Source organism: Solanum stenotomum, chromosome 12, assembly GCF_019186545.1.
Source record: "Solanum stenotomum isolate F172 chromosome 12, ASM1918654v1, whole genome shotgun sequence".
NCBI lineage: Eukaryota > Viridiplantae > Streptophyta > Magnoliopsida > Solanales > Solanaceae > Solanum > Solanum stenotomum.
Genome location: NC_064293.1, coordinates 16,241,449 through 16,302,836, shown reverse-complemented (window position 1 = coordinate 16,302,836; position 61,388 = coordinate 16,241,449). Strand labels below are relative to the sequence as shown.

The 61,388-nt window shown below is 34.0% G+C and overlaps 5 protein-coding genes, 2 non-coding genes and 2 pseudogenes across 10 annotated transcripts; 4 read left to right on the top strand and 5 right to left on the bottom strand.

Moving 5' to 3' along the window:
• Nucleotides 1-6,492: 6,492 nt before the first annotated feature.
• TRNAE-CUC (transfer RNA glutamic acid (anticodon CUC)) lies at nucleotides 6,493-6,565 on the bottom strand. The gene has a single exon. It is a non-coding gene; the product is annotated as a tRNA-Glu (tRNA).
• A 68-nt stretch (nucleotides 6,566-6,633) lies between these two features.
• On the top strand, nucleotides 6,634-11,263 carry LOC125846895 (protein CHAPERONE-LIKE PROTEIN OF POR1, chloroplastic). The gene is made up of 5 exons (XM_049526583.1): nucleotides 6,634-6,785; nucleotides 8,307-8,456; nucleotides 8,563-8,666; nucleotides 10,119-10,563; nucleotides 10,974-11,263. The coding sequence occupies exons 2-5, from the start codon at nucleotides 8,344-8,346 to the stop codon at nucleotides 11,122-11,124; spliced, it is 813 nt and encodes a 270-aa protein (XP_049382540.1). The 5' UTR covers nucleotides 6,634-6,785; nucleotides 8,307-8,343; the 3' UTR covers nucleotides 11,125-11,263.
• Nucleotides 11,264-12,517: 1,254 nt separating this feature from the next.
• LOC125846886 (fructose-bisphosphate aldolase 1, chloroplastic-like) lies at nucleotides 12,518-14,816 on the top strand. Its single transcript, XM_049526572.1, has 6 exons — nucleotides 12,518-12,776; nucleotides 13,238-13,507; nucleotides 13,634-13,743; nucleotides 13,834-13,924; nucleotides 13,991-14,260; nucleotides 14,360-14,816. Exons 1-6 carry the CDS (start codon nucleotides 12,609-12,611, stop codon nucleotides 14,636-14,638), a joined length of 1,188 nt encoding a protein of 395 aa, XP_049382529.1. The 5' UTR covers nucleotides 12,518-12,608; the 3' UTR covers nucleotides 14,639-14,816.
• Nucleotides 14,817-18,627: 3,811 nt separating this feature from the next.
• Nucleotides 18,628-18,744, top strand: LOC125849594 (U5 spliceosomal RNA). Its single transcript, XR_007444672.1, has one exon. It is a non-coding gene; the product is annotated as a U5 spliceosomal RNA (small nuclear RNA).
• Nucleotides 18,745-20,061: 1,317 nt separating this feature from the next.
• LOC125846880 (kinesin-like protein KIN-7E) lies at nucleotides 20,062-25,293 on the top strand. 4 transcript variants are annotated; one of them, XM_049526562.1, is made up of 13 exons: nucleotides 20,062-20,283; nucleotides 20,683-20,772; nucleotides 20,865-20,965; nucleotides 21,063-21,176; nucleotides 21,267-21,348; nucleotides 21,418-21,485; nucleotides 21,565-21,633; nucleotides 21,727-21,851; nucleotides 22,096-22,432; nucleotides 22,813-22,908; nucleotides 22,990-24,018; nucleotides 24,532-24,845; nucleotides 24,967-25,293. In XM_049526562.1, exons 1-13 carry the CDS (start codon nucleotides 20,112-20,114, stop codon nucleotides 25,277-25,279), a joined length of 2,910 nt encoding a protein of 969 aa, XP_049382519.1. In that variant the 5' UTR covers nucleotides 20,062-20,111; the 3' UTR covers nucleotides 25,280-25,293. The 4 variants fall into 4 exon arrangements, with proteins under 4 accessions (XP_049382519.1, XP_049382521.1, XP_049382520.1 ...); XM_049526564.1 differs by having other exon boundaries at nucleotides 20,139-20,283; nucleotides 20,687-20,772; nucleotides 20,869-20,965; XM_049526563.1 differs by having other exon boundaries at nucleotides 20,139-20,283; nucleotides 20,687-20,772.
• Nucleotides 25,294-25,797: 504 nt separating this feature from the next.
• LOC125846894 (BURP domain-containing protein 3-like) lies at nucleotides 25,798-27,193 on the bottom strand. The gene is made up of 4 exons (XM_049526582.1): nucleotides 27,155-27,193; nucleotides 26,904-27,012; nucleotides 26,748-26,762; nucleotides 25,798-26,645 (listed from the first exon to the last, which is right to left on the bottom strand). Exons 1-4 carry the CDS (start codon nucleotides 27,191-27,193, stop codon nucleotides 25,798-25,800), a joined length of 1,011 nt encoding a protein of 336 aa, XP_049382539.1.
• A 10,399-nt stretch (nucleotides 27,194-37,592) lies between these two features.
• On the bottom strand, nucleotides 37,593-39,528 carry LOC125847168 (BURP domain-containing protein 3-like; annotated as a pseudogene).
• A 422-nt stretch (nucleotides 39,529-39,950) lies between these two features.
• LOC125847167 (BURP domain-containing protein 3-like) lies at nucleotides 39,951-41,286 on the bottom strand. The gene is made up of 2 exons (XM_049526850.1): nucleotides 41,266-41,286; nucleotides 39,951-40,715 (listed from the first exon to the last, which is right to left on the bottom strand). The coding sequence occupies exons 1-2, from the start codon at nucleotides 41,284-41,286 to the stop codon at nucleotides 39,951-39,953; spliced, it is 786 nt and encodes a 261-aa protein (XP_049382807.1).
• A 10,144-nt stretch (nucleotides 41,287-51,430) lies between these two features.
• On the bottom strand, nucleotides 51,431-53,376 carry LOC125847165 (uncharacterized; annotated as a pseudogene).
• Nucleotides 53,377-61,388: the final 8,012 nt, after the last annotated feature.

The window sequence follows — 61,388 nt, the reverse complement described above, 5'->3', positions numbered from 1 at the left end:
AAAATGCTCCAACTTTGCCCGAAATTGTTGTTACGATACCAAACTTTATGAAGGACATTTTACCCACCCACCCCCCCGAGGCTGTCGTAACCACTAGGCCACTAAAGTCATCGCTTGGGGCCCCATATTTTTTGGGGCCCCCATTTTAAAAAAAAAAAACACTTATACATATTATTAAAAAAATATATTAATTTTTGAAAGAAAAAAACGTGTAAGAGGTTTTATAGTTTTTCTTGAAAAATTGTTATTGTTGATATTCTTAGTTCATAAGTATATGTAAATTGTTTTAATTATTATAAAGAATTTATTCAGTTTTAATATGTCAACTAGGAAACATGATTCTGATTTTAAAAAAAGAGAAAAAACTTGAAGAATTAGATAAATCTTAAAAAAGAGCCCTTGATAGATTTTTAACAAATAATAAAATTTTTGAATAAAAAATATTGGAGGATGTTCTTCAAATGATCAAGTATAAAATTGAGTTAGATGATAATAATATCCAAGAAGAAAATCTAGAAGAAGTTGGTGAAAATGTGATGTTGTTCCCGATATCAAGAACTCTTAAATAATTTAAATAGTTGCATCCCTAAAAATATATATGATCCAAGTCAATGGAATAATGTAGTTACAAAATTAAGAGATCTATTAGTAGAAAAGGGATCATTTAGAGTGACTGATATAAATTTCCACAAGATAAATACGTATGACATTTTTCTACAACACACTATATTCAAAAATTCGTAAACGGAGAAAAGCATGAAAGAAAATGATTAATCTACTCTACAGATTTGGATAAAAAAAATTATTTTTGTTGTAAATTATTTATCACAACTTCTATTATTTGTAATAGTAAACTATCTAGTGAAGGTAGTAATGAGTGGAGAAATCTTAGTGTTAAGCTCAAAGTCCATGAAGTAAAGAATGAACATATTATTAATAATATGAGCTCATGTATTGATTTAGAAATGAGATTGCATTAAAAAATAATTGATAAAGTTGTGCAAGAACAAATTGACAGAGATAAAATACAATGAAAAAATGTATTGTCAAGAATTATTGACGTGATCAGAACTCTAGGGAAAAATAATTTAGCATTTAGGGGAACAAATGGAAAGATCTATCAAGAAAGTAACGGTAATTTTTAAAGCCTAATTGAAATGATTAATAAATTTGATTATGCTATGCAAGAACATATTCGAAGAATAAGCATGACGAAATTCATAGTCATTACCTTGGACATAATATACAAAGTGAATTATTAAACTTATTGGCAAGTGAAGTCAAGAATAACATTATTAAAGAGATTAAAGAAACAAAATACTTCTCAAAATATTAGGGCCTCTCTTTAAGATTTGGTTTTAGGCCCCGATCTTGTTGAGTTGGCCCTGTGTCCCCCCCTGCACTATTTAATAGTGTACTTTAAAGGTATATATGTGTTCACGTGGACACGTTACTATTTGTAATGATGAAATATTTATGATGTCCACGTGGGCACATAAATACCATTAAAATACACTATTAAATAATGCAAAGAGTAAAAATACACTATTAAATAATGCAGGGGGGGTAAAAGGTCCTTTCCAAAGTTCGATATTGTTACAATAATTTCGATCAAAGTTCGGATATATTTCAGACTTTTTTTCCTTCACTAAAACTAAAACACTATATTATCTTACATACAAGATTACGTAGTAACGGACATTAATAATGTAAAGGAAGATGATATTATAACATCTTATCATTTATCATTCAATCAATTATCTTTAATTTGATTTTATAATTTATCCTTTTGCTTGCAAGAAGTGTTACTATTTGATATTTTTAGGGAATCAAATGAACATCAACCGGAGATATTAAAATTTCTAATAAATAAATAATCGTTGGTGAAGGGATAAATAAATTTTAAAAGGCTGAAAAAAGTGAACAAATATTCTAATTCTAACGTGTAGAAAGTTCAGCCCAACCTTTTGTTAAGTTCCTCATTTAAATGTATTATAAGTAATTATTAAAATAAAAAATTAATTGGAAAATGTATCATATTGGACAACAATTCAACTTATTATATATACTTGAAAGGAAAAAATATTACATAAAATTATTTAGTTTATTTGGGTGGTTTTAAAAACTCAACATACCAGAGTAATGAAATTAAATTTGAAACTACACTTTTATTCTAATCGCAGTGTCAAGAAACACATCTATTGCTTCAAGAAAAGTATTACAACTTGCAGTAAACTTGAGAATCTATTCATAGTTCATATGGAATATGAACAATTAATTTATTGTGTAGTTATCTATGTCTTTGGGATTAAAAGAGCCTCTAGTCTAGTCATATTCCTCTATAGGTCATCCGCCACATTCTTGAACCCATGTCAAAAGTTTATTAATTCTTGTCTTCTTTTCCTGGTTCACTTTGCACATCAAGGTGCAACAAAGTTTTTAAGGTCTTTATGTCCTTACAATGAAGAGATGGTAGTATAGATCTTTAAGGAATAATTTTATTGTACCTTCCATAGTTTCAGTAGAGAAAACTTGCATGAAACTCAATTAACGTGTGTTATTTAATTTGTACTAACCAATACTTATAACAATAACTTTGCAGAAACATACACAATAAAGTTTACAACATGTATTCAAAAGCAACAATTAATAACATAAGCATAAATTAATGATTGTAAAAAATCATACCATGATCTGTAACAATAGAATGAAACAGAAATGAAAAAATCGATCCCATTGAATGCAAAGTGTCCCCTTAAGGAAATTATTCCCCTCTAGTACCTGAGGTTTAAAGGAATAGATCCTCATAGGATAGAACGATTCTGTTCACTCGTGTATTGATACAAAAACAATAGTGTAGTGAGCCACTCAACAGAAGCAAAATACACGAATATTTAATTGTGCAGAAGAAGAAGTTCAGAAGTTTTGTTGTTTTAAAATAAGAGGAAATCCCTCTATTTATAGACAACAAATATTTATTGTGCCTTATCGGAAAGGTCACAACTCTTTGGAAAAGTCACAACCCTTCGGAAAGGTCACAACCTTTCATAAAAGTCACAACTTTTCATAAAAGTCGCATCTTTTCATAAAAGTCACAACTTTTCATGAAAGGGGAAGACTAATTTTGGAAATAAATAAATTAAAAGGAACTCCTTGTTTGTGGTGGTGCCACATAGGCGGGCCTAGGGTTCTCTTTTATATATGTATATGTCACGCCCCAAACTCAAAGGGTGCAACTGGCACCTAATGCCAAAACTTGAGATTGAGCCGACCCTACTTAGCCATTTTGTAATGGCACGGAGAAGCCACACATAGTTAAGAAAACAAACAAGTATATCTCGGCTTAAAAATATGCCCTTGGCCGGCAAGTCCCTTGTCAAACAACCCTATAAAGAATATAACTACTCACACGATTCATATAAAAAAATCCAGCTAGCACATAAATCATGTTTGGGCCATCGAGGCCACCATGATATCTAGGGAAATGTAAACGCTATATGGGTTGTCGAAACCACCATTATTTCTATACAAAAACGAAGAAATACTATGTATTAAGACAATAAATCAAATCATCGCCAAACTTTGGCCAACCAATAAACCAGGCTAACATGGATAATAACGTGGCAATACAATCCGACACACTAGTATGCAAGCCTCTAAGAGTAGCAAAGCTTGGTTAGAACAGGGCCCCGACATACCCAAAAACTATATACAACAAAATCCAACAAACCTTTAAACTCTGGCAGCTTCGGAGGAAAAAGGGCTAGCCAACCTACTGGAACTCAATCGTGCTGCTAGGGAGGTCTATTGAGTCGTCTGTTTGAACATGCATACATCAATGCAACCCCCCCAGGCAATGGGGCATCAGTACAAAGTAATGTACCGAGTATGAAAGGCGATAGACTAAATGAGCAAGTATCATAATATTTCAAAAGCAATCCGGTAAGGAAATCAACATTTAGATAAACATGCTAACCCACTACTGAATCTAAATAAACAAAAAAAATCAAACATCAACCTAACCAAGCCCCCATAAGCTCGGCAGGTACAAACAACATACCACCAACCTAGGCTCTCATAAGCCCAAAAGGTGACAAATCAATCTACATACCCTTATCGATAGCCCCTTGTCTTTGTAAGAAGTCACGTATCCCTTTTAGGCAAGTAGGCAACACATAGCCTTCCTTAGGCAACAACATAGCTATGTAGGCTGCACATAGCCCTCTTTTGCATCAACATAGCCCCGTAGACAACACATAGCCTTCTTTGGCGTCAAAATAGCCTCGTAGGCAACACATGCCACTTTTGGTATCAATATTGCCCCGTAGGCAACACATAGCCCTCTTAGGCAATAACATAATCCTCTTAGACAACATCATAGCCCCCGTAGGCAGTTCATAGATCAACAGCTAACCACAATAACCCCAATGGCGATAACAAACAATTCAATAGGCTAAAGGCGAGCAATTTAGCTATAAATAATATATATATAAATAGTCTCCAAGTCGTTCGTAACGTAAGATCGTTCTTAATAGATTATGAGTCCCTAAAATGAGGGTTTATAACCACTCAATCAGCAAACCACTCACAATTATATTTACAAGATCACCAACATTAACAACCCTATTATATCACTCCCAAGCTTTAAGGAAACATGTCAAACGAAGGGAATAGCCTTAACATACCTTTTTCTTTATAGTTTATGCTGAAAATACCCCTACCCGCACCAGTACAACACTAAAAAAAAAGTAAACTCAATCAATAATTAAGGATAAAAATTACTACGACAATTCGACAATCGATACAAATTCCTATTGTAAATTACTATACGAGACCTAAGGTATTCATAAACTGATAAAAAATGGTTCATACCTTTCTTTACACGCCCAGAGCACCTGAATAAACTCAAACTATTGAAAAACCCCTGCTGCCACAACTTCCACGAAGCTACACCGCATAATTCATCATGAAAACTATACCAAAACGACGAGCTCACGACATAGGGCAATTTTTGATAAAGAGCCAAGAAGAGATCATGAATACACAAGGATGATTTGAGGAAAAGTTCTCTGATTTTTATGGGTTTCTTACGAGCTGGAATGAAAAAAAAGAAGAAGATGCTATCTTATAAGGTTCCACTGACCTAGGGGACCCACTAGTCGCCTCTGTTGTGCAGTCAATATAAAAAGGTGAATATCTCTCTATTCCGATGTAGTATGAATGAACGGTTTGATGCGTTGGAAACTGACTCGTAGACCTTCGATTTGATATATTGTAGGCCCTTTAACTCTTCTTATATTGGGAGAAAACCTTTGAGACATTTGCAATAAATTTCAGAGAAATCTTTAAAAAGGGACTTGCCATAACTTTCGCCAACTTTTATTACTAAACTCGCTTAACTTCAAAAATTAAGACATGACCCTCGAGAACTTAAAATATGACCCACATAATCACTTATATATATTAATAACTCTTTGTCTTTCCACGAAGATACGACTTAAGTTAGAGTTCCGAAAAGTCGGGGTGTTACAGTATATATGATATATTAGATACAAAAACCCAAACAAGCCCGGGCACAATATATATTACTTTATTTATTTTAATTAATGTGACATGGATAGAATTAGGAGAGTCAACTAAATTATTAAATATTTTTTATTACTTTTCAAATAATATAGGTGGCAAATGTGATATTTTGTAAGCTAATCGATTTTTTTAATATATTTATTTAAATATTTAAGTTGTTAATTATTGTGATTAATGTGATATATGTGAAATTTTAGAGTTAATCAATTTTAATACATTTTTTTTTGAATTTTTTAGTTGTTAAATATTGTGATTTATGGTATTCCTAGTTAGCATAATTTTCAAATAATATATGTTTCCATGTTTTTAAATATTTTTAAAGTTGTGATTTATAGTACTTTTAACGTAATTTTCAAATAATATGTTGCTCACTCTTCCCCAACTTATGTGACACATGTGAAGTTTTGAACTCAATCAAATTTTCAGTATGTTTTTCTAAAATATTTTAAATTGTTAATATTGCAATTTATAGTACTCTTAATTCACGTAATTTTTAAATAATTTATGTTATTTCCCCTGTCCCAATTTATGTGGCACATGAGAAATTTTGAGAGTTAATCAAATTTTTAATATATTTTTAAATACTTTAAGTTGTGATTTATAGTACCTTAACGTAATTTTCAAATAATATATGTTACTTTCTTTATCATAATTTATGTGACACGTGTGAATTGCAACTTATAGTACTCTGAATTAAATTAGTATAATAATGATATAATATTTAAAAAATTGAATACTGAAATTATATGATTTACACATTTTATATAAAAATGACGTAAAAGATTTTAAAAAATAATTTTATTAAATTAATATAATAATGATATAATATTTAAAAAATTGTATACCGAAATTATAGGATTTACCCATTTTATATAAAAATGACGTAAAAGATTTTAAAAAGTAATTTTCCGTTGCCGGGACTTGAACCCGGGTCTCTCGGGTGAGAGCCGAGTATCCTAACCAACTAGACTACAACGGATTTGTTATTAAACTAAAATATTTTATAGTATAAAATTCAATAATTTTAAGAGTCAAAACCCTGCTTCGACAATAGCTGTTTCTTCCACTCCTATCCATTGGGGAACTCGAAAATCAACTTCAAAATGCCTGTCGCCTAAGGAATTGGCTGCCGTAGAGTTCACCTTTACTCAATCTACAATAACAAGAAGAAGAACCCAGCAAAACCTTCTAATCACCAGGTTCTCGTTTTGTTTTCTATGCTTATTCTTGGATGTTACCTATTCCCATTTCTTTTCTGTTTCAATTCGTTAAAATAGCTCCAAACTGTTAAAGATTCGATCTTTAGTGAATTTCGGAGAGTGGGGTTTCATTCATGAATCATGTTGTGGGAAGTGGGAACTGAGGAGGAGAGGGCAACGTTAATTTAGACTCAATTGTATTTCTGGAATGTGTTATTGACATAGGTCTGGAAAAGCTTTATATCCAATGAACTAAATAAAAATTGAGTAACTGAAGTAAGAAATAGCAGACCAGGTACCAACTGCTCAGTAGCACTAGTCAGTTGGCATGGTTTTTGAAAAAGATGTAATTGGAGAACTGTCAAAAGGGATGAACAAGTTCAGTTATCAGACCGGTGAGGTCCATTAGAACAAAACGAATAAACTTCATGAGTGTACAAGGATCAGAGTGCCACATGTTTTAGTATGGATTTGTAAAAAAGGAAAGACAATAATGAATTTGGTTTGCTGAATGGACATACAAGATGATTGTATCATGTTTCACATTTCTTCTGGCACTGAAAAGAAACAGCAGGGGGAATTTACGTAAGAGAAAGAGCTTATTTGGTGGAGTCCTATCCCCCGGAGGATTAAATAGCACTTCTTTGTGGCTATGAGCGAGAGCTCGTTGCGCCTTCTTTTTCTGTGATCGGTTCTTGAGCATGTTGGTGTCTGAAAGAGCTACTTGAAAGCTTTACAAACAAGCAAAAATATACTATCTATTCTATTTTTCTTGGTATAGTAAAGGAATTTTCCCTTACTAGTAAAGTGGTAAGGTAGGATGCTATTTGATGAAGAAAACAAAATTTAGGGAAGTAGTTTATGTAGCTCAGCTGATTAGAGCAAAAATCATTTTCAGTGATTCGAATTAGCTACAGTCTGATAATAGGAAATACTGATATTAAGTTGACTTCTAACTTAATGGTGCATATGGTTACTATTCTTGAAACATCATTTATTTATTTACTTCCGTGACATCTAATGTCACTGTATCCATTGGAGTGGTAATCCAAGTTACAGTTCTACTTCTTCCCTAGCTGTCATATGGTTGATGCCTTTTGGAATGGTCTTGCTGCTGTTGTCACAGTGCTCTCATATATCTAACTGTTATAGTTAGTATAAGCTGCTGAATAAAGTGTAGTATAAGTACAGGTTGACAAATTGCGGGTTACCTGTATGTGAACTATGTATTTGACTGCTTTCCCACAATCCCTATCTTCTTCCTTTTCTTTCCCTTCCTGCATGTGCTTCTGGCTGTTGGAATTTCACGCTAATGCTTCATTACATAATTCTGATTCAAGTGTTGGACTTTCTTCTTCAGTATGCAACATTAAAAGTTATTCTTTTTCTTAGTAAGATTTGATTCTTTGCACAGAATCTGCTTCGAACTTTTTAATGTCTTACATGAATTACTATCAGACTCCTACAGAACATTTGTTTTAGTTGGGTCTTCTGATTTCTTCTGACTCAAATTATTTGCAGTTTCTCAGTTCGTCAACAAATACTAAGGTGGGCTACAATGGCAACATCAGGAGTAGCTGCTAGTCCCATAAAATACTGTCTCCAGTTACCTGTACAATGTCCAGGGTTGCGTGAGAAGAGAGTTTCAGTTTCTAACTTAGGGAGATCAAGGTGCATGCTCTATCAAATGTGACTTAGTGTTTACTTTTTCTTGGAGTTCACTCAAATGGTAGAAAGTTCCTGATTGATCGTTTTCATTTCTGTATTCATCATGTAGAAGTCATTGTACTGTTTCTACACAGAAGTATCACCCAAGAAGAATGCCTTTAGTGAAGTGTGCAATGGAAGCTTCTTTTGGTGGTTCTACAGATGACTCTGCTGGTAATTTTAACGGCTTTTTTCTTAATTTAGCTTCTTTACATATGCAGAAGTCATGCCTGAATTACATGGTCGTTGAGATGCATATGGACTCCTTTTCAAGAGGTTGATGATTGTGGCATTTCTTTTTTTTTTTTTTTTTTGAGAAGGTAACAAATTGTATTATAAACCAGTACTTAGGTAGTACTGAAAACCCCTTTACAAAAAGTATGAAAATGTAAGAACAAAAACAGCAAGCCTAGCATGATTCTAATACTTCTAGGATTGCTTCTGCATCTATAGGGGAACTCCTTGTACCCCAAAAAGATAATAACAAAATACAATCTTTTTTGATAATTTGTATGGATCTGCTTCTATCCTCTAAGCTTCTAGCATTCCTTTTTCTCCAAATGGTCCACCCGATGCATGCTGGAATGCTCCTTCAATAACTTCTGTTCTTTGCCCCAATTCCTGCTTCCTCCCAACTTGAGAGAGTGTCAACAATCTTGCTAGGCATTGTGCATTTCTTCTTCTTTTCGCCATTCCTTTGGATATCTATTCTGTTGAAAGATGTAATGTGAGCAAAATAAGGTGTCCATTGCCTCTCTACCCCACAAAAGTAGGGGTAAGTTCTGCATACACCCCCAAACTCCACATCAATTCGTTATGTATGGATGATGAGATTCCATTGATATAGAACCAATTCCAATAGACTTATTGGAAGTTCCCATTGGCGTGCATCCACTAGGAATTGAACCTACAAATTCGCCAATTATGAGGTGGGTGCTTTGACCATTCAACCATGGATGCTTCACGGTGATCCTCGTACATGGTGAATAACCAAATTCCACTTGCAATGAAATCTTTAGGACAAATCAATGCAATTTAGGAGGAATCAATGAGAGGACATCAATTCAAATCCTGGATTTTCGAATTCAGAGAGATCAAGAATTCTCACCATTTCTTAGATTCATGGACCCAGTTTAGTTTAGTGGGAAACAAGTCCTCCATTTCTTGAATATGTTTGCCTCTTTCTATTTCTTTTGTTTTTTGGTGGGTTCATCAAATTTAATCACATATAGCAGATTGAGATACTGCATTACTGCAAGGATGATGCATTATAGCAATAGATTTAGTAGTATGTGGAAGATACATAAATATTGAAGATTTCTATTCTAGATGACATTCAGAATTAACATAAATCCTGTGGTTATAGACTGACACCTTCAGAGAGTGTAATGTGTCACAATAAATGACCTTTGCTCCTTGAGTTGGTTCTGAAAGGAGTTCTTTGGCTGAGGCAAACATCGTCTGTCAATATCAGAAAGAAATATCTGCCTTTTTTCTTTTTTTGTGCAGAAAAAGACATTGCCAATTATAACTTCTTATGGTCTACATGTGAATATGCACAAAATATGCGGGTAGTTGCTCTTGTTGATGCATTCTCCTCTCTGTGTGTTGTTTCTTCAAGCGCAGCTATCTTTCCGAGAATCAATGTGAAGGACCCATACAAACGACTTGGAATTAATAAGGAAGCTTCCGAGGGTGAAATCCAAGCTGCCAGGAACTTCCTAATACAAAGATATGCGGGTCATAAACCAAGTGTGGATGCAATTGAAGCTGCCCATGATAAAATAATAATGCAGAAATTCTATGATAGAAAGAACCCAAAAGTTGACATTAAAAAGAAAGTCAGGGAAATGAAACAATCTCGCGTTGTGCAGGCTGTCACTAGCAGGTTTAGGACACCAGCTACAAAGTTCATCGTGAAAACTTCCATTGCTTTCATAGTCCTTGGAGCTCTCACAGTTCTGTTTCCTACTGAAGAAGGTCCAACCCTTCAAGTTGCCATTTCCCTGATCACTGCCATATATTTCATTCATGATCGGTTAAAGAACAAACTTCGAGCTTTTCTATACGGGTATGCTTCTTAATTGTCTTCTGACCTTACTGTTGTCTTTTTAATATGGTCATTACTATCTGCACAGTTGACCTAATACTCCATGACTAACAAAGAAAACTGTCTTGAGACCTATGTTACATACATGGACACAAATTTTGCCACGATGTACACATGTTAAATGTATCTGGGAATGGTATAAATTCTTCAAAATACGCTAGATACCTGCAAAAAATTGAAGAGAGTTGATTTTCTTTATTATTACATTGAATACTGGCATCAGAGATGATGTATTGCTTAGTAAAACTCATAATTAATTGTCGACGCCAAAGTTAGCCATGGAATTGAGTCTTAGTTTTCGAATTCCTAGACTTCTTTGTTATATTTGATAGTTAAGGTGTTCTCATTTTTATTGCTAAATTGTGGTGCAGAGCTGGTGCTTTTATTTTCTCTTGGCTTCTAGGGACATTCTTGATGGTGTCTGTGGTTCCTCCCATATTTAAAGGGCCAAGGAGTTTGGAGGTGACAACTTCATTGATTACGTATGTACTTTTGTGGGTTTCTTCCACGTATCTCATATAAAACGGTTTCATCATCTCAATTTTGTTAGAGAAGTGCCATGATTGTTGGTTGTAACCGCATGTATTACTAAGATCTAGTGAGATTTTTGATTCAAGAAATTGTAGATTTATGAAATGAAACGTTCTTCTTTGCTTAGAAATTGGCGATTCTTCAGGCAAAATGGTGCCTACTTATTCTGAGGCCTAAGAGTAATTCTCAAGATTGCTGTTCTAGCTAAAATGTTTGGTTCTGTTCACTTGCCATTTGAGTGTTTTGTTACTTCTGATACCACACCAATTAAGCAAATTAATGTTATGGTTGTGCAAGAATTGCAATCTTCTTGTGAGTGTGATGGGTGTGCGTGCATAAGCTCAATCTCAGCTCTAGCAGTTAAGTAATAACCAAAGAAAAGGAAATATGTTCAGTGGCTCAAGAATGATGACATTATTTGTGAAATATTTCATGGGCCACTATTCAATTCCAGCCACTAACCTGACACTTGTTTGATGTGCTCACCTTTTCTTGATTAGAGTGGTATACTATTTTAGTTAGTTCAATGATCTTCAGATATTAGATGATTAAACCAAAATAAAAAATTTAAAAATTCTGGTTATGAAATGGTGATTATTTTTTCTTCCAGATGTTACAAGCAAAAGAGGTATAAATTCTTATGTCTGGTTTATTACCAAATTGCTTTTTGCCATGTTGAAATCCAAGAACCCAAGGAATTTGACGCCCCTTTTCTCACCGTCAAGTCAAGTGGTTGAACACCCCCTCTCTACGAAGCAAAACGCCATCGGAAGGTACTGCATTGTCTAAATAAAATGAATTAGGTAATAGGTAGGACCTGCGAATCTCTCATCACATCAACCTCTCTCTGTAAGGTTGTTAATCTTTCTCTTCCAATGAAACAAAGTATTTTTTGTTTTGGTTTTGGGTACAAAAATAAAACAAAGATATAGGCATTTACAATCGACCACCCATTTTTTTCTGACAAAGAAAAAACCTATAATTATAAAATAAAAATAAAAATGAATCTATGGACGCATTGGTTTGTTCCCAAATTTATTAGCTTTATTTATTTGGTTCCACTGATAATTTTTACTCAGTGCAACTTATTTTTAGTTTATAATATCACTAACCGTTAAATCGATATAACGATTCATAAATCAATAATCAATATCTTAATGATATGCCGTCTTTTCCACTAGTATGGATTGGTGTGAACCAAGCGTAAGTAGTTTCTCATCACCATTTTCTCCAATCATCCATATTTTAATTTGATGAAAAAATATTTTTAACCACAAAACCACATATTCCAGGTCAGCAAGCCACTTGTTGATTGGCCAGTGTATTATGGCCTCAAATGGCATATCTCATGGTACTATATATATGTATTGAGCATGGGATGGGACTCTACTTGTATTTATAAACACACAAAAAGCAAACAACTAAAAAGATAACAAACTTGTAGCTGAGGAGAGAAAGATAAGAAAAGAAGAGAAATGGCATCAGCATCTCTCCTCAAAACATCACCAGTCATTAACAAAACTGACTTCATAAAAGGTCAGGCACTCCGCCAGCCATCCGTCTCCGTCTCCGTTGTCCGCTCCCACCCTTCTGGACTCACTGTCCGTGCCAGCTCTTACGCTGATGAGCTCATCAAAACCGCGGTACGTACCTACATGCTATCAGTGTATTTTAACATGTTATAGCACGTATAGTTACTTACTACTATGCTCTAATTAATATTATCATTTTATCAAATTTCTATTACTCCTGTCAAACAATAAAGCATGCTATGGTTACATGTACTATCAAGTGGCACATAACTTAGTTCACCACTAAAAACAAAGGTTTTTCCCTCCTCGAGTCGGTGAGAAATTTGTGTTATAGAACATGATTTTTTCAATCGAATCAGCTCAGTGGTAAAATGCATGATGAGAAACAAAACAAATTCTCATTGAAATAGTCAGAATTTTGTTTTTTTCTGTAATGAAAACATTACTATCTTCTTTTTTCTCACTGATTCAATCAAAATATCTGTGAACTGAACATTTTTCAATGGGAAGATAGTGATTTTTTAGTAGTGGTTGAACTGAAGCATTTAGCTGATGATATAAACAAATTGTAGAAAACTGTTGCATCTCCTGGTCGTGGAATTTTGGCTATGGATGAGTCGAATGCTACCTGTGGGAAGCGTTTAGATTCAATCGGACTAGAGAACACCGAAGCTAATCGCCAAGCATACAGAACCCTTCTTGTTTCAGCTCCAGGACTTGGTAACTACATTTCAGGTGCCATCCTTTTTGAGGAGACACTTTACCAGTCCACTGTTGATGGAAAGAAAATTGTTGATGTACTTCTTGAGCAGAACATTGTTCCTGGAATTAAGGTTGACAAGGTAAAAAAACATCATCATCATCATCATCACTACTATATATGCACACTTAGTTGATTTAATTAGTTAATTAAGTTTTCATGTTTAACAAGTTTTAATTAGTTATGATTCATTTAATGATAACTACAGGGTTTAGTTCCTTTGGCTGGTTCAAACAATGAATCTTGGTGCCAAGGTCTTGATGGCCTTGCCTCGCGCTCTGCTGCTTACTACCAACAAGGCGCTCGTTTTGCTAAATGGTAGCATATCATTCTACTCTCTTGTATATAAATTTTACCTCAATGAAGAAGCAAATGCTTAATTTTATTTAATCATTACGCATCTTACAGGCGTACTGTGGTGAGTATTCCCAATGGTCCTTCTGCACTTGCAGTTAAGGAAGCAGCCTGGGGTCTCGCTCGCTATGCTGCAATTTCTCAGGTAGGCAATGATGTCTCTATTTGTTTGGGGTTGTCAACATGATTAACAGAGAAATTATTATTGTAGGACAATGGGTTGGTACCAATCGTTGAGCCAGAGATTTTGCTTGATGGTGAACACAATATCAATAGGACCTTTGAGGTTGCTCAACAGGTGTGGGCTGAAGTTTTCTTCTACCTGGCGGAAAACAATGTCATGTTTGAAGGTATCCTGTTGAAGCCTAGCATGGTCACCCCCGGAGCAGAATGCAAGGAGAGGGCCACCCCAGAACAAGTTGCTGATTATACCCTCAAGCTCCTCCAACGAAGAATTCCCCCTGCTGTCCCTGGAATCATGGCAAGTACCTAAAAAAGTCGTATTTACATAACAAGTTTTTTAACTTATATACACTGAGAACTAACTATTTAATTATTGATGATGGTTTGCTATGTACAGTTCTTGTCTGGTGGACAATCTGAAGTGGAAGCTACTCTTAACTTGAACGCGATGAACCAATCTCCCAACCCATGGCACGTATCGTTCTCATATGCAAGAGCCCTTCAGAACACATGCCTCAAGACATGGGGTGGAAGACCAGAAAATGTTCACGCAGCTCAGGAAGCTTTGCTTACTAGAGCAAGTGCCAACTCTCTCGCGCAACTAGGCAAATACACCGGTGAAGGTGAGTCTGAGGAGGCCAAGAAGGGAATGTTTGTGAAAGGATATGTCTACTGAGATATTAGAAAGTATGTACTACTACTACACGTTTTCATGATCGAATTTGCGGTGCATAAAAGCTTATAGCTAGCTCCTCAAGAATATTGTCTTTGTTCATATAACATGTACCTTTAGCAATTATTGACATTCATGCTGCTCAGTTTCAGTTTTATGCTATTCATTGAATTCTTCTACAGATTAAGAAGCAGTGTGCCAAATGCCATAAAATCAATTTCTCTGGCGCATATATATTTGTAAACACATTATGTGCCTATCTATGTTTTACGACTTCACTGATAGTAGCTTAATTACCGCTAAATATTTTTTTTTACAAACAATTAGCACTCTTTATAAATTAACTAACATTCGTTAAGGCTTTAGCAAAGCAACTATGAGATTAACCTATGTATTACTATTATTTGTACTTCTTATCAACTTTATTCACTTGATTAAAGCTTATAGATATTAATAAATTTCCTCGATAATCCAAGAAAATTATAACCACCTCAATAAAAGATAAAGACTAATTATAAGATGGTAAAATTCTTTTCTCAATGTAGGGAAAAGAAAAAAAGTAATTTCGACTCTTTGCTTTTGACCTTCTTTTAGGAATGAATATACTTAGAATAAGATTTATTTCACATTCTAAGAGTTTTTGTGTTTAACCTTGCATCTCCAAGTTTAATTAAAGTAAGCATAATATTTAAATGTGCCTTTTGGTTTTGCCTTATTTCATATTTATGTCTTCAAATTTTGAGTGTACACAAGTAGACACTTATATTTATGTAAAGTTGAACAAGTAGACATATAAGTCCTATATAACATAATATATGTAGGACGCAAATGTAGGATGCCACATAAGACGAATGTGTCTATTTGTTCAATTTATACAAGTTTAAGTGCCTAAATCTGCACACCCAAAGTTAGAAGACATAGATGTCAGTTGAGACTAAAGACCCGTTTGGCTATGCGATATGAAATCATGATATGAAATTATGAGATGAAGTTGAAGTTTTGTTTGGACATACGATCTGGACTTTTTATGTTGTATTTTTCTCATAAACATAAAAACTTCATAAGTTGTAAAAGTTAAAACTATCAAAATTGTCCTAATTGCTTATACAATTTTACCAAATAAACAAAAGTTTATAAAATTGCACTATACATTATTTACAAAGTTATTCTAAAAACATACAACATTTATTGATCAAACCTTAATTCAATAAAAAAAAAAAATTGAACATAAGTTGTAGTGTTCAAGTTGTTAGTAGCTAAGAAAATTATTTTTGCAATTAATGCCACAATGATAGTCTTGTCCACTCAATATAATGATGATTTTTTTATTATTATGAAACATTGATTTGAATGAAGTAGTAATAAATTTGATAAGAAATAATATTTGGTGAATGTAAATGGTAAATTAAGAATTGATTTGAACCAATTTTTTTTGTATAACTTACATATATCCATAGTGTAAGACCTAAATTACATCTTATCCCTACTCTTTTCTATTTTACAAAAATCCCTTAAAATATCATCCATTCAGATACATAAGTTTCATCCGGATACATTAATTGTTATACATTATAAAACTTATTTGTTGCGCTTAATATGGATATTAACATAAAATTGATTTTCTTTCCCATAAATCACGCAGATCTGATTGATATCAATCCACTCCAATCTGTAACAATTCCACAAAATTCAAAATTTAGATTTTCATCTTCTCCATCAATTCTAAATCGTAAAAGTTCCACAAGAGGAATTGCCCTTCATTAGGAAGTTGGCAATTGTAACAGCAGGCCAAGCCTTCACTCATCTAATAAAGGTTTATCATGAGGAAAATCTTCAGTTGGTTACGAATGAGATCTATAGATTTGTCCAGCGCCCTAATTATTGTGGTTTCTTCATCTGATTTGTTGGTACACAAATAATGCTCTGTAATCCAATATTAACCGTTGCATTTACCGTTGTTGTGTGGAAATTCTTCTCGGGAAGGATACCTTGCGAGGATAATCAAGAACTCATGGGTACATCATGAAGAGTGGAGGGATATAGATATATAAGAAGAAACGATGATTTTCCATATGGTGTTTGTGTCATTAATTCATTAGCTTCTTATCCGACAAAGGAATTATCTTTTGTATTATCTTCTTATCCATCTCCAGCCGTTCAACCACTTCCTCCACCATTCCCTCTTCCCTCTTCATCATTGGTATATAGTTTTTTTTAATGTATCATTGTTATAGTTTTGTTTTGTCGTTTTGATGTGAATATGTAAGTCATGATACATTAGTGGTAAATGACCCGCGTGTATTGTAATTTTGTATCTATAGATTATGATGTGGTAATTATTTTGTATTCGAATGTGATTTGTATAAAAATGTATCATCATAATATATTGTGTATGATACATGTAATAAATGGATTAACAATTGAGACGAATCAGATACGTTTTGAATATCGAGTATGTGTATCACAGATTAGTATAATGTATCAGGTTATTATTGTGTATATTGTACATATAAATAGTGTAACAATTAAGATATGTTAAATACTTGTTTTGATCAAGGCAAACGTGGATGATACATTAGTATATATCAATCTTAGATTTTTGTGAATGGTTGTATCATTGATAATTTTAATGTACCTAGTAAATGTTATAAGATGGTTACAAAATTGTGTCGATATGTGTTAGTTTGTTGTTAGATAGGTGTTGGCTTTGAAAATTGAAAAGAATGTATTTCATATAATGTATCACTGAATTTTTTAATGTTTGCAGATTGTTCCATGTCGTATGAGTTTCTATGTATCAAGATTATTATGGGTAATATGTACATATACATTGTATTCTAAGTTGGATAACACTGAACAAATGTTAAAGAGTGTAGATACATAGCACACAACTGATTTGTTTTTGTCTATATAGCCTTTTAAATTTGAATAAGATTGATGATACATTGAAAAACTTGATACATGCAAATGATACATTAGGAAGTGTTCATGTATCAAGTATCTTTATATTGAACATGATAAAACTAATTGAAAATTCAACAACATTAGAGTTATGTATCAATATCTTAAATATGAATATGATACATTGCATAAAACAAGGATGAACGGAGAATCATATGTATCACAAAAAAAGGGTAAAAACAAAAAAAAATTGAAAAACATGACAATGGAGAATATGAAAATTACTTAATTCAGTGGTTTAAATTTGATTGACTAGAGAGAGAATCCTTTTGAAATTCAAATTGAGATGAAAGTTGTAACTGATAAGATTATGGAGTGAAATTAGGAGAGATTAAAGGAGTAAAAAAAGGAATGGAAAATGTGGAGTTAAGGCTAAAATACTTATGTATCCGGATGACTTAAGAATTGAGTGAAAATAAGGGATTTTGGAAATATTTTAAAATGGTAGGGAATAATGGAAATTATGAAAAATAAAGGTGTGTATATAAGTAATTAATCCATTTTTTTTTTATATTGGAGAGAATAATCATTATATGAGATATAAACGGTTTAAAAAGTAATAATATGAATTATAAGTTTTATTTACATATGAAACAAATGACTAGTAGATATATATATAAATTAAATATGAGTTGTTTTTACAAAATATAAATTTGTGAGTCAATTTTTTGTATTTGAAAAATTCCATGGAAAATTTGGGGTTTTATCTCATGATATGAAATCAGTGTGAAACCACATATCCAAACACTGATTTTATCTCATCGCCAAACACCTACTAAGTTAAATGACACGTTTATGTAACGAAAGAAAAGTGTATTTTCCCATATATTTTCCAACTCATGTTGAAGGCCCAGTCATTTGGCCACTATTTCCAGCATGAAATCCCCAACAGCCCATTTTAAGAGCAGTATGCTACGGCCCAAGAAAGCCCATGTTCATAGTGATATATTAGTCCCACATCGGCTACAATTGAAGAAGTAGAAGCAGAACCACTATAAAACCAGCTCCTGCGCCAACTAACAAAATCACGCAGCCACGCAATGAGCACATAGCGAACTATTCTTTCGCCTTTTACTAAAGAATACCGTGTGCGCGTTGCAAATAGTGGCATACGCCAATTTTTGGAGGGTTTCTCTTAATTGAGAACCCCAACAATACTAGTTCAATCTTTGGAGGGTCTCTCTTAATTGAGAACCCCAACAATTCTAGTTCAATCTTTTCCAAGTTGCTTGTATGTGCAAATTAGATTCTTGAAAGCTTGCTTTCTACTAATATGAAAATGATAATGTCGTATATGTTCTTTAAATGCCACACTAGATATCTGATTTTTACAGAGAAACTAATTATATTTGAATCGAAAGTTATTTGTGGCTTTTTACGTGAAGTTTGCCTCATGTCTTATAATTGGTGCTATTAAATCTGCAGTTAAAAGGAAAAGAGTTTTGCTCATGAATCTCGGGAGGGTTACCCTAAGCCTTCAGGTCCTCTTAAACTTTGTGTTTAGGTCCTCTTAAACTTTTGTGTTAGCGATGTAGAGTTACAACTTGTTGGTTGCTCAAAAGTTTATTTCAAAAAAATTTACATACGACTTTTGAAAGACAATAAACATGAGTAATTTGATAGCCAATTAGATATATTTTGAGTAATCATTGAGCTCTAAAATATAAGACCAATGCTTGCAATAATTTATAGAATTTTAAAACATACTATTTCCTCTGTCTCAATTTATGTGACACTTTTCATTTTTCGAGAGTCAAACAATTTAAGTTTGATTAGAAATTTGTGCATGGAATCTTCAATTTTTTTGAAATGAAATTTATATATTTGTAAACTACGTAAAAAGTACTACAAGTCACAATAATTGACAATTCAAAATAATTAAAAGATATATAAAAAATTTAGTATAAAAAAATAGAGTTGTTTAAATTTCGAAATCCACAAGTGCTACTTTAGCCTTCAGAAGGCAATTTGCTTAAATAACGTTCCAAATGAAATGTCTGGCGATAATTTCACGGTTTAGTTTTGCTGCAAAACACAAAGGAAAGAAAAAGTAGAGAAATTAGGACAAATTAGGCAAAAAAAAAAAAAAAACAAAAACCCAACTTCCCTTTTTCTTCGGTAAAAGAAGAAAAAAAGAAACTTTCTATCTGCCTTTTTTTGTTTTATTTATGCTGTGATTCTCAAATTCAATCCTTATATATATATTCTCTACTATTATTTTATATCTATTTCCTTCTCTTTCTCTTTTTCTCTGTTATTATCAAATTTCCAACCAAAGGAGAAAAGAGAAAGAGAGAGGTTCTTTTTTCTTCAAACGTTATCATATCAAATTTACCAGAAAAACAAAAAAAAAAATATACTCAAAAAATTAATTGATCTTCTTAAATATTATCGTTACGTACATTGTAAGAAATTGGACGATAATTTTTATAAGAAAATACATCCAATTTATTTTTGAGAGTGCATGATCATTTCCAATAATATAATGAGATTTTTGGTTTAGAGAAAAAATAAAATGGAGGATCGTGAAGAGAGGATTTATGTATCGGCGAGGTTAAGAACATTGAACGAAAAAGAGAGAAATGATGTTTCTGATTGGGAATGTATGAATGACACAACTATTATCTACAACAATGTTAGCTCTTCCCCATCCGAACGTATAATGTATCCTTCTGCATATACCTTTGGTATGTCCTTACATTTTATTCATATTATTTTTCAGTATTTAATCGAATACATATGCTAATTCTACAAATGATGATAATTGTTTATATTATGAAGTTTATGAGCTGAGGGTCTTTTAAAATAGCCTCTCTACCTCCAACGAGGTAGGGGTTCCAGACTCCGCTTATAGGATTACACTGGATATGTTTGTTGCTGTGATGTTTAATTTAGAATTCTTAAATGAGGCTTCAGCTTAATGGTATTTGTTTAACTGTGATTGATCAATAATCCAAGTTTGGGAAGAGTTCTGTTTGTAGCATCAACAAATCCTGTTTTACGATATTATCACATGTTAATCAAATAAATGACATAGTTTCTCTGTGTGGACGATATTGTGTTATTGGTTTATGATTTTGTTTTAGACAGGGTATTTAGCAGTGATTGCTCGACAAGACAGGTGTATGAAGAAGCAGCTAAAGAAGTTGCTCTTTCGGTTGTCAAAGGATTCAATTGTGAGTAATTTCAGCTGTGTCTGCTTATAGTTTTTGGAACATCTAGTCCATGTCCTGTATTATTAATCGGAAATTATTTATGTATCGACTAGCAAGTGTTCTTGCCTATGGACAAACAAGCAGCGGAAAGACATACACTATGACTGGAATAACTGAATATGCTATAGCAGATATCTACGAATACGTGAACAAGGTAACCAAATGCTACTTCATGATTGTCTGTTCACCACTTCTTATGTTTCAAGAGTTTTGGCTTTGCTCTAATGATCAAAATTTACTACTTGTTGTAGCACACAGAAAGAGACTTTGTTTTGAAGTTTTCTGCTATGGAGATATACAATGAATCTGTCCGAGATCTCCTTAGTGAAGATAACACTCCACTCCGTCTTCTAGATGATCCAGAGGTTAATTAGTTTGATTTACTGATCAACAAAGTTATAGTCATTTTGTGTTCTTTTGTCTCGTTTTAAAATCATGTAGAGTAATTTCAACAGAGAGGGACTGTTATTGAGAAACTCACGGAGGAAACATTGAGGGACTGGAGCCATGTGATTCATCTCCTTTCTATTTGTGAAGGTAAGAGAATGAGTAACCATGAATTTTAAACAGAACCATGGTTTTGAATTTTACGACTAAATGCTGCAGCTCAGAGACAGATTGGGGAGACTTCCTTGAATGAAACAAGCTCTAGATCTCACCAAATCATCAGACTGGTAAAACAGCTGAGATTTCTTGTCTAACAGGTTATTGAGCTTTAAAACCACCAGATTTTTGACGTATAAGTTGCTGCAGACAATTGAAAGTTCTGCTGGTGAGCACATAGGCAGGGACAACAATTCGAGTACCCTTTTAGCTACTGTGGTACGAAAATGTTTCTCTCATGCCGAACAGTATAGAGTGTTGATATAATAATGTACTGAGGTAACAACTGATTGTTTTATCATTTGAACACAGAATTTTGTCGATTTGGCTGGAAGTGAGCGGGCATCTCAGTCATTGTCAGCTGGTACAAGGCTGAAAGAAGGCTGTCACATAAACCGCAGTTTACTGACCCTTGGCACTGTTATTCGTAAGCTAAGGTTGTTTAATTTTCTTGCAGTCTTAATCGAGTTTAACATGATTATTAAACAGGTCTATAAGAAGGGCTTAAATCCTGTTATGCTTGTGTTAAAGACTTAAAGTTGTACATTATGCATAGCTTTCTAATCAGTTGCATCAAAATCTGAAATGGAAACCAGTTTTAAGCATGACATACCGCCTTTGATCACTGTCGATGACTTTGGAAAGTGAAACTATTTCAAGTTTTTTGTTTACTTAATGCAGCAAGGACAGGACCGGCCACATTCCTTTCCGAGATTCAAAGCTAACGCGGATATTACAGCCATCATTGGGTGGCAACGGTAGAACTGCCATCATCTGTACAATTTGCCCTGCACGAAGTCATGTTGATCAAACAAGGAATACTCTACTGTTTGCAAGTTGTGCCAAGGAAGTAACTACAAATGCCCAAGCGAATATCGTCATGTCAGATAAAACATTAGTGAAGCATTTGCAGAGGGAGTTGGCAAGATTGGAAAGTGAGTTAAGGTATCCCAGAGCTTGCATATTCCCTTCAGATTACGAAGCATTACTGCAAGAGAAGGACCATCAAATACAACAGGTAATGCATCTTGATGACACTAAAAAGTATTTGCAAACATGTTAAGGTAATCTGTTTTTATGGAAGGCACAATTTTGGTACAAGAACAAAATAAACGTCATCATATACTAAACTAATATAACAGTTGAAGGTCCAAATTCAATGACGGAAGAAGTATACAGATAATTGAGATTTTCAGATGTACCCTCCATTATATATATCGAGGATGTTAATAGTTGTTTTATTTCATAAATGAAGCATGTCTATCATTACCCCTGACATGCTATTTGATGTCTCTCATCGTTATCAACTTAAATTACAAGTTCATTATCCTGATTATTTTACAAATGCACTGCTGTTTGACATCTTGAATCCTTGATCAATTTTTCCTTCTCTTATAGCTGGAGAAGGAGATAAAGGACTTAATTTTGCAACGCGACATCGCTCAGAGTCAAGTTAAAGATCTGTTGAAGCTGCTTGGGGATGATGTAATACAGGTAGATGGAATTTAATAGACTCTACTAGTTTATACATTTGCTTATTCTATGCTAAAGATACTTTTTTCGCATATTTCACAGGTTGGTTTCGGACACTACCCAAATTTACGTGTGAAGAGATCACCAGATTATCAAAGCCCAATGCAACAGATTTCCATTTTGAGAGACACCCGTTACGTAGATGTTGATGTTAGAGCACATTCAATTGGACATAGCAGGTGTAACTCTGAGGATCAGTTTATACACGTGCCAGAATTTGATGAAACCATCTTTCGCAACAATGCATTTCCAATGCTATTAGTTGGCAGTTCAAATAATAGCAGAACTGATTCATGTCCGGGATGGGATGAAGCTGAAAAACAAAGTAATGAGACTTCTGAAGAACTATGCAGGGAACTTCGTTGCATTGAAACAGACGAATCAAGTATGAAGGGAACACAAATATTCAATTGTTCACTTCCTGTAGAAAATGGTGGCTTTCCAGCTTTACTAACCATTATAAATGGGGAGAGAACGAATCACGGAACAATATCACATCTTGAAAATGGACACAGAAGATCAGTGACATCTCCATACAAGGAGAATGGGGAGTCGAAATCATCACACTTTAAAGAAGACCAAGAATCGGTGTCATCATCATTTTTCGAGGAAGGTAGGAAGTCCAATAGAGATACAATGTCATTTCCCTTAGGGATTGAGAAAGCCCTTGAATCACCAAAGCGCAAGGACAACAAAGAGCCGCCCATGACATTGTTGTTAAAAGAAGAGAAAAATTCAGACTGTGTTCATTCCTCAAATGCTCCTCCAGAAAAATTATCCTCACCGTGTGATCTTAATGATGATTTATCATGCAATAGAAATTTGAAGTTATGTAAAAGTACAAGTTGCAAAGCTAGCATAATTACTGATCGATATTCTCCATGCTCAGAGGAATCTAACAGAACTGATGTTAAGTGTTCTTCAAGAAATGGTTCCACAAATATTGAACTTGAAGTTCCAAAAAGGAAACCTTTAACTGATGAGGAGGCCAAAGATGCTGATGGCGCATGCAATGCAATGACGAAGAAAATGGATGAGCTTCAACATAAAACGAGTGTCAAAGATTGTCCGGTGAGTACACTCTCTCATCTTAGAAAGCAACTTTTTACATTTCTTTAGTCTTATGTTTTCGTATTCCAATCATTCATGCGGGTGGATGACAAAAACTTATATCCTCAGTTTACTGGCTGATACTTCTAGATCCTTAGAGGAAGACCTTTCTTTCACATTTGCTTTTATCTGGAATGAGAAGGTTCCTATCAGAAATATTTATGCAGATGTCTTCACTTAATAACGGAATCCAATAGAAACTTACATTTGGTACTGTCAGATGACATTCCTTGAGATTATGATATATGCATTCGTACCGTACCTTGATGGTGCGGACTAGAAGATTACATCCTTCATTTTAACATTATATTGGAGGCGAATCCAGAATTTTTAGTTTATGCGTGCTGGATCACAATTTCTATTACTTACTGGATTCTGGATTATAGGTGCAGCTTATGTCCATTGTTTAATGCAGAAATAGAGGGAACCTAATCTTATTTTAATTTGTTAATGATTTATCCTTGTATGTCACAGGTTCAGGAGGCTGAACCAGAACATGATACAACTTCAAAGAGCGTGAGAGATGCTGAGCCAGCAGAAGATGATTACAAAAGTCGTTACAGTTGGCCCTCCGAATTCAAGAGACTTCAAAAAGAGATTATTGAACTTTGGCATACTTGTAATGTATCCTTGGCACACAGATCATACTTCTTCCTTCTCTTCCAAGGTGATTCAACAGATGCTATATATATGGAGGTTGAAATTAGAAGATTAACCTCCCTTAAGGACACATTTTCACGTGGTGAGAAAACTGTTTCCAGTGGTAGGACTTTGTCACTCGAGGGAAGGTAATATACTTGAAACTTCATTTCACGGTGTTTCCTTGCAAATAGATGTCATATGAAAATGAATTGTTCACAATTTATCCTTTTATATGTATACTTACTTATGATGTGTTCATTTTCACAGCAAGAAAGATATTCGAGAGGAGAGACGGATACTGAGCAAGCAAATGGAGAAAAAGTTGAGCGAAGCAGAACGAGAAGGGCTATATGTTAAGTGGGGAATTGGGATCAATAGCAAAAGAAGAAGGTTACAGTTGGCAGAGAAATTATGGAGTAAAACAGATGATATGAACCACATTGCAGATAGTGCCTACTTGGTAGCAAAGCTGGCTGGCTTCATGGAACCAGGAAAAGGTCCTAAAGAGATGTTTGGACTTGATTTTCCAGGATCAAGTACAAATTACAGTTTCAAAACAGGCCTCAAATCTCTTTTGTAATATTTGCTGATATATATATATATATATATATAGTCTCACATCTATTTTTCTTTGATTCTAATGTTAGTTGAGATTTTTTGTTATGCTGATTGTAATTAGTTTTAGTTTTGTACATTACTCAAGATTGGAGAAAGTGTAACATCCAAATGCCATTTGGCTTAATATATGACCACTCCCTTAGGATATTCCATTTAGATACTGAAACTAAGCTTTGTTTCGATTCAACTAATAAAGTATTTCAATTTTAGTTATATGTTTTAGGAAATATCAATTTTCAGCATAGAATCAACTGATGCTAGCTCCCAGCCCAAACAATGGCTTCTCTTTAACGTTGTTTTGACGAATCATTTTGCACGTAAAGCTTTAAATCTCGAAATCCATAATGCAGATCACAATAAATAAATAAATCATGAAACCAGAATCATTTTCATAATCATAATGACATAATACAATTAATAGCTAGATAAGTACCATGATTCTGTAATCACACAACATATTAAGTTTAAATATGAGATAGCCTAATTAATGGCCTCTTTAGAAGGGAAAATAACAATTTCATCACTTGGAAGGAAATGACAAATAGGGGTAGTTCCAGGCTTAACATTGAGTATTACAAAAGGTAATCCCTTTGGGGTCCAAAAAGATGTATCTTGGTGGCATACTGATAGTGCTTTAACTTTTGTTCCATCAACACCTATCATAGATACCATGAATGTCTTGGTTCTTCCTCCAACATGACAATAAAGCACAGCGTACGCGTAGTTAACTTTGTGGCATACCATGTTATTTCCATCCGCTATCTGTTCAACTTTTTCCATAGTGTATTTTTGAAATATTTGACTACTTTCCCCTTGTACCTCTGTTGTAATTGCTTGGATATTGTTTGTTCCTAGCTCGGATAACATGAAATCTACCATCGACTCCAATGAGGTTGCACAAAATTTCTTCTCTTTATGGAGATCTGGCTCTTCACATAAATTGATTGTTTCCTTGATTATTTGAGCATCCTTTGACTTACTATCGATTGAGAAATAATTTAGAATTTCAGGGATTTTTTCCGATGAGAAGGGAATGGTTGATTGGCGAGGCAAAAATGGTGCATCATTTTTATGTTTCAAAGAGGGAAAGTTGATAATATTTCCTTTCTTCAAGTCATTTTCGAAGAAGTAAGGTTTGTAAAGAAAATTATTGTCATCGTCTTTTAGTTCATGAATCTCTTCCTCTGTAGCAGCATGATGCCAAGGGACCAGTCCAGAATCAATGTTACCGCGGTATACTTTTTGATCGTCTTTCAATTGATGAATCTCTTCCTCTGTAGCAGCATGATGCCAAGGGACCAGTCCAGAATCAATGTTACCGCGGTATACTTTCTGATCGTCTTTCAGTTGATGAATCTCTTCCTCTGTAGCAGCATGATGCCAAGGCACCAGTCCAGAATCGATGTTACCGCGGTATACTTTCTGATTACTGTTGAAATTATGATCTACAAATTAAACTCTCAAGTCAAATTGGCTTACATAGCAAACAGAGCAATATACTTTTTAGAGAAGTCAGTTTATGTAATATATATAAAATTAAACAGATTCGTAATGTTAAAGCAAAATGCATGGAGTTGAAGAAAAACCTGTGTGGGGAAGAGAATCTTTGATCACTTTAGGCATCTGCGTGTTGGGCAATTTTACTTTCCAATAAACTTCCGGAGATATTGCTGCATGACTTACTGTGAATGCAAGCTACATATATATATATAAAAAAAAAAAAAGAGGCGATTAAATTTTCAATCAATGTAATATAAATGATCAGATATCAGTATATAACTATAAATGTGAGATATAATAGAGGAAAAATCACATATATAAGTGGGAATTTACTCACCCAAGAGAATGAGATCAAGTAAAGGAACTGAGACTTCATTAAAATTTTTTAGAATCGCTAGAAGGGCTTTGAAATTTTAGATGGAATGAGAACAGAAAATATCCTATATATAGGCACAAAATTAGATTTTAGTGGTCTTCATATATCTTAGGCATGAATGTAACATGTGACATCAAAAAGGTCATCAAATATACGTTTGATCATGCTTTTGATAAAATTACTTTTTTTTTTTTTTTTTCTATAAGAAATAGATTTTTAGTGATTTTCATATATTTTAAGCATGAATGTTACATGTGACATCAAAAAGTCATGAAATATATGTTTGATCATGCTTTTGATAAGCTTACTTTTTTGCTTTAACTATAAGAATTAATTTTTAGTTTTCTACATAGGCATGAATGTTACATGTGACATCAAAAAGGTCATGAAAATATATCTTTGATCATGCTTTTGATAAGATTTTTTTTCTAAAAGAAATAGATTTTTTAAAAAAAATTGAAGTGCTTGACCAAATTTTTAGGATAAAAATAAGTGTTTTTGAAAATTTTAAAAAGTATTTTTTTAAGAACTTGCAATATTCATAGAGTTCCTTTAACTACAATTTTTAATCAATATGCTAACAAATTTTCCAAAGTGATATTTCAAGAATCTAATTGAATTAAAATTAATGACATTGTTAATTTTTTAGAAAAATGTTGTCACTGTAGAAAGTGGTTCCCCTGATTGTTGCCCTACGCCATCGCAAATCGAAATAGTCAAACTCTAACTACAAATACCTAACACTTTTGAGAGTACAATGTTCATAAATTTACAGTCCAGTAAATAACCAAAGACCAAATGAATACATTTGTTCAATTTTAAGGTAGACAAAAAAACTAAATCTCTTTAATTTGTCAAGGATTAAAAATAGCCTTTTCTTAAAACACGACTAAAGACAATGAGATTTAATACAGTGGTAGTTTGCCTCCATTAGTTAGAATTGGGAACCACAAAGACTAAAGTAGTACAGTTTTTTTTTTTTTTTTAGAAAATGGTCTAAAACCCTCCCAACCTCTATCCGAAATCCCAACTACACACTCCAATTTTACGGGTGTCCTATTACCCACCTGAACTTTATATTTCTCTATTTTCTACACACTCTACACACCTAAGTGCTGACCTGTCATGGGAGGTGTTCTCACCTCCTCTAGGCGTGTTAGAAGGTTAATTTTAACGAAAAATTCCTCCTTCTCCAACGGTCATCTTCCCCACCTTTAAATAAACCATTATTTCTTCTTCCCCACCATTAACCCTTGTTCCTTTTATAAAAAAATCACAATTTCCTCTCAAAATTAAGTAGGGTTTAGTTGTTAATGTTCATTTCTACTTCAAATCTTGAATTTAGGGTTGTAATTTGCTCTAATTTCTTATTTAGGTCTCTAATTTGAATTTTGAATTTTCTCGAAATTCATCAAAATGACAAATGAAAACTTGAATAAGCTTTGTATGGATGAATCAGACCCAATGCTCAACGCTGTAGTGAGATGCAAACACGAGATTTTGCTGAATTTGCAAACTTCTTGATCGAAATTAAATCCGGGAAGAAGATTTTGGTCTTGCCCATGCTATGGTGTATGTGTTTTTTCTTGTATTCTTGCTACACTATATTTTGAACGATGCTAATGTACTATTTTGGATCATTTTCAGTCTAAAAAATGCAATTTTTTTTGATGGAGGGACAAAGAAGAAGTGGATCCAAGATCAAGTTTTATCCTTCCAAGATTGGTGAAAAAAATCAATGAGTTGGAGCAAGAATTATGTATTAGATAGGTTCATATTGACAACTTGAGGAACTCTAATTTGTTATTGGAGAGGAGACCCAATAGAAGGTTGAAATGGTGTAGGTTCAATAGGAAGATACTTTTGTGTATTTTGATTTGTGTTATTGCTATGTTCATCAACAAATAGTAGTTCAAGTGCTGCATATTTGGATTTCTCTTTGATTTGTATTGTTGTTATGTTTAATTAAAATTGTCAATGTATGTGTGTCATTTTGTATCTATGATGTCAATTGAAGCTTGTATTAATATGCAACACTTCATCAACAACCAATAACCTAGTCATCCATTCATACTTCAACACAGACAACACAACACCATTTGTAAAACACATAACCAACACAACATATGTAAGCACACCTGAATAGCCAATACAATTTGATAAACAACACAACAACCATTTTAAAACACAACATCATCATTCATTCATAAGGCCTCACATAAACAGAGTTTACCAAAATAAAGTCATATTTACAAGGCCTCACATAAGGCAGAATTTGCCTAAATAATGTCATATTCAAAAGCCCTCACATAAAGCAAAATTTACCAACAAACAAAATCCAAAATAGCTGGCCATCAATGCAACATGTATGGACTAACTTAAAAGTGCTTAAATACATCAACATCACTACAATTTCCATGGCATCTTTGACTGTGAAGAAGTGTCATTTTGACTTGAACTACTTCCCATTGTCTTCTTTCTTTGCTTCTCTCTAAGTTCATGAAGCTTGCTTGTTGAGATTGCTGCTTTACCATTCCATTTCAGCTTAGTTGTATTACTTGGTGTATAACCAATGTCACCAGTTATATCAGATGATCTTGCCACTTTTGCTTGTCCAGTAGAGTAGATCTTACTACTTGGCATGCTAGGCTATAGTAAAATTAGGATTATATCAATATTTAAGCTGTTTAATTAAACAAAATTAGGATTATAATTCAATAATTATGTTGTTAACATATATCAAAGACTCACATTCATGACTTTGAAGCCATTTGCAGCTTGGAACACACCTATTCCCATGACTCTTGGTCTTTTCTTAGGAGATGTGTTTCCCCTGCCCCTACCTCTTTCTCTTTTAGTAGTACCAGCTATTAAAGATGATGCATGATAAGTAGGAGGAGCAGAAGAGGATGCATGGAAATTAGTAGGTGCAGTAGGTAGGGGAGGTGCACTAAGTGTTACTGATGATGCTTTTTTTGGTCTTCTTCTTCCCCTTTTTATGGAGGCTCACCTTCTGATGGTGCTGATGGAGTTTTCTATACATATAAGAGAAAAAGTAAGTCATAAATTAAGAAAAAGTAAAAAAGTTCAAATATTACCTTTGTTTTGCCTCTTCCCCTGCCTGAACCTGTTGGTTCTGCGTTTACTGATGCAGTACGTGATGGTGCACTTTATCTTGTTGATGATTCAACACCTTTTCTTTGAGGACACCCTCTCTTGTTATGGTCTCTGACATGGCATATACTGCATGTCATTGCAAGTCCAGTCCTAGGAAGCTTCCCAGATTTCTTCGTTTCTCCAGCTTCTTTCCTTCTAGCCTTAGGTGGCCTACCAGGCATGCTTGTGATTTCTGGTGGCTCAATAGTGGGGTTTGTAGAAACTGGTCACATCTCTATGTTTGTGAGTGGTTCAATAACATTGGCATAAATCCTTAAGTAAGTTTCCTTACTGTAGCAGCTATCTATATAGTCATAAAGAGAAAACTTTTTAAAGTATAATGCAGCCACAACATGTGCACATGGTATGCCCCTTAACTGCCACACCTTACAACTACAAGTTCTCCTAGCAATATCCACTTTGTGTTGACAAAGCCCTTCTTTCACTTCAAATCCAGAAGCTCCATTAAACTCAATGGTACAATCCATAGACCTACTAATATTCTCCTCTAAAACCTTCAGAGCCATTGGAGAGAAATTACACTTTCAAGTAATTAGGAACTCCCTTAATTTGGCTATTCTTGTTATCATCTTCACTCTTATTTCTTCAAGCATAGTAATGATGGTCTTGTGTCTAGCAGCCAATATCCATGCATTAAAACACTCAGACATGTTGTTGTCTACGGAGTCACACTTTACTTCAGTATTGAAGTAAACTTTGCACCAAAAATTAATGTTGTAGTACATTAAGTTATCCATCATTTTTTCTGGACCTAACAACTTCATCTTCTCTATATTGTTCCTTAATTGGGACTCAAATGTACTCTTAGTTATCTTCCAAAATTGTTGTCTTCTTTGAAGACCCCTCCAATCCTTAGCCCAATTAGCTAATATATGTCTAGCACACATTCTATGTTCACACTTAGGTAATATATTTGTAATTGCTATAGACATTCCCTGCAATAGATGATGATTAGGTCACAATTACATATATTGAAAATTACAAAATAACTTCACATACCTTTTGCATATCTGTAATCAAGGTGAGACCTTCACCATCTCCAAGTCCTAGATCATCCCTTATGCACTTGACAAACATGGTCTATGTGTGTTTGTTCTCTTTTTCAACTACTGCCTAAGCAAGTGGCAACATTTGATTGTTACCATTCCTGGCCATATCAACTAACAATTGGCCTTTACAAACACCTTTAAGGAAACAACCATCTAAGCCTATGCACTTCCTACAATGTATACATGCCTTCTTTAAAACATCAAAACAGATGTAAAAACTTTGAAATATTGATTTGCCTTCTGCATCAGGTTCACCAACTTTTACAATACAACTGGTCCCTGGATTGGTCCTCAACAATTCATCCTTATAGTCAAGTATTCTTCCAAATTCCACAACATGATCACCCATTATATCTTTCAATACTTTAGCTCTTGCTCTTCTCACAGTAGTCTTGCCAAAATGAAGTTTTAACTTTTTCATAATCATCTCCTGCAACTTGAAGACTCTTATGTTTAGTTGCTCAGCTATTCTTTCTCTGAAGGCTTCAGATAAAAACTTTGCATTGCATAAGTTATAATTTCTAGTTGTTTTGTTGCAAGTATGCTTTGGATTGTAAGTTTTTGTCATGAAATTATTTGTTGTCTTGTCAAGACATCCAAACAAAAGCCATGGACAACCATCTTTTCATCTAACTCTAACTTTCTTTGGCTTATTCACCCACTTCTCCACCTGAACCCTCCTTCTAACTGCATATTTAGTTACTGCTTGTCTAAATTCTTTCACATCTTTAAACACCATGCCCAACTGCAACACAACTTTCTTTGCAGTAGGATCATGAATGATTTTTTGAGTTTTTGAATTCCTCTTTCTTGACAACTTGACCCTTTTTGATCTACCAGATTCATGTTCATCATCATTACAACACTCATCTTCATCTAACTCAAAACTATCCTCATCAAAACTTGCAAAGTAAGGCTCATCACCTCCTAGCCTTCCTTCATGACTTACTTTATCTGTTTTAGTTTCATCAAAACCTAGATCTGGTCCAGCTTCACCTACTGGTACCTCTTCATTGTCAGCTGCTATTCTTTCCCTTCTTTTCTTTCTTTGAAAACTTCTCTTTTTAGCCCTCAACTCCCTAACCTCCTCATGTACATCACTACCATACTCTTCCTCATCATCATCTCCAACTAATTCAGCTTCAGACTCAACACTATCCTCAGTTGAATAATCAGAATCTTCTATTTCTTCTTCTGAGAAATCAGGTCCAGTAGGACCAACATCTATATCATCATCAGTAGCACCATCTGCATTAGCAATATTGAAAGGAGGTGTGGTAGTGAAAGGAGGTGTGGTAGTGAAAGAAGGTGAGGTTGAAAAAGTAGCAACAGGGTCCTCACTGTTTAAATGGTCTTCACCTACCCCAAAGTTAAAGTTTTCACTCTCACTAGGCCTTGTATTAAAAACTGAACTAGATTCTCCCATATCCACATGACTACCATTTTCTATTAACATGGGCCCCACAATTGCCTCATCAACCAAATGCCTAACAAATACCTCTACTTTATCCCCATCTTCCAAGGAACACATCATGTCTAAAATATCCTTATCATTTTCAACATCTACCAAAATGCCATTGTTAGGTGCTTTAATACTAAAGGTGCAAGTTGTATTATATCCCAATTCTCTAATATAGTCTTTCAACTCAAAACATGACATTTTATCTGCATCAACATCCAAAAATTCTGTAACTTTTTCACCATTATATATTGGTTCCCCACTACTTAAATCTAACACCCCACCATGGTACCACCTTAGTGTAATCAAAGTAAACCCATTCATCTCTTACCTGAAGGCAATAAAGAAATAGAATAGTAATTATAAACATACTCTAACCTACGGGCAATCCAAAAAATAGAATAGTACTTAAAAATGAACAGAATACAACACATTAGCAAACGAACAGAATACAACACAGTACTTAGCTTCTCTATGAACATAATCTATGAGCATAAATACAACACAGTAGCAGACTAGCAGCTTCTCTATGAACATAATACTAAGAACATAAATACAACACTCCATGAACATAATACTAAAACAAACATAATACAAAATTACGTGACTTAGACGAGAAAGGGAAAAACCTAATTTCATGAAAAATGTGGTATAATATGGTGTAAATGATCACCTAACACTATAATAGTAAGTGTGACATCTTGCAAGTTGGGGACTAGGAAGAAGCTTAAAAATTTGGAAATAGTCTTTTTGGAAAGAATTAAAAATTTGGAAAATTTGGCTAAGTATGGAAAATAATGAATTTTTGGCCAACTTTGAACAGTTATAACTCCTAGATCAGGATGATCTAGGTGTGGTTCTAGTTATGGTTGCAAAGTTCGTGGATTGGTCTTTCCAACGCTATTGAGTTTGCTCGTTTCCGAGTTCGTATGAGCAAGTTATGCCCTTTGAAAGTTGGGTAGTTGGCAGGGAATCCGTCCGGAAATTGTAAGGGTATTTTGGTCTTTTCCCTAGACTTTTCTTTGAATATATATTAAGGTGTAAGACTTATTTTTGATCAGTTTTTCCCTTTTTAAAAAAAGAGTAAGAGTTAGGGTTCTTGAGAGAGAAGGAGAGAATGGAGAAGAAGAAGCAAACTTCGTAAAGATCATCGTGGTTTTCTTCGGGGGTGATCCCTATTAAGGTATGTGAGTTCATAGTGTTGAGTTGGTTCTTTCCCCCACACGCCAAGCTCGTTTAATTTCGAGAAAAGATTGAATATGTTTGTTGAAGTTGTTGGTTAAAAATTGTTGAAGTTGTAGTTGTGTTGTGTTGAAGTTCTTGTTGGTTTGGTGTATGTTTTGGTTGGTGTTTGTGAGTTGAATCTATTGCATGTTGAGAGGTTTATGATCTTAAGTGTTTGGGGCTAGAAACTTTGATGTGTAGAAGGTTTAGAGTTGGAGAAAACTAAGGAGAAAAGTCAGTTTTCGGGGAAAAAGGGTGGGGCGTCGCGCCTGTCAGCGCGCCCCAAGAGGAGCTCTGAACTTTTCCCCTTGGGGCGGTGCGCCCATCAGAGCGCCAGCAGGCTTCCTCTGAAGTTTTTGGTCTGGCGCTCCGCGCCTCTCAAAGTGCTAAGAGCGCCAAGTTTTCCCATTCTTTCCCCACTTTCTCATACATGTTCCTAGGTGTTGTACCTATGTTCCCTAGTTGTTTCCAACACTCCAAGGTATGTTTAAACATTAAGAACTCGTCCATAACGTGTGATCAAACACCTTGAATTCATGATTCCAATTCAAGGAGAGTTAGTTTCCAAGTCAAGTGAAGTTAAAAGTTGAGTTAGAAGTTAAAGAAGGGAGTCAAAACAAGTCTTTAAAGCTTTCCAAGAGTCTTTGTTGAATGTTTTAACTTCATTTTAAGGCTCAAGTTTCAAGTTAAGTCAAGAGTTTAAAGTTGAGTTCATTTCTCAAAATTTATTAGGGAACTATGTATTCCCAAAGAAGTTTCCAAATGTTTTTACATTTGAGTAAGAAAGGAACTATGATTTCAAAAGAGCTTTTGGGCTAGTTTTCAAGAAAAAAGAACATTGTTTCCAAGTGAGCCTTCAAGTAAAGTTTTGAGTAATTATCTCAAATAAAGAAAGATGTGTTTAAAACACTTATGAGCTAAAGTATTTTTGGGAGTAGTCTTGAGCACCGAATTGGGGACACGAGTTCATATAAACTCAACTCTCCATAAGAACGATACGCCAACATGGGAGTTAACGGGTCATACTTTTTAGATGAATCCGTAAAGTTAAGCTAGTGGATCCACTTAGTTAAGTTAGCTTCCTATATCATGGCAATGTATATGATGGTCCTTGGGCAACGTGAGGTAAAATGTTGTATCACCACTAGGGCTCATAGTGGTGATTGTCGGTTAAAGAATCTCCCACTAAATTTATATTACTTTTATATAAGTAAAGTCGAGCTGTTATTGTTTTATCTTTAACAAGCTAAGTTGTTTACACTATTTTACAAGCCTTATCTATTGCATGTGTCTTATTGCTTTATATATTGAGTTCAGTTATTCATGAGTTTAACAGAGCCAAGGTAAGAGTTCCTTTGTATTCCTTCCAAGATTTAAGTTGTGGTTTAGCTTTCCAGCTCGCATACTCGTACATTCAATGTACTGATGCCAGTTGGCCTGCATCTTATTATGATGCAGACACAGGTACCCAAGGCCAGCATCCGGTTCGCCGTTGATCCAGTTGAGTACTTCAGAGTCAGTGATGAGCCTCATTGCATTCCGGAGGACTCAATTATTTTGTTCTCTTAGTTTTGTTTTATTAGGATGTTGTGGGGTCTGTCCCAACATCCATCTCAGTATTATAGAGGCTTCATAGATAGTCAGTCCGTTGGTTTTGAGTCTCTCATCTATGTATATATGTAAATATTCTATTTTGGGATTTGAGTTTCCTTTTTGGTTAGATTTTTATCAGTTAGGTTGTTTTATAACCTTGCATTGCATTGAGTTGCTGTCGAGTTAAGTTTTCGCCGAGTTAAGAAAGCCAAGCCAAGGGTTCGCTTGGGGGCCAACAATGGTCTTCGAGTCCCGGCCACGTCCAGGGTGTAGGCTCGGGGCGTGACAGTAAGCCACACATAAGATTTCACACAATGTTGCTCTTAATTTCACGAATCAACAGAAACCCTTGGGGATAAATTACAAACTCGAAATAAGGGATAAAGAACTAACCTTTTACTAAATCAGTTGATAAACTACAAAATGAAGTTGACAATACACAACAAAATCGTTCGATGATAGCAAATTTGTTTGATGACCAGAAATGCATTGCTAATGTAGAAGGATTGAAAATGAGAAAGGAGGATTTTTTTTGTTCTTTTACGTTTTTGGAGGGAATGGGGGAAAAACAAGAAATGAGAGTGGAATCACGCAGGACTAATTATTTGGTTTATATGATGAGGTCAGCACTTAGGTGTGTAGAAAATAGAGAAATATAAAGTTCAGGTGGGTAATAGGACACCCGTAAAGTTGGAGTGTGTAGTTGGGATTTCGGGTATAGGTTGTGGGGGGGGGGGGTTTCTCTTGTTTTTTTTGAAGGAGAACCCTATAAATAGCTTGATTTAGAGATACAATATGTTGACAATCAGATGACACAAGTTTCTTTCAATGGGGACGACTTTGAATTCAATATCAAAGTTTGAATCCTCCCAAGCTATCATATAACCTAGCTAGCATTATCCTCCTACGAAATGAAGGATATAGATTCTCTTTTATATATATAAACTCGCGCGCACATTATTATTTCCCATATATTCTGATTATTCATATACCTAAGATGCAAAACTAGTATTTTTACAAAGCGTGCATATATATATAATTAATAGCAAGGCAGGGAAAAAGGGTAGCTAGATCTGTTGTTAGAAAACTTACATCTTAATGTCTCAACTCCTCAGATAATAATAATGTACCATGCACGATAAACTTGGATTTGAGGCGGCATTTTGCACAACTTCGATCGATCTAAGGCAGTAAAGGAGAACTTTTGAAATTAATCGAAGCTGGACAAAAGGTCGGCTAAGAGATGAACTGTAATAAATAAAGGCGATCATATGCAAAAACAGGAAATATATACAAAATTAGCATAAAGCTGTTCCAAGCCTCCAGCGCCATACGTAAAAGGAAAGTAAAAAAGTGGCAAAGACGACAATGATGCAGTAAGCAAATAAGCACAAATTTGCAACGATTAGAATGGTGGTAACCATACCTTCATCTTTCTCTTTTCCAGTTCAGAGCGGCGCCATTAAGAGATAAACTACAATAACCATTCATCCTGTTTTCAAACATGGCTTCCTCAATGGGAATATTAGCGCTTAAAATAGGTTGTATTGCTTTGGTAGAGAACTTATGGAGCAATCAATTTTAAGGTTAACATACATATATTTTGCTCCGATCCCTGCGGTGGCGGCAAAATTAACTTCGAAAAATGCACAACTCAACTTCAACATGATAGTGTACAAAAGGTTGGCTCAATTTGACGAATCATTTTGCACGGACAATGCAATTCTACCTCAAAATTAAAATATTTCACAAGGTTTTTTAATAGATATATAATGCAGATCACACAAAAAAAAATATCATGAAGCTAGCCAGATTCATTTCCTTAATTATAATGATTTCATACAAATAATAATAGCCTAATTAATGGGCCTTTTTAGAAGGGAAAATGACAATTTGATCATTTGGAAGGAAATGACAAATAGGCTAAACATTGAGCACTACAAAAGGTAATCCCTTTGGGGTCCAAAAAGATATATACTGATAGTGCTTTGACTTTTATTCCATCAACACCTATCATAGACACCATGAATGCCTTGGTTTTTCCTCCAACATGACAATAATGCACAGCGTACGCATAGTTAACTTTGTGGCATTTCCATCCGCTATTTGTTCAACTTTTTCCATAGTGTATTTCTGAAATATATGACTACTTTCCCCTTGTACGTATCTCCGTTGTGATTGCTTGGATATTGTTTGTTCCAAGCTCGGATAACATGAAATCTACCATCGACTCTAATGAAGTTGCACAAAATTTCTTCTCTTTAATTATGGTGCATGGTCGGGCTCTTCACATATATTGATTGTTTCCTTTGAATTACTATCCATTGAGAAATGATTTAGAATTTCTGGGAATGGCTGATTGGTGAGGCAAAAATGGTGCATCATTTTTATCATTGAAAGAGGGAAAGTTGATCATATTTCCTTTAATTTCTTCAAGTCGTTTTCGAAGAAGTAAGGTTTGTAAAGAAAATTATTGTCATCGTCTTTCTCTGTAGCAGCATGATGCCAAGGCCACAGTCCAAAATCGAAGTTACCGAGATATACTTTCTGACTACTATTGGATTTATGATCTACAAAATCAAATTCACAAGCACATTAGGTAGTTATAATAAGTATGACTTTCATGAAAAATAGTATTTTTTTCTAGAGAAGTCATTTTATGTCGTATATGCAAAATTAAACAAACTTATAATAAATCTGTGTGGGGAAGAACATCTTTGATCACTTTAGGTATTTGAGTGTTGGGTAATTTTATTTTTCAATAAACTTCTGAAGAGATGGCTGCATGACTTACTATAAAAGCAAGCTACATATAAATAAAAATGAATAATTAAATTTTCAATCAATATAATTCTCATGTAATTAAACGATTAGTAGAATAGTTGTTGGATATAATAGAGGAGAAAATACATATAGGAGTGGGGAATTTACTCACCCAAAAGAATGAGAGCAAGTAGAGGAATTGAGATTTTATTGAGAAATTTTAGAATTGCTAATAGGTTTTGAATATTTGGATAGAAAGAGAACATAAAATATCCTTATTTATAGGCGCAACACCAACTTAGTGTAAATAAAATTAGACTTTAGCGAGGTTCACATGAATGTTGCATCTGACACCAAAACAGTCATGAAATATATGCATTGTCATGCTTTTGGTAAGCTTATATTTTTTTTTTTTGTAAGGATTAGACTTTAGTGATCATTAAAAAGTTGAGGTTTTTGACCAGATTTTTTAAAGATGAAAACAAGTGTTTTTGAAAATTTTATAAAGTAATTTTTTTAAAGGCAATTTTGAAATCTTGATATAACACAAATTATTATTTTAATATTAGTAAAAATTAATGCTTTTCAAATTAATTAGTCAAGTATAAATTACTACTCTTCAAAAGTTTTTTTAAAAAAAAATATAACTAGTGAAAATCAATTTTCAAAATAAATAAATTTTGAAAATCTAATCAAACAAGCTAAATAGTATTAAAATATTTATATATATATTATCCTATATAAGAAGTGGGAATGAAGTAGACACCACTTCATTGACATGCCTAGTGGTGCTTACGAGCCGATTTGGATTATTAAAATTAAAATCACATTAATAATATATTATGTATATATAATAATAAAAATATATATATATATATATATATATATATATAATTTGTTGATTCAATTAAGCTATTTCTTTTATTTTCTTAACAATAGTAAATTGACTATTATCTGTTTAAAAGTATAAAACTAAATCAAATCAACACCAAATAAAATTGATTTATTCAATCAATTTAATTTTTCAGCTTAAATCTAATTTTATTCAAACAATGAACACCTCTAGACATGCATGCTAGCATCAGGGTGTTATTATACATGTGCACCACAAGTCTGAAAGTAATTATATCATGTGGACCTATTTAAATTATTACTTCACACTATTAGTTTTATAATGAATTTAACTAATATGCATCGACAATGCATACATTTTTTACTCAATCAATAAAGCTGCGTATCGGTCGGTTTGGTTTGATTTTGAAGTTTATCGGTTTGACTTAGGTGAATTATTTTGGACACATATAGTTCAAGTTAATCCAACGTAAAGTTTGGCTCAATTTGACTAATCATTTTGTGTGAACAATTAAAGCTCAAAAATATTTCACAAGGTTTATTAAATCGATATATGAAAAATCCATAATGCAGATCACACAAAAAAATACCATGAAGCCAGATTCATTTCCTTAATTATAATGATCATACAAATAATAGCCTAATTAATGACCTTTTTTGAAGGAAAAATGACAATTTGATCATTTGGAAGGAAATGACAAATAGGGGTAGTTCCAGGCTTGACATTGAGTACTACAAAAGGTAATCCCTTTGGAGTCCAAAAAGATGTATCTTGGTGGCATACTGAAAGTGCTTTAACTTTTGTTCTATCAACACCTATCATAGATATCATGAATGTCTTGGTTCTTCCTCCAACATGACAATAATGCACTGCGTATGGATAGTTTACTTTGTGGCATACCATGTTATTCCCCTCCGCTATTTCTTCAACTTTTTCCATGGTGTATTTTTGAAATACTTGACTACTTTCCCCTTCTACCTCTGTTGTAATTGCTTCGATATTGTTTGTTCTTAGCTCGGATAACATGAAATCTACCATCGACTCTAATGAAGTTGAACAAAATTTCTTCTCTTTATGGTGGTCTGGCTCTTCACATATATGGATTGTTTCCTTGATCGTTTGAGCATCCTTTGAATTACTATCGATTGAAAAATGGTGTAGAATTTCTGGAATTTTTTTCGATGAGAAGGGAATGGTAGATTGGTGAGGCAAAAATGGTGCATCATTTTTATCATTGAAAGAGGGAAAGATGATGATATTTCCTTTCTTCAAGTCATTTTCGAAGAAATAAGGTTTGTAAAGAAAATTATTATCATCATCTTTCAGCTCACGAATCTCTTTCTCTGTAGCAGCATGATGCCAAGGCCACAATCCAAAATCAAAGTTACCAAGATAGACTTTTGACTACTATTGGAATTATGATCTACAATCAAAATGACAAACACATTAGGTAGTTATAATAAGTATGACTTCTATCCAAAAGTGATGGAATAAGTCATTTTCTTATTTTGAAAATATTTTTCATAAAAAATGACTTATGTTATATCAAATACAAAAAAATAGTTTTTTTTCATAAAAAATACTCCCTCCGTCCCATTTTATACGAGGTACTTTGACTCGGCACGGAGTTTAAGAAAGAAAGGAAGACTTTTAAAACTTGTGGTCCAAAATGAATGATAGAAATTTGTGTGATTGTAAATCATTTCATTAAGGGTAAAATAGATATTTTATAGTTAGATTGTTACTTTATATAAAAATGTGTCATTTTTTTTGGGACTGACTGAAAAGGAAAGTGAGTCATATAAATTGGGACAGAGGGAGTAGTATTTTTTCTCGAGAAGTCATTTTATGTCGTATATATAAATTTAACAATCTTATAACAAACCTGTGTGGGGAAGAACATCTTTGATCACTTTAGGTATCTGAGTGTGGGGCAATTTTATTTTCCAATAACCTTCTGGAGATATCGCTGCATGGCTTACTACAAAAGCAAGCTACATATAAACAAAAATAAACAATTAAATTTTCAATCAGTATAATTTATCATGTAATCAAACAATAAGTAGAATATTAGTTGATGTTTTTCCAATTATGACTATTTTGATTTGTCAAAGAATATAATTATAGAGAAAGTAAGCTACTATATATGTGGTATATAATAGAGAAACATAATTTTCTTACCCAAAAGAACGAGAGCAAGTAAAGGAACTGAGACTTCATTGAGAAATTTTAGAATTGTTAAAAGGGATTGGATATTTGGATAGAAAGAAAACAGAAAATATCCTTTATTTATAGGCACAACACCAGCTTAGTGTAAACAGAATTAAATTAGATTTTAGTGATGCTCACATGAATGCTGCATCTGACATCAAAATAGTTATGAAATACATGCTTGGTCATGCACTCATGCTTTTGATAAGACTCTTTTTTTTGTTTTTATTAGACTTTATTAAAACAGTGTTAAAATATTTACTTCATCTGTCCTATTTTATATGAGTTAGTTTGATTTGGTACGAAGTTTTGAAACTTGTGATTTAAAATAAGTGATAAATATTTATATGACTATAAATCATTTCCTTAAGGTAAAATGAATATTTTAAAATTAAATTGTTACTTAATATAGAAATATGTCATTCTCTTGAGGACTTAACTAAAAAGAAAGTAAATCATATAAACTGAGACACGGAGAGTATATATTATCCTATATAAGTAGTACGTAGGAGAGGTGATGAAGTAGACACCACTTTATTGACATGCTAGGGGTGTTCACAGATCGATTTGAATCAATTGTTTAAAATCAACATCAAATTAATAATATATTACGTATATATAATAATAAAAATAAGTATATGATTTGTCGATTCGATTTAGTTATTTCTTTGATTTTCTTAACAAAATTAAACTAACTATTATCTATTTAAAAATATAAAATCTAATCAAAGTCAAATAAGATTTATTTAATAAATTTAATTTGATTTTTCTATTTGAATTTAATTTTATCTGAACAATGAACACTCGTGGACATGTGTACAAGCATCAAGGTTATTTTACACGTGCACCGCAGGTTTCAAAGTAATTATATCATTTGGACCCACTTAAATTATTATTCCACATCATTAATTTTAGGGGAAATTAGGCGGATAAATAAATATATACTAGCTAATTAGTTAATATAGCTACAGTTTAATTGAATTATCATTCATCATTAACTTACAATCATAATTACGTGGCTCACATCTAGAATTTGTATAAATCGGCTTCTAATTATATAAAATTCAGAATTTGTATATGCTTACCCTAGCTTGTATATAATTATCATGTTGATACATTTGATTTGTATAAGTTCTCATTAGTGGTTATTCCAAGATCAAAAAAAGGCTGACCTAGGGTTTCTTCCTAGCCAGCAGTTGCACAACTCTCATGGCTGCTACGGCTACTGGACGACCTCCTTTCGAGGCTGTCCAACCCACCCCACCACCCCAAACCATCACATACGCCACCCTTTTCAATTCCAATACTATATATCCTAAACAATCTGCTCTAATTAACTAAAAAACAATCACAAAATCAATCGAAATAATTCATGGAGAACCTACTATCACGTTTTTAATGGAGGAAAGGTAAGACTTTATGATTGAAAAGGGATTGCATCAAGCAATGGTGTTTAAATTATCCCATGGTGCGCCAGATTTGAAGGTATTAAGGTCAATTTTATCGAAACATCTTGGTACCAAGGGCAATTGTTTAATTGGCTTACTTGCTCCAAGACAAAATTTGTTAAGATTTGATCAATATGAAGATTATGTACTAGCTTTATCTCGCTCAGTTAATTATCTTCTCTACAATGTAGAGGAGCACCAATGTAGAATTTTTCCATGGTCCATTGGATATAATCCTAAGGAGGAAACGGCGTTAGCTGTGGTTTGGATTTCTTTACCGAACTTATCTCCAGTTTTGTTTGCAAAGAAGTCTCTGTTGTCTATAGTATCGGCAATTGGGAAACTAATAGCTATAGATAAAGCTACACAAATCAAGTCAAGACCCAACACAACTAGGGTCAAGGTTATACTTGATCTAATGGAAAAGCTTCCAAATCTTATAAGATTGTAGTTTGTGGATGGAAAATCTGGTAAATTGATCGAGGTTTTTCAGGAGATTTTATATGATAATCATACCTTTGTATTGCAATTATTGTAAGCACTAAGGTCATGATGAAGATAGTTGTCGTTTGATCTCGAAAAGAAATCAAAATAACAAACAAATTGATGATACCATTGAAGTTGCTTCAAAAGGTACTATCGTTATAGTGAAAATTATCAAGGTGATGCGAGAGAAATACTAAATGAAAAAAGAAAGGTTGTAGCTGTCGATCAAAGTAAAGCTACTTCTTTAGATCGACAATTGGTTGTTGTCACTTCTGAGTAAAATCATGCACACTCAATGGATGTTGTTACAGGTAATATTGGTGTCCAAACAACTACCGAAAACAAAGGGGAAATGCCAAGCATTGGGGTTGATGCGCCGCGAGTTGGTTCAGACAAAAAAATAATGAATTCAGGACACAAACTAATGGATACATCTGATGTTGAAAATGCTGAAAATTCTGGGCAGCATGTTTTGAAAGTTGAAACCAAGAATGCAACAAAAAATTGGACACTGGTTGCACACAAAAATTAAACTAGTAATCAGAGCCTTTTCCCAACTAGTCAAAATAATTCTCCATGCAGTGAAAAGGGTGCGACTGGAAATTTTCATGACAGTGAGAAGAGGCAAGATATTAGTAATGCCTCAAGAGACCTATTATGTTCGAATAACTTTGATGCTTTATTGAAGACTACTAGAAAGCAAGTAAAGTTAACAGAGAATGACAACAATTTGATCCAAGAAAAGCAGGTTTCACCACCTACTTTGAATAGCAAATTAATTTCAGAAGCTCCTGTATTTGTGCCTAAATGTGTGATTGCAAAGAAGAATGAGTCAAGGGCCTTAGTGTCAAATACAATTGATTTGGGTGAGGATTCTCTTAATGAAGACGAGGAAGACAATATGCTTGATTTGGGCGAGGATTCTCTTGATGAAGAGGAGGAAGATATGCTGGACATATGCTTTGATAGAGTGGCTAGGGAAGGAGATATATCACCTAGGCAACAAAGAATTGGAATCAACAAAAGCAAAAAGAAGACACATGGAAGACAACATAGTTGAGACGGTAAAATGACTGAAGAGTTTGTTCCAAGACACCTACTGATGCGACAGACAAAACAGAACCATTTGACAGTATCAATAAGTTCAACAATATCCAATAAATCCATAAAGAAAGTGTGAATTATCAAGTGTTGTTGGATAGGTTTGAAGAAGAAGACAAGATAAAAATATTTCAAGTTACTTTTGATGTGCAATCAATCTTTTTTAATTCATGCATTTGTAATAGAAAGTTAGAGGCTAATAACTCAACTTTCTTCTTGATTGATGTATTTTTACATTATTTAAGCATCCTCATTTGTAATATCATCATGGAGTGTTACAAACTCTGTGGTGATCAGAAAATACTTAGTTCTCTCTAGCTCTTATTTTCTTCATGCTTGTTAGGTAGTAGACGTTAGGTACTTCATTAGGATTAGTAAGGTAAGGCCTAGCCCCCCTTGCTTGCACTTATCCCTATTGATATTTTTTATGTTTAATAAAAGGTCACTAGACACTGTCTAGTGGTAAATTTGCTGAAAAATAAAATAAATTAAAAAATTGTATAAGTTCTGAAAAATTCTTAATTATATAAATACATAATTTGTATATATTTATCTTGTTTGTATATTGGCAAGTGAATTATACAAATGGGAATATCCATAGCAAACGAAACTGTAGTTATGAAACGTAATAAACAAATTGTAGCTAATTAGGAGGCTTCTTAAGTTTAATCTCTTTACTATAATTTCCTCTAAATTTTATAATGAATTTAACCAATATGCACCAATGATGTATACTTCTTTTTTTTTTTTACAAAAACAATAACTTTGACCAGCAATAACTCATGGTTTGGTTTGGATCGGGTTATTGATTAAAATCGAAACTAAACCAATCTAGTCGCTTTATTAAATTTCTAAAATCAAACCAAACGAAAAAAATAACCGTCGGTTTGGTTTTTATCGATTTGGTTTAGTTTTTCTAGTTTATTTGGTTTGAAAGTAATAATTTTTTGAGGACGTGCGTATCTCGATAGACACAAACACCTAGCACATGAACAATCCACAAAAAAGTTATTGTCGGTTCAATTAAGCAATTAAGCAACATTAGAGTTATCATTACACGAACAAAGTGATTCGATTAAGAGAAAGTGTGACTATTTTTTGTGAAGTAGGGCAGGTAAAAACTAAAATGAATTTTGATGGACTTGGACTTAGGATTGTGATAGTTGGGCCAAAATGTTGGGCTTGAGAAAATGGTAAAGTTAAAGACTTAAGTTAATTAAAATTTAGCAAAATATTGATATTTTGTTTATGAATTATATATAAATAATTATAAAATTTATATATCTAATTTATCGGTTCGGTTTAGTTATTTTTGTTGTTTTTTAGCAAAACCAAAATCAAAACCAAACCAAATAGTATCGATTTTCAAAATTTAAAACCAAATCTAACCAAATATCGATTTTTTAATCGATTTGATTCGAATTGCGGTTCGGTTTGATTTTTTAACCATAACCATAAAGAACATTAGCAATAACAGGTCATTATTTCTTAGCATCCTATTTTTTTTTAACTTTTTTTTAACACCTCTATTATATTGATTTTTGAGATAAATTATTTTAGATCTACCATTTTGATCCTTCAAACATAAATTATTTTCAATAACGGGAATAAATTATAAAATTTCCTGATCACTACAAAATCTGGGATAAAAGTGAAGACCTCCATATATATATAGAGAGAGAGCTAATGATTACTCGAATGATGTATGAAACTAATTGTTTACATGGTGTGGAAGAAATAAAATACCTAAATTAGTGATGATCAAACTCATGAAAGTAAGACGACCCTCCTCTGTATTTTGGGTAAACAAGAACATTGTTTGGATAGAATAAAGTACAGTCCAAGTTTCTTTATCTCTAAACTCGACGTGAATTATTAGTTTCATTCCAAACTATTAACAGTCTTGGAAGTACCTTTTTACTTGTCTAGCTGGATTTAAATACACCTCGACTCGCAACATGAGTGAAATACACCCCTAATTCTCGTCAAGTTTCTCTTGACTTTTTATTAAGAGCTCTATGTTCCTTCAACAGTTTGAGACTACTTGCTATGTCATGTGGCAGATAGGAAATTAACTAAGGTTTTGGTTAGTTAAGTAGATGCGTGATTTTAAGACTGTCAATAATTTGAGCACAAAACTAATAATTTGCGTCAAGTACTTCTCTATTTAAATATTAAAAAGTAGAAATACTTATGAACTTACCTCAAAGTTACTGATTGTGTACGCAATTTTTTTTTTTATATAAATTAGTGTATAATAGTTAAACTCTTTTATAATTTACACATCCAGCTAAGTATTTTTAGCCTATCATGGTCAGAGGTGGCCTATCTCAAGTACATGATCTCTCTAATTTGTCCAGTGCATATGTAATTTTGTGATATATGTCCATTTTAAAATCTAATGGTCAGTATTCATTTAAATAAATAAAAAAAAAACCCCTTAGAGAATTCATTTATTCAAATGGAAGTCTTTCAATAACTTTTCTTTTCTCACTTGATATTTCAATAGATAAAGAAACTAAGACATGTAACATTCTTGTCTTAGAAAGTAAATATATTAGAACTCCATTCAGTATGTTGTATTTCGTGATTTAACGTCCTCTGCATAGGCATAGGTGGTGTAATTCATTTTTTGATAAAAATTCAAATTATATTTTATAGGATTTATGATTAAAGATTAGATGTTTTATATATACCTTTTTAATATATATTTATGGGTAGCATATCTCTAGTGACCCGGAAGGTCATTTTTGGATCTTTTTTTGTAAAATTACCATTTTATCCCTCTTGATATTGGCCCCGAATCATTTTTAAATGAGTTTTGAAATCAGTTTCAAGTTTCGAGTAAAAAAATTGTGAATTATGTAAGGTTTTGGTTTCAAAAGGCTAAAGTTGTTAAAAAGTGATTTTCGGTGTCTTTTGGAGTTCTCAGTGTCAGAATGGAATTTCGTCAATTCCATCAGTCCTGGAATGTAGAAATTGGTCCAAGAGAATTTTTGGTTAAAAATTCGGAGAATTTTTGAGGATTTGAGGTCCTAAGTTAGAATTTTTTAAAAAGTTTTGTTTTTGGGTTGATTTTGATCAACATTCATGGTTTGGATGCTCGGATCAAAATTTTGAGAGTTCCGTTGGATTTGGGGAGGATTTTAGGCCTAGGTGAGGTCTTGGTTGAATTTTCAGAGGTCCCCAACTTGATTTATCCTTTTTAGACGTTATGTTCATTTCTTGTGACTTTCACGAGTTACAAGTAAAGGAGACTTCATATTTGTGTTTTGATGGTTCCATTGAGTCTGGAATGTCAAGTTTAGTCAAATTATGTATATGGTTTGTGTGTACGGGGTCCCGAACGAATCCTGAGGCCCCTTTCGATGATTTTTAAGTTGGTTGTAATTTTCTGGTGTCTGTTATACCTCACGATCGCGATAGGATGTTCGCTTTTGCGAACCTCGCGTTAGCGAGACCCTGATCGCGAAAAAAGGGAGGTGAGACCCCAGACCTTCACGAAAGTGCAGGGCTTGTTTGTGATCGCGACCTTCGCTTAAGCGAAGACTGAGTTTTTTCGTGGTTCTCTTTTGCCAGCTAGAGGTCGCTTTTGCGACACTAGAAGGGGGTTTATGCCTGCCATTTTCATGGTTTTACCCATTTTGAGCTTTGTAAAATCCTTGGAGGTGATTTTGAAGAGATTTTTTGTGCTAAGTCATTTGGGTAAGCCTTTGTGACCCTAAAACTTCATTTCCCTTTTATTATTTATGAATTTTAACATCAAGACTTGAGATTTTGATTGGAAAATGACAAGGTTTTTCAAGAACTTGAGTTTTAAGGTTAAATGGTGATTGTTAACTGATTTTGTTTCCTTTTTCGAAATGGTTTTCACCAATGAGTTCCAAATGCATTGGGTAGCATTTTCAAGTAAAGATTTTCGAACTCAAACCCAATTTCAGAATTGGGTTCTTGAGTTAATTTGACCCATTTTTCAAAGTGAATGATTTGGGTGTTATTATTTTCAAAATTTGATTATGATTACTTGATTGAATTAGATGTAACACCTCGGAGGTTTGAAAGTTGAGAAAGGAAAGAAAAATGCAGAAATTTTTCTGAGGTAGTGGTCTACGAGACAGACCTACGAACCACAGAAAGTCCTACAGGTCATTAGAAGTGAATCGTTGAATCCAGAGTTTAGGTTTTGAAAACGTAGGTTCTGAAGTTTTGACCCACGACTTGGCAGGAAGAACCGTAGAAGCTTTGATGAGTCGTAGATGACACTCGAAGGATGGGTGGCTTAAGACCTCAGTCCTACAGAAGGGTATGACGGGTCATAATTTGTCCTATGGGAGATAGAATGGGTTTCACGGAAAGGTCCAAGACTTAGTGGTATTTTGGAATGAAGTTAGGGACTATAGGTACGGTCTACGGTGTCATCCGACAATTATTTTTAAGGATATTTGGATCTTTTCCTATGTATCTAATATCTATACTACGTCATTCTAACTTATAATTAGACCTTATAACTGATTTTACTCCTAAGAAACTACCCATTCCATTCCCCAAAGTCCCTAAATTCTCTCTGAGAATTTCTTCAAAAATCCTCTCTCTAGATCAAGGAAGAAGAAGCTAGGGTTTCCAAGTCAAGTTTCATTTTCACCATTGCTTTTGAGCCTTGAATAGCAAGGTATGTATGGATTAATCAATGGGTTTCATTCACCCATTGAGTCCCAAGGTTTCTCTATTCTTCAAGTCAAATTTCAATCAAATTGATTAGGTTTTCATTCAATTCTTCATGGATTCTAATGGTGTTAATTCAATTGTTCAATTTTGATCTTATTATGATTGTTTTGACTCAATTACATGCTTTTCAATTATTTTCACATGAACCCATGCATGAATCGTAATTTTGACTATGAACTCTAAAAGACATGAATTTATGAAGAAGCTTGAATCTATGAATGATGTTTACATGAAGTTATGCGTGATTTATGAAAATGAATGTTTTATGATTTAGGTTGCTTCAAGAGAAGCATCATTGAAATTATGAAAGGTTTTCTCACAAATTAGGAAATCATGGTTTGGTGAAAGGTTTTCTCCCATATGCTTGATTCAAAATTTAATGAGCTAATATATGATGATGTTTTAAGCTTGGATTAGTATCTTAATTGTGTTTTTCGATGTATGATATTATGTTTGTGAATATGACTATTCACTTAGATTAGTGTATGAATGCTGTTTTTCCATGTGTAATGATATGTTTATGAATATGCCTATTCCGTTGGGATTTAACTTAGCATCGAGAGAACCTTGAGGTGGAGGCTTAAATAGGGTAGACTCTAGTAGCAACCTCTAGTTTCAAACTACCTACCCCCATAGGATTGCCTTAAATGTCCTTGCTATGATACGATACGGAGTTCTACATTGGCAAGTAGACTTTCCCTTCTCAATGTGGAAGTTACATCGGATTCAATGTTATAGCTTGCATGGTCTATTGTCGGTTAAAACTAATATCCCACAAAATGAACTAAGTTGCTTTCAATGGTCTTTATGAAGTTTTTCTCATCATCATATCATATCATATATTATTATAAGTGGGAAGCTCCTAACCACAAAGTTGGATTACCATTTTGTCCTTCATTTAAATATTATTTTTCATGTACAAAATAAAAACTATATTCTAATAACTAAATAGAAAACTAGATATAAATGGGAGTAGTTTTAAGGTATTCAAATGTGCATTATATTATGTAATAAAGATATTGGAAGATAGAAAGTCATTCAAATGGATAAAATAGCTTAAGTTGTTAGCGGAAGTCCAAGCATTTCAAAACTGAAGAGTTATCTTGATGACACTTACTTTACGTTATTATTGTCTACTTCAATGTAATTGTTAACAATTATATATATGGGGATGTTCATGGATTATTTGATAAGCATAGCTTGTGAAACAGTGAATAAAGGAGGGAGTCAAGCCACTCCAGAATTATTTTTCCATGCTCTCTTTGATCAGTAAATTTAATAAAAAAAAATATGTTGCTTCTATTTCCTTAAATGAACATTCATATTTATTTTTTGAATTTTTGACAAGAAAGCATTTTCACATGTATTCACTATCTTGGAATGAATCATGATTTGCAATACGAATGTTAAATTATCTAATTATTTTATATTATTTTATGAATTCAAATAGAATATTTTTAAATTCTTTAAAATAAATTTTACATATTTATAAATTACAATCAAAAGTGAAAGGAAATTCACTTTTAATTATTTCGTGTTTGTAGATAATCCTTTTATTTATTTTCTTTTTATGAACGAAAATGTGGAAGTAAGAAAGAAAACAATAAAAATAAAATGGAGGGAACATAAACGAAAGGGGAAGACAAGAATTAAGGCAAAAGATACAAAATAGTAATGTTAGGGGAAAATAATAATAAAGTAAGAGAAAAAAAATTAAAATATGATAAGAAGTATGAAAAATAACCATTACCAAACTATTGTAATTTTTTGTTCATGCTACAAAGGAGAATAAACACATTATGTCATGTGAATGTAATATGGAGACAATATATACTTGTTACAAGTACATATGGTAATTCAAACTTTGGTACAAATTGAGAAGGTGTGTTATGTATGTATTATCCTTTTCTTAGAAAAGTAACAAACTAATATATTGCAGGCAGGGGCGTATTTAGACGGGGTGCAGTGGGTTCACGTGAACCCATGCTCCCCTCTCTAGATCATATATAGTAGTGTTATATTTTAAAAAAATATTTAAATATAAATGTGTGAACTCACGTGTCACGCCCCGAGCCTACACCATGGCCGGGACCGGCACTCGGAGACCATTGCTGGCCCTAAGCGAACCCTTGGCATGGCTTTCTTAACTCAGCGGAAACTTAACTCAACAAGGTAACCCAATGCAAAGAAAGGTTGTAAAACAACCAACTGATAAAAAAACTGGCCAAAAAGGCAACTGGAGTCTTAAAATAGAATATTACATATATACATAGATGAGAGACTCAAAACTAACTGACTGACTGTCTATGAAGCCTCTAAAATACTGAGATGGATGTTGGGACAGACCCCGCAACATCCTCAACAAGCAAAACCAAGAAAAAAAACAAAATGACCGAGTCCTCCAGAATGCAAAGAGGCTCACCACTGACTCTGGAGTGCTCAACTGGATCAACGGCGTGCTGGATGCTGATCCTGGGTACCTGCGTCTGCATCATAATAAGATGCAGGCCAACTGGCATCAGTACATGGAATGTACGAGTATGCGAGCTGGACTGCTAACCAAATAACTTAAGCTTGAAAAGAGTAAAAAGGAACTCTTACCTTGGCTCTGTTCGACTTATGAATAACTGAACTCAATATATAAAGCAATATACAACCCTTCGAAACTAACTTTCTTGCCTCAAGGTATGAAAAGAAATGACCCTTAGGCACTGCTGAACTACTACTCCACTCTATGACAGGCTCACTAGATTGCTCAGGTATAACATCAAAGTTCATAGCAACATAAGGAATTTCAAAAGATAAACTCGCTCTGGGGTCTAGCAAAGCAGAAACAGCTAAGTCAAAGACTCTAATCATACTAGTGACAACATCTGGCGAATCCTCTTACTCTTGGCGATTGTTGATTGCATAGAGGCGGTTTGCTCCTCCGCCAGTACTAGAAGTAGCTCCTCTAGGTACCATCCCCTCTGGGGGAGCAACTGATGAAGCTTGGGCCCTATTGCTCAGATTTCCACTACCTTGCCTGTTCTTTGGACACTCTCGCATGAAATGTCCACTCTGACCACACTTGAAACAACCAATGGAGCCCTCACGACAAATACCTGAGTGGTTCCTACCACACTTAGCACATGCAGGAGCCTTACTACCCCTTGGTACCATACTGCCTTGAGGATAGGCAAGTCTAGCCCTGAAACTATAGGAATTTCTTTTGTACCCATCTTTGTTCTCAGGTGCAAGTGCACTAGCAGATAGTGGAGCAGGTCCCTTCTGTTTCTGTGGGAGGGATGACTGGTTGGCATCATTTTTTTGCTTCCTGAACTCGTCCCCTACTATCTTAGCCCTCTTATCCTTAACTCTTCTCTATCCTTCAACTTATCCTCCTCAACTTGTTGTAAATGGATCATAAATCTTACTAGGTCAATATCCTCTATCAGCATAGCTGCCTTGCCTCCCTTGCTTGACTGACGAGACAACCCAGCAACATATAAACTCATCCTACTCCTCATGTTAGCAACCATCTCCGGAGCATAGCGGGAAAGTTGAGTGAACTTCAAACTGTACTCATGAACACTCATAGACTCCGGATTAAGGGTGAGAAACTCTTCGATCTTTGCCTCTCGCAACTCACGAGGAAAGAAACGCCCCATGAGAGCACTCTCAAACACAACCCAACTCACTACTGGCGCATCCTCAGCCCTATTCTGTTTCCATTGGTCAAACCAGATTCTAGCGACACCCTTCAATTGGTATGCAGCTAGTTCCACCCTCTCCGACTCAGCAATATGCATCACATCAAATACCCTTTTAAGCTCCTCAATGAAGTTCTCTGGATTCTCAGTGACCCTTGATCCTGTGAAGCTTGGTGGGTTCATCCTTAAGAGTTCACGGATCCTTGAAGTATCAACCATTTCGTGTCGATTATCTCCCTGCCCAATATGATAGGTCGTAACTTGACTTAACATCCGGATAACTTCACGAAAATCAGCATATTTGATCTCTTCTTGGGTTTGCACTTCTAGGGCACTTGGTAACTCTTGTTCTTCAACACTCTTCATAGCTGGACGAACTCTGACTGCTATTCGTGGAAGCATGATCCTCTGAAACACGCGCAAGCACGAATTAGAAAGAAACTTTTTATAGATAAACTCTAACGCATGAGATGAGTATGAAAGAAGTGAGATAGTTCCTAAATGTTGCAGCCTCCTAATTATAGATGTGGCGCGCTTCACACCGATAACTAGGACTCTACAGACACGGCTTCATAGACTCCCTAGGACTCTGGAACTTGCTCTGATACCAAGTTTGTCACGCCCCGAGCCTACACCCTGGGCGGGACCGACATTCGGAGACCATTGCTGGCCCCAAGCGAACCCTTGGCCTGACTTTCTTAACTAAGCGAAAACTTAACTCAACAAGGTAACCCAATGCAAAGAAAGGTTGTAAAACAACCAACTGATAAAAAAACTGGCCAAAAAGGCAACTCGAGTCTCAAAATAGAATATTACATATATACATAGATGAGAGACTCAAAACTAACTGACTGACTGTCTATGAAGCCTCTAAAATACTGAGATGGATGTTGGGACAGACCCCACAACATCCTCAATAAGCAAAACCAAGAAAAAAAACAAAATGACCGAGTCCTCCGGAATGCAAAGAGGCTCACCACTGACTCTGGAGTGCTCAATTGGATCAACGGCGTGCTGGATGCTGATCCTGGGTACCTGCGTCTGCATCATAATAAGATGCAGGCCAACTGGCATCAGTACATGAAATGTACGAGTATGCGAGCTGGACCGCTAAACAAATAACTTAAGCTTGAAAAGAGTAAAAATGAACTCTTACCTTGGCTCTGTTCGACTCATGAATAACTGAACTCAATATATAAAGCAATAAGACACATGCAATATATAAAGCTTGTAAAACTATTTAAAACATGACGTAAAAATCATATTTATAATATCATAAAAATACCATGCTTCCTCTCAAAGTCTACTTGTGCAATGCATGAATGAGTCCCATACCCCCATCCATACTAAGCAGAACTTTTCAAGGAACCAAGCTCTTTCTACTGTGGGAGTTCTCTAACCGATAACCACCACTACATGCTTAAGTAGTGATACAACGTTTTACCTCACATTGCCCAAGAACCATCTTATACCTTGCCGTGATATAGGAAGCTAACTTTACTAAGTGGATCCACTAGCTTAATTTTACGTGATCATCTAAAAAGTATGACCCGTAAAATCCCATGTTTGGCTACATGGTTCTATGGGGGCTATGAGTTCTTTGAACACTTCCCCAATTCGGTGCTCAAGACTACTCCCAAAAATACTTTAGCTCATTAGTGGTTTAAACACATCTTGCTTTAGTTGAGATAATTACTCAAAACTAGCCAAAAAGGCTCTTGAAAACTCTTTCTAAAAAGAACAAATCAAAACCATATTTTTTTAATATGATCATTGATGACTCAGGATATTCATACTACTTAAACATTGATGGTATATGTCACGACCCGAGAGCACCCCCTAGTCGTAACCGGCGTACTCGACCTCTCGGAGGTCTAATACAAGCCTCTTAGCATTCATTCATCTCATTGACACTAAAAACCATAAGGAATTAAAAACTTTCTTTACAAAAAAGACATTTCATTTAAAAAAAAATATCAAGCGGAAGACTTTTAGACTTTTTACACTTATGTCTCAAACCATCTAATACTTTGAATACACCATTGGGACTAAGCCCATACAAAACTTAAGCAAGTATTAGAAAGACATAAAAAAGAACATGTAGGGTATTGTCCTCGAACCTATGAGGACTCACCAAGTCTTCATCTTCAAACACCTTAGAAACCTAATCAAGTAGCCATGACATGTCACCATCTCCAAATCCCTACACTTTAGTCAAAAAGGGAAAGAAAGGGGTTAACACAATTAAGTACTAAGTATGGAGACCATGCAAAAACATGTCAAAATAGACATTTACAAGGAATAAATGCTTTCATATTATTTTGATAAAACCTTCACTTCACAAGTATAAGAGACATAATACAAGTCAATGTTCACATATAAAACCATAGCCAACCATATACATACTCAACATATATTCATATACAACCCATGCTTCATTTTAAAAGAACACACGTCATTTCATTACCGTAGGACCTCTATCTAATATAACCTTAAGACACACTTGAGTGAGACAAGAAGTGACCGCCCATACAACCTCTTCAAGCACACTTAAGTGTTCCTCAAGATTACATTAGATAAGGACATTTCCTTTATAACATAACATCAATAGACCAACATTCTTTAAGAAACCATTTAGGAGACATTCAAGCACATAAGAGGACTTTCACATAATAGTCGTTAGACTTAGGGAACTCACTTTAGTATCTTCAAAGCCTACTCGTGCCATGTGTAGATAGCATCCCATACTACTACCTACACGTTGTAGAACCTATCCAATAACTAGAGTGCACATCCCACATGATGGGAATAAGCATAACCGACATAGACCATACTAGCTAGGCATGGAATCCGGAGTCTATCCTACTCCGTGGAGGTTGTCCTACTTGCCAAAGGTAGAACGAGTAAGCAACCTATGTAGGCACATGGTTTAGGGGATGTTCAAGGAAGTTCATTGTGCCTAATCTCATACTCAATTATGCCACCTTCCTAACCACATCCACTCGATGCTAGCCTTATTTCCCATAGAGTATTTAATTCACAACATATGTACTAGAGAGAGTTCCTTTTCTAGTTCAACCAACTCATAGTACCTCTTCCCAAGAAAGGCCCCATTTCTTAGTCATAGCCAATCAAGGTACATAATGATAGCTCATTTAACTTTCTTGGATAAGGATTTTCATTCCGTTCCGGCTCCATCCATCTCTAAGTCTATCATTTCACTCAAGAAGGGAACATCGCCCTAAGGCCCATCCTTCAAGGTTATACATTTACTTAGGAAAGCTAGACTTATGAAAGGGCACCATTTCTTAGTTCTGCCGATTCAAGTCTTGGCCTAGAATTCCTCTTTTAGCATTTATAGAAAGGGCACCATTTCTTAGTTCTAGACCACTTCACACATTCATGCATTCAAGACTTTAAGTAACAAGGAGAGACACTTTAGTCTACCAACCAAGTCACATCATTATCATATAAGGATACTTCATAATCCAACATCATTTCATATATCCATCATGAGAAATCATACTTTAAATCACAAAGTTATCCACTTTACATATGATCATCACAAGATCACATAAACTCATTCACATCATGCCTTCACATATAGCTTCACATAAAACTATATATATAGTTTCATATAAGACTTTACATATAGCCTCATTTATATATAACAACACAACAATACAACAATACTCATACAATGCCCTTCATGGCCACAATCATAATTCTAAAGCAACAGGCAACACTTCCACCAAAGGTGGATCCAACCTAAGAAGCAATTATAGCAATATTAAGAGATCAAGCCATCTAACTACCTTTTCAAAGGCCATTAGCCAAAATACTCAATTCCCTACTAATTCAACATTATTCATAAAGTAGGTCAACTTACCATCCTTTCCAAGCCACAATCACCATCCTTAATTCTCCATAATATCACAATAGAATAACATAGATAATAGTAGAATTTAGCTATACAATACAAGCTAAACATAATCTAATAATCAACATAAGGACCAATTCACTATTTGCCCATGCAAGGCTCAAATCTCATATCCTTCAATTCAACATCAATTCTTCACAATTCAACATATATAATACCATATATGAACAGCCCATACCATACTAAACACAATTCTATAATCATCTACTCAAAATCAATACACCCACTTTATGGTGAAATTTAGAGAATTTGAGAAAACATGGGTTCATGGAGATTTCTTTCTAAAAACTATTAATAATCATTAATAACAATATAAATCATCATTTAAAACTTTTATATGCAAGAACCCATGCTAGAATCAAAATTAGGACTTTAAGGTTTTTTTGAAGAACTTTGAAAATACTTTGAATTGGCTCTTTGATTAAAAACGGAATCAAAGATAAAGAGTCTCCATACCTTAATATTGAGAAAGCCCACAAAAATCGATGAAAGAAGCCTCCAATTTGAAACCCTAGTTCTTCACCCTTCTTCTTCCTTGAACTAGAGAGAGTTTTTAGAGAGAGGATGATTTTGGAAATTCTAATTTGAAGAATAAAGTTATAACCCTCAATTAAATGATCTAATATACCTAAAATAATAAAAACAACTTAAAATAAATGCCCAAACATTTAATTAGCCAAGGGGGGGGGGGGATTTACCAACCCTTTATACAAGTATATCAACAACTAACACGCATGCGAAGCTCTAATTATCCTATTTCATTTTTTTTGAGGGGTGTTACAGTATATCTAGAGACCATACTATTTAAACATTGATGACATACTCGATTTGTCATACTAATCATGTTTTAGAAACTCTTTCGCAAAACTCATCTTTTCTTAAAAAGAGATAGTACTCAAACTTCTCAAAACTCTCTTGGAAATCTCAGTTTCCTCTCATCTTAAATGTGAAAATATTTATAAACTTCTTTGGAAAATACTTAGTTCCCTAATAACTTTTGAGAAATGAACTCAACTCTTGACTCTTGACTTAACTCGAAACTCTATACTCTTTACTCGATTTGAAACTCTATGCTCTTTACTCTTTACTTAACTTGGAACTCTATGCTTGACTTGGAACTCTTGAGCCTTAAAATGAAGTTAAAACGTTTAATAACGACTCTTGAAAAGCTTTAGAGACTTGCTTGGACTTACTTCTTAACTTCTAAGCTTGGCTCTAACTTCACTTGACTTGGAAACTAACTTTCCTTGAATTGGAATTATGAATTCAAGGTGTTTGATCACATGTTATGGATGAGTTCTTGACGTTTAGACGTACTTTGGAGTGTCGAAAACAACTATGAAACATAGGTATAATACATAGGAACATGCATGAGAAAGTGTGAAAAGAATAGGGGAACTTGGCGTCCTTGGCGCTCTGCAAGGCGCGGAGTGCCAGCCCTTGAAGCTCAGAAAGGGACTGCTGGCGCTCTGAGAGACGTGCCACGCCAGGGGTAAAACATCAGAACCTCTATTGGGGCGCGCTGACTGGCGCGACGCCCCAGACTTTCCCCCCAAAAAATCCGACTCTTCTCCTTCATTTTTCCAACTCTAAACCTCCTTAACTTCAATGGATCCAACCCCAAACACTTAGAATCATAAACCTCTCAACATACAATAGATTTCAACTCACAACACAACCGGAAACATGCCCAAAATCAACAAGAACTTCAACACAATCACAACCAACAACTTCAACAAATACAACCAACAACTTCAACAAACCTAATCAATCTTTTCTCAATAATAAAAATGAGTTTGGCGTGTGGGGGAAAGAACCAACCAACACTATGAACTCACATACCTTGATAGGGATCACCCCCCACGAAATCCACGATGATCTCCTTGCTTGATCTTCCCTTTCTCCTCTTCTTTCTCTCTTATCTCCCAAGCCCTAACTCTCACTCTTACGATCACTCTTTAAAATGGGACAAAAATGATCCAAAAATCAGTCTAACACCTCAATATAACCCAAAGAAATGATTAGGGAAAAGACCAAAATACCCTTAAAATTTCCGGACGGACTTCACTTCCCTGCCAACTGCCCAACTTTCAAAGGGCATAAATCACTCATACGAACTCGGAATCGAGCAAACTCAGTGGCGTTGGAAAGATCATTCCACAAGCTTCGCAATCATAACTGGAACTACACTTAACTCATCCTGATCTAGGAGTTATGACTGTTTAAAATTGGCCAAAAAATCATTTTTTTCCCGTAGTCAATTTTCCAGATCTTTAAAATTCTTTCCAAAAATGAAAATTTCCAATTCTAAGCCTCTTCATTATTTCACATTTCCGGATGTTACACCACGTTCAAAGTATCATTTTATAATATAATGATGATCGGGTGCACCTCTCTAAGTGAGGATAGAAATTTAAATCTTATATCTATCTTCTATTTTTGAGTAACACCTCTCCAAGTGGTTATCAGTTACACTTTTGGCGTTTCAACTAATTTTTCTTTTGTTTTTTCCTTAAATCTTTCCAAATTTTCAAGTGTGTTACGTTGAAAATTCCTAAAATATTTAGCATTGTAAATTTTTTTATATAATTAATTAAATATGTATATTAAAATTTAGAACTAGTAGTATTATATATTTTGGACCTATAATTTTTAAAATTTAATGATTCATATTAAGAACCTAAAAGTCAAACTGATCAAATTTATATTTAAGAAACATTTTTTCGTAATCGTGCACCCATCTTACCGAAATCCTGGATACTCCTCTGATTGCAGGTTTCGACCTAACAACATAAAAAGGTAAATTATTTATCACATTAAATTTTATTGTCCAAATTTGGCAAGTTATCGGAATATCTAATTATTTGACAGAGGCGGAGCCAAGGTTATGAATTTAGGGGTTCTAAATTAATTTTTTTGGGGGTTCACATGTTAATAGACATATATTTATTTAATTTTCTAATACAAATATAGGGTCTACGAAAAAGCTAGTGGGTATGTCCGAACCCATGAACCCCCACCTAGCTCCGCCTCTGTTATTTGACATTTACATTTTACAATAAATAAGTCATTTATATAGGTTGATTGTTCATTTATTTCATTTATATTTTTTCGTTAAATCATTTGTGAAATTCATCACAATGTGATTTTAATATAACTCCTACCACATATAATATTTTTGTGGGATTCATGTGCAAAGCACGTGTCCAAGACTAGTCTTTTAAAATGCATTGACCATCATTCATGACTTGTGATTCTTCTTTAAAGGTTTTACCATGTTTTAGCTTGGTCATGCATATCATGTTTTTCCTTATGTCCCCTTATGATCATGTTTCGTATTTTTATGCATATCCCTCATACTTAGTACATTTCATGTACTAATGCATATTTGTGCCTACATTGTTTCACTGATGTAGGGTACGACGATCTTCCTCCTCCCGCTCATGGCTAGTTACTTCAAGGACCATGTTACACTTACTTTACTCTAGTATGTCTTTAGTTTTCGGATATAGTACGTGGTGTATGGGTTACATCCCGACCACTTTTTATGATGTTTAGATTCGCTTGTCGACACTATGTTAGACTTCCGCTTTTATGTCAAACTCCTTATGATATGAGACTTAGGGGTCGTTTGGTGTGATGGATAAAAGGAATTAATCCTAGGATAACTTTTTAGTGGCCTTTAATTCATTGTTTGGTTGCAAAGGTAGGGATAACTTATCCCAGGATTAACAATTAGTCATGGGATAAGTTATCCGTCACTGGGGGTGGTATAAGGATAAGTTATCCTGGGATAATGTGTGTAAATTAACAAAAAAATACCCCCTTAAACTCTTTTTGATACACTCCTTTTACATTCAAACATATTAACATAATTTTTAATAACATGTATAATAACATTCACAACCTTAATTATTCGTTGTTTTTATGATAAATATATTTTTCTATTAAAAAATTGCATTTTATAAATACAATTTTTATTTATGAATATATTATAAGTTGAATTTATTTGCGTAATTATTATGTTTATTTATATTTTGATTTCTCTTAAAATGTTCACTCCTCTACTAAATTACATATTTTTCATTAAATAGTTTTTATTACTCACTTAAAATTTTTATTTTATCTATAATTAAAATGTAGATAGCTTTAATAATAAATTTTCTTTTACTTTAATAAACTTAAAATGAAAGTTTTAATTTTTAAGCTAAATAAGATGAAAGTTTTATTTTTAAACTAAATAAGATGAAAATCTTATTTTTAAGCTAAATAAGATGAACATTTTATTTTTAAGCTAAATAAGATGAAGTTTAATTTTTAAGTTAAATAAGATGAAAGTTTAATTTTAAAAACATACGGCACAATCATGGAAATGCACACACAAAAATATTTAAGCTAAATAAGATGGAAATTTTATTTTTAAGAATGAATAACTAATGCTTGCAAAGAAAATGTACAAAAATAAATAAGGTGG

What these genes read in the sequence shown, in the direction of transcription:
- LOC125847167 (XM_049526850.1), bottom strand. Translation starts at nt 41,286, where the DNA reads ATGCAGCGATATCTCCAGAAG. An exon ending in TGCAGCGATATCTCCAGAAG is followed by an intron (nt 40,716 to 41,265) that starts GTTATTGGAAAA and finishes TTCCAATAGTAG; the next exon opens with TCAAAAGTCTATCTTGGTAA.
- LOC125846880 (XM_049526562.1), top strand. Translation starts at nt 20,112, where the DNA reads ATGGAGGATCGTGAAGAGAGGATTTATGTATCGGCGAGGTTAAGAACA. An exon ending in GTCTTCTAGATGATCCAGAG is followed by an intron (nt 21,177 to 21,266) that starts GTTAATTAGTTT and finishes TAATTTCAACAG; the next exon opens with AGAGGGACTGTTATTGAGAA. An exon ending in AGGACCATCAAATACAACAG is followed by an intron (nt 22,433 to 22,812) that starts GTAATGCATCTT and finishes CTTCTCTTATAG; the next exon opens with CTGGAGAAGGAGATAAAGGA.
- LOC125846894 (XM_049526582.1), bottom strand. Translation starts at nt 27,193, where the DNA reads ATGAAGTCTCAGTTCCTTTACTTGATCTCATTCTCTTGG. An exon ending in ACTTGATCTCATTCTCTTGG is followed by an intron (nt 27,013 to 27,154) that starts GTGAGTAAATTC and finishes ATATATATGTAG; the next exon opens with CTTGCATTCACAGTAAGTCA.
- LOC125846886 (XM_049526572.1), top strand. Translation starts at nt 12,609, where the DNA reads ATGGCATCAGCATCTCTCCTCAAAACATCACCAGTCATTAACAAAACT. An exon ending in ATGAGCTCATCAAAACCGCG is followed by an intron (nt 12,777 to 13,237) that starts GTACGTACCTAC and finishes AACAAATTGTAG; the next exon opens with AAAACTGTTGCATCTCCTGG. An exon ending in GCTATGCTGCAATTTCTCAG is followed by an intron (nt 13,925 to 13,990) that starts GTAGGCAATGAT and finishes TTATTATTGTAG; the next exon opens with GACAATGGGTTGGTACCAAT.
- LOC125846895 (XM_049526583.1), top strand. Translation starts at nt 8,344, where the DNA reads ATGGCAACATCAGGAGTAGCTGCTAGTCCCATAAAATACTGTCTCCAG. An exon ending in TCTAACTTAGGGAGATCAAG is followed by an intron (nt 8,457 to 8,562) that starts GTGCATGCTCTA and finishes TTCATCATGTAG; the next exon opens with AAGTCATTGTACTGTTTCTA. An exon ending in TTCTACAGATGACTCTGCTG is followed by an intron (nt 8,667 to 10,118) that starts GTAATTTTAACG and finishes CTTCAAGCGCAG; the next exon opens with CTATCTTTCCGAGAATCAAT.